Here is a 72,089-nt window from a genome sequence, read left to right on the forward strand (position 1 = left end):
CTGCATTAATGTAAGCATTTTTGATTTAAAAAGAAAAGCAACTCTAATTTTTTTAAATAAGGAATTTCATGGTGACGTTATTTTTAGAACATGTGTACGGGGCAACTCACTGGTCTCTGTGGGCAACCAGGCGCCCGCGGGCACCGTGTTGGTTAGCCCTGCTTTATATAGTCTCCATCTAGGCTGCTCGGCAATAACCCTCAGCTGAGCTCTACTTCAGGTGCAGCTGATCTACCTGATGAGCAGTGACCCGGTTTTTATTCAAAAAAAAATAACTTTTCATATCAACCCATAACAATATAACATATTTACTGTCTTGCAGAGAGAAGTTTGATCCCATTTTCACACGTGTCTGATATGTTGCTGCGTTCGTATCATGTGGGAGGTTTGTTTAATTGCCTTAAACTGGATCCTGGAGAAACACTCTCTCATCTGGCTTGCGATACAGTTCTATGCACAGCTAAATGACAGTAAAGCTTGATTTGATTTGATCTGATCTGATTTGATAAATTCCCATGTTTACGACTTTTATATCGTCAGATGAGTCACAGCCGGCTGCTGCTCCCAGTCACTCATTACTGGAGATTCCACTTTGTTTAATATAAACTCGCAAAACAAATTAGAAAGACAGATGCTTTAATATGCCAATGAAGCTCCATCTATTCAATTTTAATGTTTAATTAACTTTAATGATGGACTTTGGTTGATGTGAAGTCCATGATTGCTTACTTCTGAATGCACTTACGCACTTTATAGGGTGCAGCTGGATATAGCAGAGCTTTTGCCCACTTTCCCTGCTGTGTTTCTGTCCTGGATGTTAACATAGATGTGATGTGAACATGGCATGAAGCTGCAATGACTAGCTGGTTAGTACAGCCTGGAAATGGAAAGCCAACATAGACAGCACCTTTAGACCTCAATAATTAATTAGATTTAGTTTTTAATGCAGAATGAACAAATGAGATCTAATGTCTTGATAAACTTTGAAGCTTGAGGCTCTTGCAGGTGTGTTTTTTTGCTACATTTGGACAATTTCCAACCAAAATACTGAGCCAAGCTAAAGGGCTACTTGCTGTAGCTTCATATTTGCAGATATAAGAGAGCTAACAGTCATCCATCTGTCCATTTTCTTCCACTTGTCCAGAGTTTGGTCACGGTGACAGCAGGCTGAAGGTCCATTTATGCTTTCTGTATTCATGTCTGGAGGTCACAGCTATATTTAGGCTACAATAAGATGGTAACGGTGTATGCAAATGGTCGCATTGCCCCTCATGCCAAACACAGAAAAACACACATTTTTTATCACAAAAGGTCGTCCTGCTGAGAAACAATGACCTCTTTTTCAAGGGAAACCAAGACAGCAGCCTGAGAAACATTAAAACTACAACAATTAAAAACAGACAACACCAACTCACACAGCAAAATTAATAAAATGCATGTTAGATAAAAGCACAGCATGAAGAATTTACATTAAAACAACAAGTGTGATAAGTAGCTGCTGCAAGATCTTTGATACGGTTTTTAAAAGTTCTAGTGGTGATGAGTTCCTTTAGAGTTGATGTGTTCTGCAGCGAGTTCCAGGCAGACTGTGGTTGGACATTAGCACAGGATTTCTGGAGAATTTAGAACTTCCTGCTGTGTCTGGGTTCCATCAGCTCCAAAGTCCTGCAGACATCGATTGCAACTCAACAAAAAGAATCTCCTGGTACAGTCCCTCCTCACACCAAACACGTGTTTGTTTCTCAGCATGTTTATAGAGAAGACAGTCCACATGGTCATGGACCCTCGTAGATTTTGGTGCATGATGAAATTTACATCACACATATGAAAACATCTGCCCTTTTTGGGCATTTAAGTCGCCCCTCTTTCCAGTTACTTCTGACTGATCCCCAGAGGTTCCCGATCTAGATGAGGTATACGGTGGTGTTAAAAGGGTTTTGGACACTGAAAAATTTTACGCAATCTCCAATATGATCATGAAATATTAATTAATTAAATTGATTTGATGACTTCATTTTTTTCACCTTGAGTTCGATCGAGCAGTTTTGTTGCTGAGTGAATTCATTTCATAAAGCTATAATAAAAGCATAAAAAAAAATTGAATTGGACAAACTTAATTTTTTAGCAATTGTCAATTTAAAAACTTGTGTTCGCAACTATGATTATTAAGTTCATAATACTTAAAATTCCTTTTAAATATTGTAGAAAATGCACTTGCAACTGCTTAATTTTATAAGTAATCAGCGTAAAAACGTGTTTGTGCCACCATTTATTAAGCAGCTGATAATTGAAAATACCTTTTACAGTAGAGGAAAAGCTATTTCATCTAACTCATTATAAATTGTTGGTTGAACTCAATCTCATTAGAAGTTACCACAACTCAAAAAGATTGATGCAAACTGCCCAAACCACCTCAGCTGGAGCAGGATCTCGACTCTGAGCTCTAGTCTGAAATCTGAAATATTAATCTATCTGTTCTGATCTTCTTCTCTGCAACACAAAACCACATTTCCCAGAATGTCAAATCTTTACTTTTAGATATCAAGTAACTGGTAGCGGCAAGCTAGTTTGGCTCAGCATAAAGATGGGAAACAATCTGCCTGAAGCTCACCACATAACAAGTTTTTGCTTGTTTGTTTATTTGCCCTAAAACCAAACTGAATGAATAAATCATGGAGCAGAACCAGAATAGCATTGTCACTGTTTCTGATCTTTATCCAACTGTGTAATTTTGTATAAACTGCCTGAATGTAGGTTTCTTATTTAGTCTCCAGCTAAATTCTCATTATGCAGAAAAAGATTGTTGAACAGAAATACAGATGTAGTGTCTTTACGTTAAATTATGTAAATTAGAAATAATCAATTAATACAAATAAAACTACTTTTGGTTGAGTTAAACTACAACAATTCTAATGAGGGAGATGTATTTCATCCTCGTGTCGTCCTGTGGGTCAAATTGATCCGTTTTAAAATTGAAAATGTGGAAAAAAAAAATACATTTTCACAGTGAAAATTCCACATTTTCAACATTTTTGGGGGAATTTTTGAACATTTTGTGGTGGAAAAAAATATGTTAAAATATTTCTTTATAAACAATCACAAAAAATCAACCACAATCCATATTTTCTTAAAGATAATATCAAAAGTTTTACTGATATATGTAATCACTTTAGATATTTTTAGGATTTTTTTGGAACATTTTTACTCTTTTTTTTGGAAAATATTTACAAGAACTTTCTTGACACATTTGGAGAATTTTTTAAAATAAAACTTTCAAGGGAAACTTTTAAGGAATTATTGGAATTTTCTTCCTGAAGGTTTTGCAAATTTTCTGAAATCTGGGGATTTTTTTTGCTGAATTTTTGGTTTTTTTTTCAGACAAGGAAACAATATTTTTTGGTGCCTGTAAATGAGGACAACAGGAGGGTTAAGGATGTAGGGATACACTTTTAGTTATTTTTTCCCACAGTGTTCAGTCTTTACATCCCATAGGGCAGAAGTTTGCTGCAGTATCTCATCTCAGCCTCCAGCAGGATGAACTTTACACCTTCAGGGAGTAAAAGAAGTCAACAAGCTGCCTGTGTGCCCTCCTTGTTGGCATTTCTGAGTGCAGCACACACCCATCCTCGTCCGTCTGCTGGACGGCTGGCACCAGAGAGGGCGTAATCATCAGGCCTCGCTCTGCCCTCTCACTCACAGTTCAACTCTCTCTTTGAAACTGCACCCAGCTACCCTTTCAATGAATTTCCATGCTCAGTTTTTAAAAATTTTTCTTCCTCTCTGTCTTCACTGGTCTTGACTCTCACGCTCAGACGAGCCGCTGACTGCTCTAGTTGGCTCATTAATCACTCGTCTCCTCTTTCCCTCCGTTCTGAGAAACAGAGTTCCTAATTAATGGAAAGCACTTTATGACAGAACACGGGGGTTTCCTGGAAATTAACCATTAATCTGGACTTCCATTATATGTCTAATAGCATGAGGTGGGCGTGGACGGATGGTGGAAAAGAGGAACTAGAACAGAAGAGCTGCAGAAAAAGTGTGAGTTAACAATAAAATGCTAGTTTTAACTGAAAGATGCTGCCTCACCAGCAAGACTTTAACCCTCCTGCTGTCCTCATTTACAGGCACCAAAAAATAATGTTTCTTTGTCTGAAAAAAAATCAAAAAAGAAACATTCCAATGTGCTCAGTGACAATGTAAAAAATGCTCGTAAATTATATGGTTAAAAACTGTTAAACCATGACAATAAAAATCTGTAAACTCTAGAACAGTTTGACAGTTTATTTAACACTGAATTACCATAAAGAAGTTAATCAGGAGAAAACTTCTCTTGCAGTTATTTAATGGAAACGTGCCGTAATATGTATAACATCAAAACTGTAGCTTTTGCATTTATTTCTCAAAAACAACACCAGTTTTCACAGTTTGTACTGATAATGGCAACATGCTATAATATTTTTAACAAGTAACGGGGCAATTTTTGCATTTATTTCAAGTAAAAAATACAATTCTGACCTGTCAAATTGATGAACAGTCATATGGTTTAATATTTATGACAGCTATAACTGGAATGTTTGCTAAAAATACACATATTTAAAGTTTAATACACTAAAAAATGCTGTAATATTTATAGAAGGTCAGACAAACTTCATTTTAGATGGTGTTTTCATGTAAATTTTTATGTAAAACTATAATTTCTTTTAAGGTTAAAACTACACAGCAAAATACGGAACGAAGCCCATTTTTAAACTATAAAATCAACAGTATCAATACATTTCTTTACCATTAATGTAGAAAATGTTTTGCTGTGATTTTACAGTTCTGGTAACCACAGCTGCCGGAATTTTACTGTAAAAATGTATTTTTTAATATTTTTACAGTGTGATCTGATGATGACAGGTTGTGCTTTTTTTTGCACTAATGTAAACTCACACAACAACTGTTAGGCTATAATTTTGGCTTAACAAAACCGGAATGACAAGGAAAACACGGGCCCTTATCACCTGATCTCCTGCACATTATAATTACATGCAACGTGCCAGAGGCCGTTGGTGCAGATTGTTCAGCCAACATTCTCACTTAATGTGACGTCCTGTCACACTTAGGATGTTTCAATTGCGTCTTTATCGAGTGGTTTGATAGAAACACTGGAAAAGCACCGTTTTAGAATAGAATAGAATAGAATAGAATAGAATAGAATAGAATAGAATAGAATAGAATAGAATAGAATAGAATAGAATAGAATAGAATAGAATAGAATAGAACAGAATAGAATAGAATAGAATAGAATAGAATATGCTTTATTGTCATTACACAGTGTATAACGAAATTGGAACAGTGTATAATGGAATTTTGTCAGTAAATGTTTGTTATTTAAAAATATGTAATGAAAAAGTAAAAGCAGTTGATGCAGAAAAGCTTCACTGTGTCTGTTTTGCTATTATATGCATTATTATAATGCATATTTTGTATTTATTTTGACATCCATCCTGCAGTAGAGATGATGTGTGTTGGAATAAAAATACCTTTTCTCCTTCTTTTTCTCCTTTCTCCTACTTTTAACTGACAATTCAAAAGAAAATGACAAATTTTCAGCTGTTTTATGTGCAAATATCTTCATTTGTTGTAATAATAATAATAATAATAATAATAATAATAATAATAATAATAATAATAATAATAATAATAATAATAATAATAATAATAATAATAATAATAATAATAATACATTGTAAATAGATAAATACATATATACACAACTACATTTTTAATGTTTTAATAATTTAACACCTCAATAAACAGGCCAAAACTCTAAGTAGTAAAAGATCTATATGGTTACAAATAGTAATTTGTTCTTTTAGGTTTTATTGTAAAATTTGACTTTTTAAAAAAATTTAAAATTTTTTTTAACTTTATTTTAATCATAATACTATTTTATAGATATTGGTCATTATTTGAAAGAAAAATTACTATATATATGTATATATATACAAATATACAAACGTATACATACATATATATATATATATATATATATTTTTTTTTTTTAAATTTATTTATTTATTTATTTTCTGTATGTATGTATGTATGGTCTTGTAAAAATCTACTAAAATGACAAAAAAGAAAATATTGATTTACATGTTGACTGTCAAAAAGCAGGCCAAAATTGTATATAATGTTCCCTTAAAAATGTATATTGTTACAAATAGTAATAGTATTTATATATTTTTAGTTTGGCAAACAGGCAGAGAACCAACATGAACCTTCCAGTAAACTCACGCTGCATCTTTCAGGTCAAACACCAGAACCATGAGGCTAAACTTGGTGATCTTTGGTGAGGGCCGAGGTTTCAGGACATGATATTTGTGCGTTTGTTTACTTTCACAGCATTGTGGTTTGTTTAGACTTCCATCGGGGGGAACGGTATCTAAGAAAGCGTGGAAGGAAGCTGGGTGAAAACACAGGAAGAGGAAGGGAACCCAGTGTGATGGAGACTGTCCCTCACAGGTCCTGGTTGAGCCGGAGTCGAGGCGCCACGGTCACAGATGAAGCCACGGAGCAGCTTTAATTGATCTCTTTTTAATGGAAGCGCAAAGCAAGCGGACAAAGTCATGAATGGAGGGAGAATTGATGCGTTATCGCAGCTTAAAATCAGCCACTGATCCTCACTGGGGTCGAGTGTGTTGAAAAAGTGGTGAGAAACGACCAAACGTACGCTGTAAAAATACAAAATGAACACTTTTTTAAACAGTTTTTGAACAGTTTACTGGTATTTTACCGTATTTTTTCCACCCAGTTTTTTTTAAATGACATATAATAACTAGTAAAACCACAGAAAAAGATTTTAATTTATGTCGACTGTTAAAAAACAAACACAACAAAACACAACAAACAACAACGTGCTGAACAGTCAACATCATAAATCTGTATTTTTATGAATGGTAAATATTTTTTGTTACAGAATTTCTAAAATTGTCACTATTTTATTGTAAACTAGAAAAATATATCATTATTTTACAAATTACGTCTGTTAAAGCTTGAAAAATTTAACTGTTATTTCACAGACTTTTTCAATTTCAATTTCATTTTTTTTGAGAAATGATTTTAAATTTATAGTTTTACTAATTTACAATCTGCAGTTAATGTCTTCTCTGTAATTTTTACACTTTGAGGGCCGGATTGGACCCTCTGGAGGACCACTTTTGGCCCAGGGGCCGCATGTTTGACACCCCTGCTTTAAATCAAACGTGCTTTAGGATACATTTTATCTTTTTACTGACAACAGAGACACAAACAATGCTGTAAATTAAAGATGGAAAGTACAGAAATGTGCACTTTTTTGTGTGCATCACTCTCAGATTGCTTTCCACAGCAGCCGAACATCACATGTTTGATCCAGAATACACATTCGTGAAATATGTCGTGTTGGAGACAGTTTTCTCCTCGTGTGTGCAGTTATTGCACACTGTGAGTGTAAGAATGTAACATGTCTTTGACTGCACGGTGAATTATTTCTGATGGTTTCAGCTCCCAAGCAGAACATCCATCATGGACTCGACATCTCTGCCTCTCACCTGATCTGTTGGCTTTGTCCTCGGATCACCTCGGATACATGTAGCCGTAAATTAAGCACTTCATGGTGTTCCTGTTTCTGTCTGTCTGTTTCTGACAGTGGAGTGTTTCATCATGAGATGACAGCTTCAGCCAGAACATTTAAATGTACAAACTCCACTTTTATGCCTCCGAGTTCATGACCTCGGCAGGGAAGATTTGGAAAGCTGGAGAGAGTAACTTAATATAAACCAGCTAACAAGGCTGAACTAGGACTGATGGCCAAAATAAACTTGTGATTCTCTGGATGTTGTTCCTCGTTTAAACTATGAGGTTATCTGAAGCATTTTGTGTCTAACATGAGGTTTGCTAGCACTTTCTGGAGAAAACACTCGACTGGAAACATATATACATATATATACATATGTATATATATGTATATATATACATATTATATATATATGTATATATATACAAATATACAAATGTATACATACATATATATATATATATATATATATATATATATATATATTTTTTTTTTTTTTTTTTTTTTTTTTAAATTTATTTATTTATTTATTTTCTGTATGTATGTATGTATGGTCTTGTAAAAATCTACTAAAATGACAAAAAAGAAAATATTGATTTACATGTTGACTGTCAAAAAGCAGGCCAAAATTGTATATAATGTTCCCTTAAAAATGTATATTGTTACAAATAGTAATAGTATTTATATATTTTTAGTTTGGCAAACAGGCAGAGAACCAACATGAACCTTCCAGTAAACTCACGCTGCATCTTTCAGGTCAAACACCAGAACCATGAGGCTAAACTTGGTGATCTTTGGTGAGGGCCGAGGTTTCAGGACATGATATTTGTGCGTTTGTTTACTTTCACAGCATTGTGGTTTGTTTAGACTTCCATCGGGGGGAACGGTATCTAAGAAAGCGTGGAAGGAAGCTGGGTGAAAACACAGGAAGAGGAAGGGAACCCAGTGTGATGGAGACTGTCCCTCACAGGTCCTGGTTGAGCCGGAGTCGAGGCGCCACGGTCACAGATGAAGCCACGGAGCAGCTTTAATTGATCTCTTTTTAATGGAAGCGCAAAGCAAGCGGACAAAGTCATGAATGGAGGGAGAATTGATGCGTTATCGCAGCTTAAAATCAGCCACTGATCCTCACTGGGGTCGAGTGTGTTGAAAAAGTGGTGAGAAACGACCAAACGTACGCTGTAAAAATACAAAATGAACACTTTTTTAAACAGTTTTTGAACAGTTTACTGGTATTTTACCGTATTTTTTCCACCCAGTTTTTTTTAAATGACATATAATAACTAGTAAAACCACAGAAAAAGATTTTAATTTATGTCGACTGTTAAAAAACAAACACAACAAAACACAACAAACAACAACGTGCTGAACAGTCAACATCATAAATCTGTATTTTTATGAATGGTAAATATTTTTTGTTACAGAATTTCTAAAATTGTCACTATTTTATTGTAAACTAGAAAAATATATCATTATTTTACAAATTACGTCTGTTAAAGCTTGAAAAATTTAACTGTTATTTCACAGACTTTTTCAATTTCAATTTCATTTTTTTTGAGAAATGATTTTAAATTTATAGTTTTACTAATTTACAATCTGCAGTTAATGTCTTCTCTGTAATTTTTACACTTTGAGGGCCGGATTGGACCCTCTGGAGGACCACTTTTGGCCCAGGGGCCGCATGTTTGACACCCCTGCTTTAAATCAAACGTGCTTTAGGATACATTTTATCTTTTTACTGACAACAGAGACACAAACAATGCTGTAAATTAAAGATGGAAAGTACAGAAATGTGCACTTTTTTGTGTGCATCACTCTCAGATTGCTTTCCACAGCAGCCGAACATCACATGTTTGATCCAGAATACACATTCGTGAAATATGTCGTGTTGGAGACAGTTTTCTCCTCGTGTGTGCAGTTATTGCACACTGTGAGTGTAAGAATGTAACATGTCTTTGACTGCACGGTGAATTATTTCTGATGGTTTCAGCTCCCAAGCAGAACATCCATCATGGACTCGACATCTCTGCCTCTCACCTGATCTGTTGGCTTTGTCCTCGGATCACCTCGGATACATGTAGCCGTAAATTAAGCACTTCATGGTGTTCCTGTTTCTGTCTGTCTGTTTCTGACAGTGGAGTGTTTCATCATGAGATGACAGCTTCAGCCAGAACATTTAAATGTACAAACTCCACTTTTATGCCTCCGAGTTCATGACCTCGGCAGGGAAGATTTGGAAAGCTGGAGAGAGTAACTTAATATAAACCAGCTAACAAGGCTGAACTAGGACTGATGGCCAAAATAAACTTGTGATTCTCTGGATGTTGTTCCTCGTTTAAACTATGAGGTTATCTGAAGCATTTTGTGTCTAACATGAGGTTTGCTAGCACTTTCTGGAGAAAACACTCGACTGGAAACTATGTGCTTGTTGTTTCCATGATAGACTTTGTCATGTTAGCGGCTAACGTTGCCATTTTATTCTCTGATTTATTGATTTTGGGGGATCATATGTTGTATGTCTTAATCATTGGCCTCACTTTTCTCTCCTCTATGTCGCTGTGACCTCAGTGAATTTTATGAGTTTCCATTCATTCCTTTTGCTCTGGAAAGTATTTAGTGCATTTTTAAAAAAAATGTTATTTGAACACATTGTTGAGAATATAATCTAAAGTTAATTATTGTTATTAGAAAGGAGTATATTAAATTTCACTGTTTTAAAATGACTTCCAGGCTCAGTTTGTGGTGTTTAGAATTTTTTGACAAGAATCCCAATCAAACACAAACAATTCATTTATTACATTGAAAAGCTGTCAGAGGAGCAGCTGCCAGTTTATTTCATTCCCATCTCATTTATCTACTTTGTCAAAGCCTGGCACTGTAATAATAATAATAATAATAATAATAATAATAATAATAATAATAATAATAATAATAATAATAATAATAATAATAATAATAATTATTATTATTATTATTATTATTATTATTATTATTATTATTATTATTATTATTATTATTATTTTAATTAATTCTTTTATTCTTAGCTGATTTAAATAGCAAGGCAAAGGCACTTTTGTTTGTTTTGTTGTTTTTATCGTCAACATGTAAATTATTTATATACTTTTTTCTGTGATTGTTCTAGATATTATCTGTAATGTAACAAAATTGGAAAATCTAGTAAAATATAGCTAAAAATAGCTAAAACATTTTTTAAAAAGTTTCCCATTCTTAATACCCCCCCCCATACACACACACATTTTATGCAAATATTCACAAAATGATGTATTTGCTGATTTAAATGCAGTAAATATTGTGCAGTTCCACGGTGAGACTTTGAAAAAGGAGGAATTACCATTTGTAAAAGGATTTCTTTTAATGTTTATGTTACCTACAGTTTTTGCCTTTTTTTAACAGTTAACATATATTAATTAATATTTATTTTCTGTATTTTTAATAAATTCTGGCAACCACAGCTGCCAGTATTTCACTGTAAATTATACAGATTTTCTTTTTATTGTGATATTATTAACAAATATACGGCAGGACAGATTTTTTTTTACACATAATTCATCCTTAAATGTGTTGCAGCTCCTGATCCATAAAAACATGTTGTGACGTGATAAATGATCCTGCTTTATCCTCAGACGTTATATCATGCAGTTTTATGGACGTCGTTGTGTGCAGGTGCTGACAAACAGGAGCAGATGACGGCTGGCAGGAGACGCAGAGAGATGTCAGACAGAGGCGACAATCTCCGAGGAGGGTCGAGTTATTTCCCACCGAGTCTGAAGCTCATGACGCTTGCAGACACACACACACACACACACACACACACACACACACACACACACACACACACACACACACACACACACACACACACACACACACACACACACAGAGTCGTGTTTCCATCGCCTCAGAGGACTACATTAATCCTCTGGACGTCTATCCTAACCCCGATCACTACTTGTATAAACCTGACCTTAAACCAGGAGATCAACTTAACATTTTTTGTGTGTTTTGGGCCCTTAAAAAAGGCCCCAGTCAGACGCATGTCGCCACAACAGCAGCAACACAAGCACACACATTCACACTCGAGTCAAATGCAGCAGGAACTCTTGACGGCTTCCTTTTAAGGCCCTGCGGGGAGCTGTGAGCGCTGCCCGGCCGGTGTCGTCTTTAAGCTAAAAGACGAAGCTGGAAATAGTGATGCTTATCTGTTGTTAGAGAAAGAACCCACGCTGGAGAGTTTTGAGCTCCCAGCCCGAACCATGCTCAGTGTGTGGGTCAGTTTAGACAAAACAAGCTGGAAACGGAGCAGAGATGTAGAGGACTCCACCCACAGCTCTGCCAAACACACTCAGAAGAGCTCTGATTCTGCTGTCGGTCTGGTTGTGATCATCTTAACTGCTTTTGTGTTCATTTTGTATTATTTTGTAGTTATATTGTGTCTTTTTGTGGTTGCTTTGTCTGTCTTTGCACTCATTTTGTTTCTTATTCGCTCATTTTCAGGCTTTTTTGGGCATTTTAGGTCTTTTTGTGGTCATTTTGTGCATTTTTGTGCTCATGATATGTCTTTTTGTGGTTCTTTTGTGTGTCTTTGTGTTCATTTTGTTTCTTTTTTGGTCATTTTCAGACTTTTTTGTGTGTTTTAAATCAAATCAAATCAAACTTTATTTATAGAGCACTTTTCATACAGTTAAAAATGCAACGCAAAGTGCTTTACAACATTAAAAACATTAAAAACAAGAAAACATACATACATATATGCACACAACTGCAGAAGCACGCACGTGTACACATGTCCACACACACACACACACCCATGCATACACAGACACACACACACCCACAGACACACACTTCCACCACTGACAGTAGGGAGACATGGCATGGCACTGACGATTGTGGAAAACGCCTCCATTGGGGTCGTCCACACTGGGAGGAGTCGCAGGCCATGACCACTGGGGGCGCTGGCACCCAGACCCACAGACCCCCCGACCCCGACAGACAGGGGGACCCCCACACCGAGGTGGGGAGCCCCCCCCAACCAGCTGGGCTGAAGGGACCCATGGACAGCACCCCCAGCAGCAGACCAGATACAGCCCCCAGTGTAGAGGACACCCTGAGGAAACACTGGAGTTAAATAACTAGGTCTTTAGTGGTCATTTTGTGTCTTTTTTTGTCATTTTGTGCGTCTTTGTGGTCATGTGTCTTTTTGCGGTTGTTTTGTGTGTCCTTGTGCTCATTTTGTTTCTTTTTTTGGTCCTTTTCAAATGGCTTTTTGGGCATGTTGTGTCTTTTTGTGGTTATTTTGTGTGTCTCTGTGGTCATTTTGTATTTTTTGTAGTTATTTTGTGTGTCTCTCATCATTTTGTGTCTTTATATGATAATTATGTGTCTCATTGAGCCATTTTGTGTCTTTCTGTGGACATGCTGTGTCTTTTTGAGCCTTTTTTGATCATTTTGTGTTTCTTTGTCATTTTGTGTCATTTTTTGCCATTTTGTGCGTTTTAGTCAAAACAAGGTGAAAACAGAGTGAAGATGATGAAGCTGAAGAGGACTCCACCCACAGCTGTGCCAAACACACTCAGAAGAGCCCTGATTCTGTTTACACAGCGGAGGCCGAACATTCAAGGGAACACACACTGCATCGTGTATAATTACTTGTGATTCTCCGTGTGGACTTCAAAGTGCTGCAGTTCAGGGGTCAAAGGCTCCACTGCTGCCCAAATGCCCCCAAATTTCCTGTTTTGTCTGGCCGTGTGACTCTAAAATGTGTTCTCTTGGAGCCACAAAGTCAGATTTTTGCTAACATTTAAGCTCTATCACTGTAAAAAATGTTGGTAATTTCACGGTGAAAACCTGTCAAACCATGACGGTAAATATCTGTAAACTCTAAATCAGTTTAATGTAGTTTATATAACACCGAATCACCATAAAGAGGTTAATCAGGAAAAAAGTGTGTTTTTTAGATTTTTTTTCTCTTGATGAAATACATTTCCCAACTCAAATGTCGGCACTGAAAAGTGCCATAAAATGTTAAATATTATTTTCCATTTTTACTGAGATTTTTTTAAACTAGCATCAATCCTGATCATAACTGCACAAAAATAAATAAATAAAATTAATAAAAACAAATAAGTCAGGACCTTAAAGACACAAATTTCTGCACCAAAAACAGAAAAAATGACAGCAAAATATTAATATATACATTTTTCTTTCCATTTTAACTGACAATTTTTCTACCAACATCAGTCCTGATCATAGCTTCAAAAAACAAACCAAAAATCACATTCAGGACCTTAAAGACACAAATGTCTGAACCAAAAAAAGACGAAAAAATCCACAAAAACTTAACTGAGCATTTTTAAACCAACATCAGTCCTGATCATAATTGCACAAAAACAAAACAAATAAAAATCATATTCAGGACCTTGAAGACATAAATGTCAGCACTAAAAACAGAAAGAAATGCCACAAAAAAGCTAATACATTATTTTTTCCCTACTTTGTCTGAGAAATATTTAAACCAGTCCGGATCATAACTGCAAAAAGTAGCAAAATATTCATACTCAGGACCTTAAAGACAGAAATGTCTGCACCGCCATAAAAGGAAAAATGCCACAAAATGCTAAATATTCATATTATTTTCCACTTTGATTAAGATGTTTTTAAATCAACATCAGTCCTGAGCATAACTGCAACCCCTCCCCCCAAAAAAACCCAAAACGAAAACAGGCAAAAAACATACTCAGGACCTTAAAGACACAAATGTTTGGAAAAATGCATCAATATCTATAACAATACTGTAACTTTTGCATTTAATTCTCAAGAAGAATTCAGTTTTTCCCAGTTAAATGTACATATTGTTGCATTGGAAACATGCTGCAATATTTATTTAACTATAACATGGCAATTTCTGCATTTATTACATGTTAAAAAAATACAGTTACATTTGTGTTCATCACAGACATCTTATATTTATGACAGCTTTAACTGCAATTTTTGCAAAAAAACCCCACACATTTAATGTTAATTACATTAACTGTTGTGCTGAAAATGGAAAATGCTGTAATATTTTTAATAAATTACACAAATTTTATTTTATATGGCATTTTTATGTAAATTTTAAATTTTTTTACAGTAAAATATGGAATGAAGCACATTTTTGAACCCTAAAATCAACAATATAAATAAGTTTCTTTATTGTAAATGTGGAAAATGTTTTACTGTAATTTTGTCGCAGCATTCTGGCGACCACAAAACAACTTTTTTTACAGTGTATTTCTAATAATTAACATGGCAATTTCTGCATTTATTACATGTAAAAAATACAGTTTGTTACTTTTGTGTTAATAACGGACATATGCTTTAATATTTATGACAGCTTTAACCGCAAGTTTTGCTAAAAATACACATATTTAATGTTAAATAGACTAAATGTTGTGCTATTAATGGAAAAATGCTGTAATATTTATGTAAATTTTAAAATTTTTAAAGGTGAAAGCTGTTTTTTTTTTACAGTAAAATATGGAATGAAGCACATTTTTGAAGCCTAAAATCAACAACATCAATACATGTCTTTACCATAAATGTAGAAAATGTTTTACCTTAATTCTGCGGTAGAATTTTACTTTAAAAACAATTTTTTTTTTCAGTGCATGTGTTCAAACTGTTGTGTTTTTTTTTCGGTTAAAGCACACAAAGCCTGGAAAGTGGAATGCAGCTTCAGCTCCCTTATTTCATGTTGTCAGGATGAACCCTGTTTTACTGCCATGGTAAACAAGAACCTCACTCTTCTCTTTCTCCCTGCGTCTTAAATCAACAGGGATCCTCACATGCGCTGCAGTATTTTACTTTTCTACACATTATGCAGTAGAAATAACCGGTTCTTCCCATCTTCTGACACAACAGTAAGAAAACACAAAGTACATCTGTGAGTTGTTTTTTTTTTTTTGCACAGGGGATGTGGGATGACGTGCGAGTGAGTGGCCCCAGCTCTAAATTACACTGGTCCCTCTCAAAGCCCACATCTGGGATTGGCCCTGACAACTGGATGCTAATTTTGGCTACTTTGTTTATAACCCTATAATAGAGACAGTATAGGACCACAGGGCTGGGAGGAAGGAGGGCCGAGGAAAAGCAGTCATTTTCAACAAAGCTTCTGGGAATTCTGGTATAAAGTTATGTAAAAAGAAGTTGAATTCCTTTATGTAGTAAAGCAGGGGTGTCCAACATGTGGCCTGCGGACCAAAAGCGGCCCTCCAGAGGTTCTAATCCGGCCCTCACAGTGTAAAAATTACAGAGAAGACATTAACTGCAGATTGTAAATTAGTAAAACTATAAATTTAAAATCATTTCTAGACCATGACAAGTTCTTTTGATCATAAAGTAAAATACTAGATTGTTATGTTGTTTTGTGTCTCATTTTTGTAATATTTAGTTTTGTTTTTGTTGTTTTTTGTCTTTTTTTTGTCTGACTATTGTTGTTTTGCTTCTCATTTTTGTCGTTTTGTGTTTCCTTTTGTCTCGCTTGTGTTTTTTGTCTTATTTTTGTCATTTTGTGTTTTGCTTTATTCGTTGTTCTGTGCAGCATTTTTGTTGTTTTGTGTTTTTTGCCTCGCTTGTGTTATTTGTCTATTTTTTTGTTGTTTTGTTTCTCGCTTTTGCCATTTTTTGTCTTGTTTGTGTCAATATTTTTTCCCTTTGTAACTTTTTTGTCAAATTTTTGGTCTCTTTTTTGTTTTATTTCGTGTTGTCTCATTTCTGTCATTTTGTGTCTCATTTTTGTAATATTTTGTCGTTTGTCTTTTTTTGTCGTTTTGATCATAAAGTAAAATACTAGATTGTTCTTTGTTCTTTTGTGTCTCGGTTTTGTAACATTTTGTCTTGTTTTTGCTTTTTTTGTTTGACATTTGTTGTTTGTCTCATGTTTTTGTCATTTTGTTTCTAGTCGTTTTGTGTTTCCTTTTTGTCTCGCTTGTGCTTTTTGTCTTATTTTTCTCATTTTGTTTTGCTTTTTTCGTTGTTTGTGTGTCATTTTTGTCGTTTTGTGTTTTTTGTCTCACTCGTGTTGTTTGTCTATTTTTTTGTCATTTTGTTTCTCACTTTTTTCATTTTTTGTCTTGTCGGTGTCAATTTTTTGTTACTTTTTAACTTTTTTGTGCAATTTTTGTCTCTTTTTTGTTTTATTTCATGTTGTCTCATTTTGTGTCTCATTTTTGTAATATTTTGTCTTTTTGTTGGGGTTTTTTTGTCTCTTTTTGTCTGACTTTTGTCATTTTGAGCATAAAGTAAAATACCATATCAATCAGTTCCAGTTGCCTGTGACTCAATGTTGTGTTCCTTTGTAGACACTGTGATCTGAAAGTTGTAATGTGGCGTAATGTTGTTGAAATTGAATTTATTTTTCTTCAGATATTTCAGGTTGATCATGATGTTTTGCAAAAAGATAGTTCCTCAAATATGTTTGGGTTTTTTTTGCACTAAAACTGACAAAAAAAAATTTGGAGTTGTGGTTATTTATAGGTTATTATGCTATGATTTTACTGATCACTGGAGATCAAACTGGGCTGAATGCGGAACCTGAACTAAGATGAGTTTGACACTGACCCTGTTTGAGATTAAGGCAGACTTTGTTGACTGACACCATCACAGCGACCGAAGCGTTCAGGCTGCAGCTAAGCAAGGATCTAACAATAGTGACAAATGTGTAATTATACTGGGAGCAGATCAGCCCACTCACTCTCCTTAGAGCTCCACCGTAATCACTAAATTCACTTTGTCAACACTGGAGAGACGGCACACAGACACTTAGCAGACTTTGTAATAAACAACATCTTTCCCCTGAGGAGGAGGATCAGCTCACCGGATGGAAACGGACTCATGGATGCAGATGTTCACCCACTGCCTCCACATTTCTCACTGTCTGTGGATTAAGTTGTCATCTGTGTATTATCTGTCAGCTCTACATTGGGCATGAAATCTCAATAAATTGTTTAAAAATGCAATATTAGGTGTTGTTTTTTTCTTGTTTTTTTTTGCTTTAAGTCCTCCTCTGGCTTTTGATTAAACCTCATCTCTGTGTATCAAAGTTACATATTTAGAAGATTTTTCAGGAAAATAATCATTTCTGCCTAAAAATTGCTTTGATATAACTCTAGGTTGCTTTTTTTAGGTTTGTTGCGAGTAAAATCTCATAAGTCTGAATCTGTTTGTTGAGGCTCCACTGCAAATATAGAAAAAAAGGGCAATAAAATACAAATAGAATCAAATAAAACAACAGTTTCTTCAGAATCAGTCTCCAGTTACAGGATGCATGACTGAATTACTCCAATATTAGAACTCGCCATTAAGTAGTTTTTTAAAAAATTACACATATGTACATATAAAAGTACTTTTTCTGTAAAATATACATATAAATATACATAAAACAGATTATGTATAAAAAATGAACAAATAATAAATAATAATAATAAATTATATAAAGCATATAAATTATGCACACACACACACACACACACACACACACACATATATATATATATATATAAAATATAAAATTTTTACTTTCTGGATTTACATATATATTTGACTGCTTTTTTCACTCATATCTCCTCTAGCATTTAAAAAGCAACACAACCATGAGCCTGTTGACAGAGCAAAAAAAACTTGATTTTCATTGGAGGAAGCTAAAATCCATTCGGTCACTTTTTACTCTCAGATACATTAAACCAGGGGTGTCAAACATACGGTCCAATGACTTTGCAAATTGTAAAAACTAGCGACAACAATAACTGCAATTTTAAATTTCTCCACTGTGCTATCACAACCTTTATGTATTTTCATGTATAAATTTAATACATTTACATATCAGGACAACTTAACCTGCTTCCTTAATAATTCCCACTTTAGTTTGTTTTGAGTCAGTTCAGGATCACTACAGAGTTGTGGAAATTAATGTAAATTTAAAATAATTTCTAGATCTTGACAAGTTGTTTTCATCAAAAATTTACAGCACATTACAACTTCCAGAACACTCTGTGATCTGGAAGTTGTAATGTGTAAATGATAAACTCAGGCATACTGTTGTTGAAATTGCACTTATTTTTCTCAGGAAATTTCAGTTTGTTCTCATGTCTGGAGTAATTTATGCTGTGATTTTACTGGTCCGGAACACTTGAGATCAAACTGGGCTGAATGTGGCGCCTGATCTAAGATGAACATTAAACTGAAGCAACAAAAATCAAAATGAAAAACTTCCTGAAAAACAAAACATGTCATGATAAACTCCAAACACTGAAGTTGGATTTTTATTGCAAAATTGTTTCCATTTTTATAATAAAACTTCATTTATATGCAGTTGATTTAATAAGACATAACAGCTGACAAACAACATTCTCTGTAGAGAACAGCTACTGAAGAACGATTTTGAAAAATAAAACTAAAGACGCTGACAGAACGGATGGATGTCTGGCTAAGTATGTAAATGTAAATCTGGAGGGGGCAATGTGACGACGTGCAACAAACTCTTAAATCTCTGCATGGAGACAAGTGATGCTCGGACCGTGACATTATCTAAAAAAGAACATGTCATTTTATAATGTGGGGAGAAAACTGGACTACAGGAGAAAGCAGAAAGAAAACAAACATGGAAAACAAGATTCCACAGTATAAGATTTGAATTGAATTGAATTTAATAACAAAATTTCTTCCTGAATAACTTAGGAGCTCCTCGCTGTCTGTATATTAGATTCTGGGTATAAAAATACTGCTCAGTCTGCTCTGCAGCATCAGAATCTCTTCATCTGTCTGCGCTCCTGTCTCCTCTGCTTCTTCTCGTTCACCTCCTCCGGTGCCGACGGACTTTCTGCCATAAACCAGGGACCCAGGAAGTTCACCCACAGCAGGTGCAGAGCTCGGGCCGGGGCCTGAAGAGGAGACCAAATTATGACACATAAAGGAGGCAAAACTGGAAAAATGACGCAGAAAATAACATCTAGTCGGAGTCACATCCCGACCTTGGCCTGGGATCTTTCTGCATGCAGTTTCCATGTTCTCTCTGTGCATGAGTGGGTTTTCTCCAGGTTCTGCAGCTTCCTCCCACAGTCCAGAAACATGCTGAGGTTAATAACTGGTGATTCTAAATTGTCTGTAGGTGTGAGTGTGTGTGTGATTGTTTGTCTCTATATGTAGTCCTGTGACAGACTGTTACCTGTCCAGGTGAACCCTGCCTTCACCCTCAGTCATCTAACCCTAATGGGGATGAAGCAGTGTATAGATGATGGATGATAGTAGGATTTCTCAGAGGGATGTACTATTAGGCAGGTACGACTAAGCCCGGCTTTCTTTGTGTTAGCTGGCTCAACAAAACCTAAAACCTCAGAGATGATGCGTAGTTGATGGGTCAATCAGTCAATCCAGTGCCATGCCATTCAGTAGGTGATCATTTCTCTCCATCTAATCCAATCTTTTTCTCTCTGAATTGTGACCGTTGATGGTTCCATGTGTAGCCATGATGTCAGTCCATCTATCATTTCATTCTCTGTCTGCCTCGTCTTCTCTTCCCATTCATTCTTCCAGTTGTGTCGATATCTTCCAGGGTCTCTTTCCTTATCATGTGTCCACAAAATGTTGCGTGCCGTTTCCTAATTTTGTTCAGCAGCGTATAATTTGGGGAATTTTTTTGCTGCATTTTTTTCAGACAAAGAAACGATATTTTTTGGTGCCCATAAATGAGGACAACAGGAGGGTTAAAGGAGAGCCTCTTTCACGACCTTTAAAAATTCTGAGTTTAGGCTCAACATGCCTCTCCAGTTCATCCATCTCACTTCACAGCTACACCGTTCTACAATGAGCTCTTACCAGCAGCCAAAGATACCAGAAGTATGAGGAGACTGTGCTGAGAACTTGTACTATGGCTGTGAGCAGGATGACATCCTTCAGGTGCCTGAAACCACAAGACAGACAATAAGTGATCACTCAAACAGTAAATGTTGCTGTAAACACACAAGAACGAGGCAAGAATGTAGGTTTAGTTTCAGAAGTTGTGCTGAGAGCTTAGAGCTGAGACCAAATGGGATAAAAACATCAATATCAGCACAGATCCAGTCTGACTTCCAGTCGGCTGGACTTTCGCTGCCTCCCATTCCCTGGTTGTCTCTTAACCCTCGTGGCGTCCTGCAGATCAAACTTGATCCGTTTTAAAGTTTGAAAATGTGGAAAAAATAAAAATTTTCACAGTGAAACGTCTGATGTCCACATTTTCAACATTTTTGGGACATCTTTGAAAATTTTTTGGTGGAAAAAAGAAATGTTAAAAATGTTTCTTAAGAACATTCACATAAAAATCAACCAAAATCCAGCGAATTTCCCTGGATTTTGGTTAATTTTTATGTGAATGTTCTTAAAGAAAATATTAGAAGTTTTACTGATATACATGGAATCACTTTAGATATTTTTAGGATTTTTTTTTTGGAAGATTTTTATTAATTTTTTGAAAATATTTACAAGAATTTTCTTGCCAAATTTGGGGGATTTTTTTAAAAAATAAAACTTATAAGGAATTATTGGAATTTTCTTCCTGAAGGTTTTGCAAATTTTCAGAAATTTGGGGAATTTTTTGCTGAATTTTTTGATTTTTTCAGACAAGGAAACAATATTTTTTGGTGTCCGTAAATGAAGACAACAGGAGGGTTAAGATGCAACAGTGTCGACTCTAACACATGAAAAAGAAATTCACAAACCGTACTGAAAAATTTAATTAATCACAATTAGTTTCTCAAATAAAGAAATGAGACAAAGCTGTCCTGTCCTGCATCGATCTACTGGTATCTCAAACCACAAACAGAAAAACTACAGAAAAATTGTTTCATACAGAAACTATTTAATTTAAAATTAGACGAACTGTTTTTAACAAGAACATAAATTCAATCATTTAGGCAGTACAGGAAGATGAGTTTTGCAGAGTTTCCTGTCCATCAGTCAGAGCTTAGAATCGAATCGATTGAATAAAACCTGTTAGGTGAAACCCTGAGCTAACAAGTTCCCTGTGCACCTTCAGCTATTCACAAAGAATATCAGTAATGTTTGAAAGCAACTTTAAGAACACATTTACTGTAAGGAAACTAAACTCCATTTCACACTCTGTTAGTTTAAGCTGCCTGAATATAAAACCAGCTTCAATAGAGTATTTCCAACTTATGTCACTCTGTATGTTGCTTTCATAGCAGCTTGAAGACAAATTTTTTCTTCAAAAGACGCCTGATTTCACTTGGGTCAATCTAAAATTGAAGGACTTCTGAAGTCCGTGGGATATATCTTGCATGCATTTTTATTAAAAGAAAAAAACACTATTTTTTTTTATGTTCATTACGATTATGTTTTTTCAAATTCCATAATTATTTATTATGGAAACAATCACTTCTTAATAAAAAATGACTGAATATCACTAAAACATCAACTAAATAACTGTCCCAATTTAATACCAACCACCTTCTAATGAGCTAAACAATAATAAAATGAGCTGATTCAGAAATAGTTTGGATTGTGTTCTTTTTATTAAGTTGAGATAATCATGACACATATTATTTTTTGACCATATATCAAATTTTATGTGGAAAATAACAAATGGTATATGTGTCCGATAAATCCCTTTCCACTAAGTTCCTCATTACAAAAACACCTCTGAAGGAAGTGTGTTAATTCCAGATCACATGACCTGCTCATTTTGTTGCTTTTCTGGTCATTTTCAGTCCATTTTGTGGGCATTTTAGGTCTTTTTGTGGTCATTTTGTGCATTTTTGTGGCTGTTTTCAGCCTGTTTGTGGTAATTTTAGGTGCTTTTGTGGTCATTTTGCAACTTTTTGTGGTTATTTTGTGTGTCCCTCGTCATTTTGTGTCTTTATAGGATAATTATCTGTCTCACTGAGTCATTTTGTGTTTTTCTATGGTCATTTTGTGTAATTTTTTTGCCATTTTGTGCGTTTTTGTGGCTATGTTGTGCTTTTTGTGGTTGTTTTGTGTGTCTTTGTGCTCATTTTGTTCCTTTTTTGGCCATTCTCAAACTGTGTTGTGGACATTTTAGGTATTTTTGTGGTCATTTTGTAAATTTTTTGGTCATTTTGTGCCCCTTCATAGCCATTTTCAGTCTGTTTGTGGTAATTTTAGGTGTTTTGTGGCCATTTTGTGTGTCTCTGTGGTCATTTTGCAAAAAGTCCCACTATTATATATTGACCCACTCTGTGTAGTGAAGATCACTCACTCTGCCATGCCCTGCTCCATGTTTAAGTCTATCCCTCCGTCCAGCAGACTTCCATCCTCAGCGAACACCGGTTTGGCCATGGCCGACATGGAGCGGTAACTCCCCACGTACACCGCTAGAGCGAACACCAGCAGCAGCTGCAGGAGAGACACAACGGGTTTAAAGGCAGAAACTGAGGAGAATTACATGAACTTAAATTAGATTTGTGGACATTTTAAATAATCTAAATCAGATACACTCACCCACGTCCAAAATGTAGACGAACTGTAGAAAACCAGGAAATTTATGGCTGCATATATCGCCTGCAGAAGGAGAGGATTTGAAATGATGACTGGCATGATATTTTAACAGAGCAGCAGAGACTTTCTTTGGCTGAAACAACAGAAAAACTACTGAGGTTCTCACATTAGCTCCGAGGATGACTCTGGTGTAGAACTTCAGAGTCGCCTCGTTCTCCTCGTAGATCTGCTTCTTTCCTTTGGTGCCAACTTTACCTTTGGGCTGAGACAGAAGTGTCATGAGTATCACCGAACATATCGATGATTCAATGCACTGAGAGTAAACATGGAGGTAAAACAGGCAGAGCTTTTCAGACGTTCCTTTGTTACGGTGCCTGGACAGACATCCTGCTTTCTAAAGGTAGTAAATGTCCCTCACATCTTACAATTTCTTCTCAGAAACAACAACTAAGACCTCATTTAACGTGGAAACCTGAAGAGCTGCAAAATGTATGTGACTTCATGAAACACTGTAAATCGAAAAATGATCACCATGGGGAAAATTTCACATTGCAAGACTGACTCCTTTCTGCTAGCAAGAAAATATCACGAGAAAACAACCAAGTGGTCTCTTAAATACGCCATAAATACTGCAAAACTAAACCACTTCTTCTTAAAAGTTCTTAAAGTGTACTGAGGCCAGCTGTCCTTTTTGTAAATCCAACTCTGCACCTGATATTCTGCTACAGTCTGTCATGTCCGGTGTTCTTTTTTATGCTGTGGTTTGTTGGGGAGAGAGCATTAAAAAGAGGGATGCTGCACGACTGGACAGACTGGTGAGGAGAGCTGGCTCAGTGGTGGGACAGAGCTGGACTCTCTGGTCTCAGCAGCAGAGAGAAGGACCCTGGAGAAGATCCTCTCCATCCTGTACAACAGTCAGTGGATGAGTTAGTGGGTAGTAAACAGTCAGTGGATGAGTTAGTGGGTAGTAAACAGTCAGTGGGTGTCTCAGTGGGTAGTAAACAGTCAGTGGATGTCTCAGTGGGTAGTAAACAGTCAGTGGATGTCTCAGTGGGTAGTAAACAGTCAGTGGATGTCTCTCTTCGTGGACCTTCGTGGATGAGTCTCTCTTGTCTGTTTTTTCGTGTCTGCTGATTCTCTCACCGCCATTCGCTCTCTGAACCGCTGCTGCTGGTCTCCTTTGACATCGACGTCTGGTCCACCTCCGTCTTCTTCTGTCACTGCATCAAAAACCACCAAACTGTGGACTCTGACTGCGTGGGATTTCTAGAAACACATCAGCATTCGGGGCTGGTGGCCGGAGCTACATTTCCGGCGCACAAATACGACGTCATCAAGCCGTCGCCTCATCCGCCCTCGTGTGGAAATAAATCAGCTGTTAAACCCACGGACACATATCTATGGTTAAACCTGACTGCAGCCTGACATCTGCTGGTCATTTATTTAAAATAAAACTATCAAACAGATTGATTAGACTTTGACTTTATTAATCCCCAGAGGGAAATTCTGTTGTTAGAGCTGCTTCAACACAGGATATTAGGGCCAGGTATAAAATGAAGGTAACATAAAATAAGATTTTAAAAAAAAAAAGGAAAATATAGTATAGAAAGAAAAAAATTAATAGAATAAAATAGAATATCTTTACTGTCATCATACATAGGGGCATGAAGAAAATATAAATAGCTTCCGCTGGACGGTGCATTGATAACAAGCAATAAGAAATAAAATATCAACAATAAATAATAAAATCAAATGTACATATAAAACAAGACAATATTTAAAATGACAACATATGCAAAGGAGACCAGATATATATAATATAGGAGGTAATGTACAAAATGGGAGGTAGCGAAATATACAAGAATATAGAAGAGTGATACAGAAATATGCAAATGACATAAATAGGTGCTGATGAGTTTAAATAAAATTACTAAACAAAACCTTAAAACTCTTACACCCTCACAACAATAAACAATCCAATATGGTGTAGTCGTCGCAAAAAGATTTTATCCCTCTGGGAAAATGAAGATGTCCCCTCATTTAAGACTTGTTTATTGGTTAAGTTTATCGGTGTTAAGTATGGAAAAGATCAGATACACTGGAGTTCTAAAGTCAGCAGTCATTGATATAATGTGGCAACCCTTTTTTTGTCTGATTTATCTAAAACCATCTGATTGTTGTGGTACAATTCTGTGTGTGTGTGTGTGTGTGTGTGTGTGTGTGTGCGTGTGTGCGTGCGTGCGTGCGTGTGTGTGTATGCATCTGTGTGTTTGTGTACACATATATACATATATGCTTTGCACTTTTAAACTTTAAACTTTATTTTTATTTTTTCTGTTAAGCCACTTTATCCTCATCGCTCACCCTTGTATATACTGTAAATATTATTACTATTGTTCTATTATTATTTTATTCTTATCACTCCGTCCACTGTTACATAAGCTGCTGTAACAATGTAAATTTCCCCTGGAGTGGGGAGAAATAAAGAACTTTATCTTTATCTTATCTTATCTTTTTAATTTAATTATTGATTTTATTTTTATTTTATTTTATTATTCTTTTGGGCTGGGTGGAGGGATGGGTGTATGTGTTCACTGTTACCTGTTTGTTTTCCCTTGATTACTTTCTTTGTAGCCAGAAAATTCATAAATAAAATATGGAAAAGTAAAAGTTTCAATAAAATTGTGAAAGACCAAACCTGATAATTGCACAAGTTATATCTGAGTAAACTTAAATGGGTAAATAATAATAATAATAATAATAATAATAATAATAATAATAATAATAATAATAATAATAATAATTATTATTATTATTATTATTATTATTATTATTATTATTATTATTATTATTATTATTATTATTATTATTATTATTATTACTACTACTACTACTACTACTACTAATAATAATAATCTCATTATTATTGTTGTTATTAGTATCACTACTACTACTACTACTACTAATGATAATAATAATAATAATCTCATTATTATTATTGTTATTCGTATTATTATTACTATTACTAGTAGTACTAGACAGCTTTATTTTTATAGCACATTTCATACACGAGGGCAACTCAATGTGTTTTACATTAAAAATTGAAAGCATTGGAAACATTCAGACAAGCATAAAAGAGCACAATAAAAGCGAAAAATACAATAAAACATAGAAAAGAAAAGAAAAATTAGAAATATATTTTTAAAAAATACAATTTTTATTTAAAATAGTTAAAATAAGCTATAATAGGAAAGCACTACTACTACTACTACTACTACTACTACTACTACTACTAATAATAATAATAATAATGATATTAATTATAACAATAATCTCATTATTGTTAGTGATAGTAGCACTAGTAGTGTATGTACAAATACTACTGTAGAAATGCGGTATAATACTGCAAAACAAATGGAAAAATTTTAGTGTAAAGGTACATTTTGTAATTAGAGAGGTTCTAATTCGCTTTTTGGACAAACCAGTTTTGACTCCTCCCGGCCACCGTAGCCGCTCTCCAAACAACAACATCCCTGCTGCTGTTTGTCTCAAGTCAAACTCTTATCGCTGTCGGAGGATCAGCGGGTTTCGTTATGCTCCACAGCTGAGCTCATGTCGGGGCCGTTAGGAAGCGAAAGTCGCCGTTAAACCGACATTTTCCTCTCCAGGATGGAATATCTGCTCCAGGTGAAAGTAGGCGCTCTGATCGGGCTGCTGCTCCTCACTCTTCTGTTCGGATTCATCCCTGCTCGAGTCAAATGGTTCCGAGACACAGACGGGACAGGTAGGTGATAAAACAACATCAAACTAACACCAGCAGCTGTTAAAGTCAGAATCTGTATTCATCGCGATGATCTGATTGACTGTTTAGAGGAAAAAGAAGCGACATCAAAGTCTAATCGCAGCTAAACAATGTGGAACAAATTCAACATTTTCTACAGATTCGATTAATTGTCGTTTTATTACTTCAATGCCCAATTAAAGATCAAAAGTCACTGATTAATTTGCAGCTTTCTGATGTTTTCTCAGGACGTGCTACCGTTCGCATACGAAGAGTTCAACCTTAAATTGACAGAATTTTAAATGGAGTCTGGTGTATCGCCCGTGATTAGGGTGAATTTAGGGTCTTAGATAGTCCATTAATCACGTTTCAGCTACAGATAGTGTTCTGAAGGCAATGAATGAACTGCTGCTGATCTTATCAACTGTGACTTAGAAGTAATTAACAGTGTGATATCCTGCTGAGATTATAGAGGATAGTTAATCAGAGTGGGATTAAAGCATTCATCACAATAATACAATGAACAAGATTCCAGATGGAACTGTTTAATCTTTGTATAACTTGTGATGCTCTTAGTGTTGTTTATGTTAAGGGGTACTATGTGAGCCCTGACTGCAGTCACCTGATAGGGATTAAGCCTGAAGCCTCCTCGTGGTCACATTTCATTTCATCTGTAGCACACAGAACACGGCTGTTAGGATGGTGAACTTTGGCTTTCTTCTGTGGAAGTGAAAGCAGCATTTCTTTCCATATCATCTGGCACACCCCAACGAGTCAGTTTGACTCTGTGTGTCTTGATATTTAAGATCTGTCACATGATGTTCCAACGGTTGTTGTAACTTTGGAAGGAATGAAAGTGATTTCATTTGGAACTCCATGTATGAGATGTATCTTTAGTCCTCCAGGTTTGGGTTAATAAAGTATTAATGCTTTGTAATCACCTGATAATAAGAAAGCAAGTTTAAAATGTCTCATTAAATCATAATTCAGGAACAATACAGGAGAAATGGATAATATAATAACAATAATAATAACTTTATTTGTATAGCACTTTTAAGAAGAACATTCACAAAGTGCTTTGACAGGTAGAACAAAGACAAAATATACAGAATGGATATCTGATTAAATGCTGGTTAAATGGACGACATCACATAAGGAGGTTAAAGAGAAGCTGAAGAGAAAAAAGATATAGATTAAGATCAGGAGGTTAGAGGGACTACAAGCAGTGAACATTTTAAAAAGGATAAAAAGGCAGAGAGTGATAAAAGAGAAATAAAAGAGAACTTTACTTGAAGGCGAGTCTATAAAAGTGGGTTTTTAGAAGTGATTTAAAAGAAGTTAGTGATTCGGTGAGTCTTATTTCCTCAGGCAGGTCGTTCCAAAGCCGAGGTCCTGACAGAGAAGGTTCAGTCCCCCTTAGATTTAAGCCTCGACTTCAGAACGATCAGGAGGGAACAGTCTGAGGATCTAAGGCTCCTGTAGGGACGTACAGGGTTAACATGTCTAAAATATAGCTGGAGAGCTTTAAAAGAGTTCAGTAAAATCTTAAAATCAATTCTAAAACGGACAGGGAGCCATGAAGAGAAAACAGAATAGAAGTGATGTGATGTGATGTGATGTGATGTCGTCTGTTACAACCAGTAAGATGAAGTCAGCAACACAAAACTAAACCAAAACATGGAAATGATGTTTTGTTTACTTTAATCCGCCATGATTTCACCACTATGGTTAATGTTTTATTTCTCCCTCTCAAGACACTCACCGCACAGTTCTGAGTCTGATCAGCTGTTTCGCCGGTGGAGTTTTCCTGGCAGCGTGTTTGCTCGACATCATTCCAGATTATCTGTCCGACATCAACACGGAGCTGGATGCTCGGAAAGTGGAGGTACATCAAGAAAAAATCCTTACAGATATTATCAAAAAATGAATTCAAGTGTATTTTGTTTCTGTTAATATATTCTGTGACGTCTTCAAATTACTCGCTTTGTCCAACCAGCAGTTCAAATTCAAAAATACTGATGTAAAAAGAGCTAATCCTCACATTTGAGAAGCTGGAATCAGATAAATTGGATGTATTTACTTGAGAATTTACTTACTAATAAGGATTTATCAAAATGTTTGGGGTTAATTGGTTAATTAAATAAATTCTAGACACATTTGTCCACATATGTCGTAACTACTATAGTCTGTCTAGGTGTACTGAAAGTATTTATACTGAATGATATTTGCCATTATGTCTTCTTAAAGACTTGCTGAGAAAATAAAAAAAACATATAAATAAAAAACGGAAGCACATGTGATCAACAGCGTCAACACGTTCAACTTGTGCATGAGGAATATTTTGTACATTTAAAACCTTTTTTTAAAACATATATTATCAGTATTTTTCTACTTCCAAAAGACTTTTGCAGTATTTATAAAATGAGTGTTTCTTCTATCAGTATTTCTACTCATCTAAACATCTGGGCTCTACTACTGATTTGCACAATCTGATTATTTTCCACATCCAGGGGATTTTTTTTCTGTGTAATATCTGAATATCCACACATGGAAGAGTATATTTTTGGTTTATTTTTCTTGTCTACTGATGTTCCCTACGTTTGTTGGACTAATAAAGGTTTATCTTATTTTATATTGGGGGCAGAACTTTACAGTCAGGTCCATAAATACTTGGACATTGACACAATTTTCAGAAGTGCAGAACAGGTGGAGGGCACATCTGAAATGTGTTGTGATTCCTCCACCGTTCACCTGATTTGGATGTAAATACCCTCAGATTAAAGCTGAAAGTCTGCACTTAAAGCACATCTGGATAGTTTCATTTCAGTCCATTGTGGTGGTGTATGTTAGCCAAATTACTGAAAGTTGTGTCGGTGTCAAAATACGTACCCAGACCTGGAAAAACTTGTCCATACACTCGTCTTCACCTGTCTTTATTCCTGTAAAGCTCCTCTGTCGCCTCCAACTTGTCCAGCAGCTCGGCTTCTTACCGGTTTTAACAGATGGCATCACATCATTCCTATCCTGGCTTCCCTCCTCTGGCTCCCTGTTGGTTTTAGAATTGATTTTAAGATTTTACTGATCACTTTTAAAGCTCCTTTTTGCTACATTTGTGATCTGTTGACCCTGTATGATCCGGCTGGCAGCTTTAGATCCTCAGGTGGATCCTTCTGGTCGTTCCAAAGTCGAGGCTTAAATCTAAAGGTGACCGAGCGTGTCTCCATCAGGACCTCCACCTTGGAACGACCTGCCTGAGGAGATTTAGCTCATTATTCATTTGATTTGTTATCATCTGCTCTGACTTGTCTCCTACATCTTGTTTGATTGTCTGTGTCGCATGTTTTAACTGTCAAAGCACTTTGTGAACGCTGTTCTTAAGGATGTTATAGAAAAAAGTGACTGACTGTATAATAACTCATATATTGGATGGCTAAAAGGTTTTGCTGTTGTCTGTTTAAAATCCTAATACACTACTTCTTGACTTTACCAGAGTGAACCTGCAACTTGTTAAATCTCTATTTTGGTCTTCAACAGACCAGCTTTCCCCTTCCAGAGTTCATCATAGCAGCTGGCTTCTTCACTGTCCTCATATTGGAGAGGATTGTCCTGAACTGCCGAGAGCTGAGAGGGTCTCATGCAGAGAGAGCTCCTCTGATACCAGACAACAGAAACAGCCACGGCGTGACCACAAGTCCCGATCTAGAGAGCAGCGGCCACCACGTCCACGTCGACTTCCAGGCTCACTCCCCTTTCCGTTCCTTCATGCTTTTCCTCTCTCTGTCGCTGCATTCGGTCTTTGAGGGCCTCGCTATCGGCCTGCAGAGCACAGACTCAAAGGTAAGGAGAGGAAAAGCGCTTCAGCTCTTATTAAATTGCTGCTTTTATATTTTAACCCTCCTGTTGTCTTCATTTACAGGCACCAAAAAATATTGTTTCCTTGTCTGAAAAAATACAAAAATTCAGCAAAAAAAATTCTTAAAATTTCTGAAAATTTGCAAAAACTTTAGAAAACTCCAAAAATTCCTTAAAAGTTTCCCTTAAAAGTTTTTTTTTTTTTTTTTTTTTAAATCCCCCAAATTTGGCAAGAAAATTCTTGTAAATATTTTCAAAAAAGTGAGAAAGATCTTCCAAAAGAAAATTCTAAAAATAGCTAGGGATTCCATATCTATCAATAAAACTTCTTATGTTTTCTTTAAGAACATGCACAAAAAAATCAACCAAGATCCAGCGAATTTCGTTGGATTTTGGTTGATTTTTTTGTGCATGTTCTTAAAGAAACATTTTTTTTTTAAACATTTTTTTTCCACCAAAAAATGCTAAAAAAAAATCCCCAAAATGTTGAAAATGTGGACATCAGAAGTTTCACTGTGAAAATCAATTTTTTTCCACATTTTCAAACTTTAAAACGGGTCGATTTGACCCGCAGGACGACACGAGGGTTAAAGAAGCCCCTCAGCGTCTCTGTACGTTATTGTCATGTTGTAGTCATGCAGTTTGTAAACAGTTGTTTAAAGAAAGTTGGAATTCTCTTCACAGCTCGGTCATTTGTGCATGAGAAAGTTTCAGTTCGTAGCTTCACAAAGCTTTGACAGGAACAGAATCAGAGCGTCACGAGCGTCAGATCTGTTTGTTCTGATCACAAGACAGTCTAAGAATATGTCAGTATGACCTCAGGGCTTTTGCTCTTCATGTGCTTGTGACTTTTGTGTGGCAGTTTACTATCTAGTCAAATATGCTTTTAACAGTTGAGTAATAGATTGATAATTAAATAATACATAGATTTATACTGTATTTAATTAAGGAAGAAGTACATCAAGTTGTTACTGCATGATTGAAAATGATAATACAATATGATGTCACATGTAAGACCAAAGAAAACTAGTCTGACTTGAACATAGAGTAAAAAAACAGATTTCACTAAATAACTGATCAACTCGCAACTTCAAACAAAGCAATTTGTAAATATAAAGGCTGCAGTTTAGGATCTGTGTTCTGCAGCTTGTCTGACGCTGGGTTCAAACTGTCTCGTCAGTGGTTTTATAAATTCATACCATCCTCTTTAGTCCTGCTTTTGATGCTATCTCATGTTGCTCCACCAGGCAGGCAGGCAGGCAGGCAGGCAGGCAGATAGACAGAGAGATAGAAATCAATCAGTCTTGCATCTTTAATCTGTTACACAGCCAACACTGACTTTAAAAGAATTATACAGTAAATCAAATTGCATTGTCTGCCAGAAAAATCACAATTAGAATCATTCATCCCTGATCAAATGCGGAACAAACCGTTGCTGTGACTCTGCTTTATGAAAGGAGAATCAGCTTGTAATTTAAATCTAGCTGAACATCTAGTTCTGCTGACCTGCAGCGGGTCAATTTCTTTCTACAGTGATGTAGAACAGAAGTGTGTTTAGGATGTGGTTGGTTCACATCACTACTGAAACTGGTTACAGGTGCAAAAGAGCCGCCTGCAGACTGAAAGTGAAACAAACCTGGAGCTTCTGACCACAACAGATCAGCAAAACACTGACTCTCAGTTTGGTGTTCATGAAAGTAGCATCATCGGCCAACATCTGCCAGAACTGATGAACTGAAATATGAGCTTTAATAAGTGATTGTTTCCATAATAAATAATTAATGGAATTTGTAAAGACATGGTCATAATGAACATAAAAAACATTAGTTTTTTTTTTACTTTTAATAAAAATGTATACCAGATATATCCCATGGAATTCAAAAGTCCCCCAATCATATATTGACCCTATTGTTTGTATCTCTGTTGACCATTTAGTAGAAGCTGCTATAAGTAGAAATAACCCTTTATGTCTTCATGTCTTCCAGGTGTTGGAGATCTGCATCGCCATTCTTGTCCACAAGAGCATCATCGTGTTCAGCCTGTCGGTGAAGCTGGTCCAGAGCGCCGTTCGTCCGCTGTGGGTCGCCGCCTACATCGGAGTGTTCGCCGTGATGTCACCTTTAGGCATCGCCATCGGCATCAGCGTGATGGAGGCTGAGCTGGCAGCTGGAGCTCTGATCCAGGCCGTCCTGGAGGGGCTCGCCGCCGGGACGTTTGTTTACATCACCTTCCTGGAGATCCTCCCACACGAGCTCAACTCTCCCGGCAGGCAGCTGCTGAAGGCGCTCTTCATCCTGCTGGGCTTCAGCATCATGGCGGCGTTGACATTTCTGGGCTGAGACTCAGATCCATGGCTGTGATGTGGCTACTACTGTCGGTTTCTGGGTCACGTTCTAAGGAGAAGGTTCACTGAGTTTTCATTGTCATAGGGAGCATGACAACAGGTTTTATTGCTTTCAAGGTACTTTTAGAACTTTTGTAATTTTATGATGAAGGTGTCCAGACAGTTTATGTATATATCATTTCTTATTAAGGTGATTTTATGTAAAGAGGAACCACTGACTACCAAGTTGAACGACTGAGAGGAAAACAGGAGTAAATCCTTTTATTTATCACTGACCTTATTTTGAAAGATGCAAACCAAACCAACGTTCACACCGTTAACTGCTGGAAACAAACGGCAGTGGTGTAAATGTTGTAATCATTTCTATCACGGACTGCATATCTGTACCTCCAGATCTTTAATGTTTACATATTATTTGTTACCAAGTCAAAGGGGAAGTGTGACAGCTTCTGTTTTCCAAAAAGCACTGACTGTGCCTTCTTTTTCTTTTTTATTTCGCATTGTTTTATCTTCACCATGGGCTGTATCTGTAAAGGGTTATTAATGGTGCGTCCATTGGCACATTTGATAAATACTGATTTTAGTGAGCTTTGAGATAAAGTTCCTGATGCCAGGCTGCTTTTACTGCTCAGCATGAATTGGATAATGCACCATTTCTTACATTTGTCTAGTAAACAAGTAAATGATGCCCTGTTTTGATCGTGGACCAATGTGTAAGTACAATATAAATATATAATTCTTCATATATCCTAATAACATTTTACTGGACACAAGACAGCAAATCAGCTTTCCATCAGTTCTTTAGGAAAACAACACATTTTCATAAGTATAGTCTGTTGTATTCCACTGAGTCGATGTCTACATCCATAGCAGTAAATTGGTACAATTCCTGTTTTAGTCTGTCATGTGATGGTCAGATCCTTCCCTTATTGTTGGCAAACAGGAAGTAGGAATGTGTGGTTTGCTAAAAGAGAAACAGTCAGCAAATAAGTTGTTCGTGTACGCTCACATGTGGCACATTTCCATGTTTTCGTCAGCTGCTTTTCATTGAAGATCATCTTTGGTTTCCTTCAACAAATATAGGCCACGTCTGTCACTACAGTGTAAATATTCCGAGCAGCGACCTGCTGTTTAAACATCGGCTGGCTGTTTGAACTGCATGTGTGACATTGTGCCTTATGGTGATTTCATGACAGAGGTGACTGTATGTTGTATAAACTGAATCAGAGTAAATATATTAAAACACTAAAACTAAGTGCAGTGTGCTTGTTATTTCTGAGAGCTGTGTGTAATCACTGGGGATAAAATCCTAAATTGAACTGCAGTATTTGCTCATACTGAGTGTTTTCTGAGGTGAATGTGGGTTTGATGCCACTTGTTAATCTGGCAGCAGATCACTGGAGCCACTAGATGGGACTGTTGATCCCCGACTCGCAGCGGCCCCGGATTGGAAGACTGGAATACAGTCATGAAGAAATCCACTTGTCAAGGCCATGTACATCAGGGCAGTCTTAAGTTACCCATGATTCCTACAACTTTTAATTTTCTACGATTTAGGTGATAAATGAAGTTGTCTTAACCCTCCTGTCGTCCTTGACCCATTTTAAAGTTTGAAAATGTGGGAAAAAAAGTATTTTCACAGTGAAACTTCTGATGTCCACATTTTCAACATTTTTGGGAAATTTTTTAACATTTTTGGTGCAAAAAAAAAAATGCTAAAAAAAATTTTTTTTCTTTAAGAACATTCGGGAAAAAAACAAAATCCAGCGAATTTCGCAGGATTTTAGTTGATTTTTTTCTGAATGTTCTCAAAGAAAATATTAGAACTTTTACTGATATATATGGAATCCATTTAGACATTTTTAGGATTTTTTTGGAAGATTTTTTTTTCATTCACATTAAAAAAAAAAAAATTATTTCTTACCAAAATTGGGGATTTTTTATTTATTTATTTTTTTTTTTAAATAAAACTTTTAAGGGAAACTTTTAAGGAATTTTTGGCATTTTCTTCCTGAAGATTTTGCAAATTTTTATAAATTTGGGGAATTTTTGGCTGAGTTTTTGGATTTTTTTCAGACAAGGGAACAACTTTTTTGGTGCCTGTAAATGAAGACAACAGGAGGGTTAATCAAATGTTCTTAGTGGAATGACCACTTAACTTCTTGTGCATGATGATGATTGACTTCAGCTGCTGATTTCTCTGAGCCAGTTTGATACAATCACTAGACTCAACACTAAACAAACACTAAAGATGACTAAGAAATAGTTGAATCAGGCCACAATTAAGATTTTAGACCAGCCTTCCCAAAGTCACATCAAGAAGATGAAGATGAAGAAACAAGTCTGTGTCAGAAAGTCTACAAATTTAGCAGTCAAACATACAACCACAAGCTTTTAGACAGCTACCAAAAGCACCTAACTGAGATAAAAATGGCCAAAGTGCATTTAACCAAGCATTAACATTACTGTATGTATATTTTTGACCCATCAAATTTTGTCATGTTTCCAGAAGACCCATAATAAATCTATGAAACATTCAAAACACATGATCGTGTTTTTTTTCTGACAAAGATGCAGGTGTTTCAGTGATTCGATCATAGAAATTTTAGAGTTCTAGGAGTCTTCGGTAACTTAAGACTGTCTTTTTATACATGGTCTTAACACGTGGATGTAAACTTTTGTTCCCAGCTGTAAGCTTTAGGAATAAAGCCTAAATGATGCATGCTTATCAGTAGGGCCAATTTCAGAAGTTGGTGCAACTTTTAAAAGAACCGACACATTTAACTCGAAAAATCCTATTAAACATCCAGCACCTTTAATATTGGTTTTAATATGATATTGACACATATTTTTCTATTCTTCTTATTTGTCCGTTACTTCAGACAAACAGAAAACAACGCTTGTCCCTCATTGTGTTCTCAAAGTTTCTAAATTTCAAAAATTGTGTGGATGAGAATGAAATAAAGTTAAACAGCAGCAGAAAGAAGGATGACATGTTTCAGGTGTGAGCCTTAAATACTGAACCAGTGATTAACACCAGCTGAAACACGTCATCCAATCAGAAACCAAACGCTAGTGGAGAAGTCTGAGTAAGAAAATATGCATCATCATCGCCATCAGCATCAAAAATAAGCAGCTCAATAGTTTACCCAGAAACATGTTCTTTGTTTTAAAGTCTTCATTAATGCCAGCACTGATGGCTTCTTTGCAGCTTTTGGAACATCCTCTGGTCCTTTCACTAAATTCATCTTTTTAACAAAAGGTGTCCAACATTCACAGTGGAAAAATCACAGGTGTAAATAACAAAAATAACCAATGCTGGCTCCCTGTCATACACAGCGCCTTTGTTCATTCTCCCCGACATACTATAAGTCAAAGTATCCATTATGATCAAATACTGTCCTTGATTGGTGACTGAAAACTCAAAACTATCATTATATTCCCTTTAAGTGCTTCGGATTTGTTCATCTTTTTCATTTCCAGCCTCTAACCTCTTAAACTACAGTAATAAAAACCTCTTTTCCTTTTGGAGAACATTCAAATCACAGGTTATATATTAACCCTCCTGTTGTCCTCATTTACGGGCACCAAAGAATATTGTTTCCTTGTCTGAAAAAAATCCAAAAATTCTGCAAAAAAAATCCCAAATTTTCTGAAAATTTGCAAAACCTTCAGGAAGAAAATTCCAATAATTCCTTAAATGCTTCCCTTAAAAGTTTCATTTAAAAAGAAAAAAAAATTAAAAAATTTGGCAAGAAAATTCTTGTAAATATTTTCAAAAAATGAGTAAAACTCTTCCAAAAAAAAAAAATCCTAAAAATATCTAAAGTGATTCCACATATATCAGTAAAACTTCTAATATTTTCTTGAAGAACATTCACAAAAAAATCAACCAAAATCCAGTGAAATTTGCTGGATTCAGGTTGATTTTTTTTGTGAATGTTCTTAAGAAACATTTTTAACATTTTTTCTCCATCAAAAAATCTTCAAAGATTTCCCAAAAATATTGAAAATGTAGACATCAGAAGTTTCACAGTGAAAATAAATATATTTTTTTCCACATTTTCAAACTTCAAAACGGGTCAATTTTGCCCCGCAGGACGACACGAGGGTTAAAAAAAAACGCATACATTCAAGCAGCAGAACCGTCTAATTCATGCTTTGGGGTTCATTCAGGCCTGTTTGTTGGCTTCCAGGGCGACATAACCAGCAGGAATTTCCTCACATCAAGGAACTTAACTGTGTTCCCGAGACAAAACCACACGGAGGCCCAGTTAACCCGTTTGTCTGGGTGAGGTTATTCACAAACATGCACTAATGAGAGGTGCACATAGAGGAACAATAGTACATTAGGTCTGCCAGCTCTGGATGACAGAGGCCTCAGTGTTGGAGGAGGGAGAGCCAGCAGAGCATCAGCTTTAGTGCAGGATGGACGCGTCCTCTGTTTACTCAGTGCTCATTAATCTCTTCTCAGCGCTTATTCTCCCGCTTCACTCTCAGACATGATGCAAATTAATGTCCTCAGTGGAAATAAATCTGCTTTTTCCTGCCACAATGACATTTTTTACTCTTTAGATGAACAAGTCCATTGTTTAAAATGCTTTAGTTACATAGAAAACTTATTTGACTGATGCACAGTCCTATTCAGTTATTTTTTGCATTTTGTGGAAATCCAAGCATCAGATGAAGATAGATCCACATGAAAGTAGATAAATCTGTTTCCAGCTTTAAGATGGTGATAAACTGAACATTTGTGACTCTGTTCATCCTTGGACAGGACCAAGCAAGCTGGTTCCCTGTTTTCTAGTCTTTATCTCGAGTTAAATCAACTGTCTCTTGGCTTCACTAAGAGATCCTCATTAATTTCTCAGCAAAATAGTGAATATTTCTACTTCACAAAGCGTCAAACTATTCTTTTGAAATGCTGTTATTCATCCGTTCCCTGACAGATTATAAAAGGAACAACATATCCTGTTGTCTGACTCAATGTTTTTAAAAAAACAGATGATTGTAAATATTCATAAGAATGTTGACGCTAAAAAAATATTTTACAATACAGACAAGATTATGAAATGTGCAAATTTAACCCTCAGATGTCCTTAAAGCCAAAAATGCAGTCAAAAAAAACTACCCAAACAATATTACTTGTTAATATTATTTTCTACTTTCACTGTTTAACCATCAGTCGTGATCGTAACTATCAAATATTCATTAACCTTCAGGGTTTAAACCCTTTAAAATGCCAATTTATACATAATCTCACTTTTTCATGAGAAAAACTAAAAGGATTTATTTTCCATACAATCAGTGCTGAGTGGAAAACTTGTGCATGAGGGTTAAAATAAAAAAAACTTCAAAAGTACAAACCTAACAGTTTTAGAAAGAAAAAGCCAAAGTTAAATTGTCACGACTTGTTTGGGGTCAAATGAAGGACGATGTGCAGATACCTGGCAAGTCTGGGAAAGTTCAGTAGTTTAAGTTTGAGGTTTTTTTTTTGTTGTTGTTTTTTTAAGAAAGTGATACTCAGGATGACACTGACAAAAAACTACAACACAGGACATGACAGTCTAGAAGAGCTGAAATACTTACTGTTTGCTGATTAGTAAGTAGAAAACCGGTGAGTGTCAGAGTCGGACTCATGATTGAGGAATGAGAAGCAGGTGAGCGGATGAAGGTGGAGAGACACATGACCGTAACATTAAAAAAAGTCTGAGGACATCTAGTGGGCAGAAGGAGAAACATGAACAAGTCTAAGACAAGAAACTGAACGTAAAAAAAGGAAACAGCACAATACAGATGGCTTTAAATATGAACATTTTTAGCCACAAAGACAACTGTTTAGATGGGAAATGTTGGTTGATCTGATCAAACATCTAATCAGCTCATGGATCAGCAACAATTTAGTACAGCCATGATCCCCAGAGGATGAACCCTGATGACTTCGATGACTTTAGTACCACCTAAGGACTGATACTTGTGTTTTACAGCCACTCAAGCATCTCCATGACACACACATACACTAGCAGTCAAAAGTTTGGACTCACCTTCTCATTTAATGGTTTTTCTTTGTTTTTATGACTATTTACGTTGTAGATTTTTGTAATTTGATGCCTTTTGGAGATTTTTCCATCTTTCCTTGGCTTCTTTATGCACATTAACACAAATTTTTACCTGGGGTGCCCAAACTTTCGATCCCCACTGCATGTTGTCTTTTACAGTTCTAATTAAGGTTAATTAAGCTCCATTAGATCTGTTAACTATGGTAATATCCTTTCCATTTCTAGGATTAAATTTTAATGAACTTGAATGACCTTTATTTTATATGATACTGGTACATGGAAGAAATGACTCTTTCCTGTATTTTATGTTTTTGTCTCATTATGACCATGTACTGTTCTCGGAAAATTACGGGACAGAATTGATTATAAATGTAATTAGAATTAAAACTGCAAAAGCATTTGAAAATTCATCTTAAGAATGGAAATAGTCTTTGCAACAGTGTTTTTGGCATATGATCAGTTCTGGTAGCACTCTGTTATAATTGGGTTAAATTTTGAACTCTTCAACACAATTTTGGCTGATTTGACTCTATTTAAAATGTTATTTTGAATGTTTAACTGGAAGTTATCGTCTGCTGTATCACACTGACCAAAAATCACAAGATATGGTTAGTCTTGGTTTTTAACTTCAATAGAATTTAACTTTGAATCTGTTTGTCAAATTTTTGCTACTCTATTGTTCCGTCCTGCTTACAGTGAATCTTGTTACCATAGCAACAAAATCTTTCTCAGTCTCAAGTTTGTTATAATATTGTTCTGTGCTGTAAAGTGATTATAAAGATGATGATGTGTAGCATGTGGCGTTTATTTTTTCATAATGAGGAAAAATCCTATCAAATTCCGTCCTGTTATGTTGTTAGGACTTTTGGCTCAGATCCATGACCTTTCATTGTGGGGCATGTCCATTAAACCAGTGATAACATATATTAAGCTGTGAGTCTGCAAGGGCTACCAAATCAAAATGCAAACGAGAGACATATAGCTAGTAAAAAATACCAAAAAGAATTGGTCACCTCGGGTGGTACCGATATCTGAAATTTTGGGTACTGGCCCAAGGACTACAGGACCCTCAGCTTCATCTTCAACTGAACACCAGGACCCTCGTCTTCATCTTCAACTGAACACCAAGACCCTCTTCATCTGAGTACCAGGACCTTCGTCTTCATCTGGAAACTACGACCCACGTCTTCATCATCACCTGAACACCAGGACCGTCGTCTTCATCTTTATTTGAAAACCAAGGCCCTCGTCTTCATCTCCATCTTCATCTGAACACCAGGGCCGTTGTCTTCATCTTCAACTTCATCTGAACACCACGACCCTCGTCTTCATCTTGAACCGAATATCGGGACCATCATCTTCACCTTCATCTGAACACCGGGACCGTCCTCTTCATCTTCATCTGAACACCAGGACTCTCGTCTTCATCTTGATCTGAACACCAGGACCCTCGGCTTCATCTTCATCTTAACACCAGGACCCTCGTCTTCATCTTCATCGTCTGAACACCAGGACCCTCGTCTTCATCTTCATCTGAACACCAGGACCGTCCTCTTCATCTTCATCTTAACACCAGGACCCTCATCTTGATCTGAACACCAGGACCCTCTTCTTCATCTTAACACCAGGACCCTCATCATCATCTTCATCTGAAAACCAGGAACTTCATCTTCATCTGAAAACCAGGACCCTCGTCTTCATCTTCACCTTACCACCAGGACCCTCGTCTTCATCTTCTTCGTCTGAACACCAGGACCCTCGTCTTCATCTTCATCTGAACACCAGGACCGTCCTCTTCATCTTCATCTGAGCACCAGTACTCACGTCTTCATCTGAACACCAGAAACCTCGTCTTCATCTTCGTCTTCATCTGAATACGAGCAACTTCATTTTCATCTGAACACCAGGACCCTCGTCTTCATCTTCATCTTAACACCAGGACCCTTGTCTTCATCTTAATCATCTGAACACCAGGACCTTGGTCTTCATCTTCAACTGAACACCAAGAACTTCATCTACATCTTCATCTGAACTTCAGGACACTCGTCTTCATCTTCATCTGAACACCAGGACCCTCGTCTTCATCTGAACACCAGGACCCCCGTCTTCATCTTCATCTTAACACCAGGACCCTCGTCTTCATCTTCATCTTCATCTGAACACCAGGAACTTCATCTACATCTTCATCTGAACTCCAGGACACTCGTCTTCATCTTCATCTGAACACCAGGAACCTCGTCTTCATCTTCGTCTTCATCTGAATACGAGCAACTTCATCTTCATCTTAATACCAGGACCGTCGTCTTCATCTTCATCCTCATCTGAATACCAGGACTCACGTCTTCATCTTCATCTGAACACCAGGAACCTCGTCTTCATCTTCGTCTTCATCTGAATAAGAGCAACTTCATCTTCATCTTAATACCAGGACCGTCGTCTTCATCTTCATCCTCATCTGAATACCAGGAACCTCGTCTTCATCTTCATCTCAACACCAGGACCCTCGTCTTCATCTTCATCTGAACACCAGGAACTTCATCTTCATCTGAATACCAGGACCCTCATCTTCATCTTTATCTGAATACCAGGACCGTCTTCTTCATCTTCATCTGAACACCAGGACTCTCGTCTTCATCTTCATCTGAACACCAGGACTCACGTCTTCATCTTCATCTGAAAACCAGGAACTTCGTCTTCATCTTCATCTGAATGTGAGCAACTTCATTTTCATCTCAACACCAGGACCCTCGTCTTCATCTTCATCTGAACACCACGAACTTCATCTTCATCTGAACACCAGGACCCTCATCTTCATCTTTATCCTCATCTGAATACCAGGAACCTTGTCTTCATCTTCATCTCAATACCAGGACCCTCGTCTTCATCTTCATCTGAACACCAGGAGCTTCATCTTCATCTGAACACCAGGACCCTCATCTTCATCTTTATCTGAATACCAGGACCGTCCTCTTCATTTTCATCTGGACACCAGGACTCTCGTCTTCATCTTCATCTGAACACCAGGAACCTCGTATTCATCTTCGTCTTCATCTGAATACGAGCAACTTCATCTTCATCTTCATACCAGGATCCTCGTCTTCATCTGAACTCCAGGACCATCGTCTTCATCTTCATCTGAACAGGAGGACCCTCGTCTTCATCTTCACACCAGGACCCTTGTCTTCATCTTAATCATCTGAACACCAGGACCTTGGTCTTCATCGTCATCTGAACACCAAGAACTTCATCTACATCTTCATCTGAACTCCAGGACACTCGTCTTCATCTTCATGAACACCAGGACCCTCGTCTTCATCTTCATCTGAACACCAGGACCCCCGTCTTCATCTTCATCTTAACACCAGGACCCTCGTCTTCATCTTCGTCTTCATCTGAACACCAGGAACTTCATCTACATCTTCATCTGAACTCCAGGACACTCGTCTTCATCTGAACACCAGGACCCTCCTCTTCATCTTCATCTTAACACCAGGACCCTCGTCTTCATCTTCGTCTTCATCTGAACACCGGGAACTTCATCTACATCTTCATCTGAACTCCAGGACACTCGTCTTCATCTGAACACCAGGACCCTCCTCTTCATCTTCATCTTAACACCAGGACCCTCATCATCATCTTCATCTGAAAACCAGGAACTTCATCTTCATCTGAAAACCAGGACCCTCATCTTCATCTTAACACCAGGACCCTCGTCTTCATCTTAATCGTCTGAACACCAGGACCCTCGTCTTCATCTTCATCTGAACACCAGGACCGTCCTCTTCATCTGAACACCAGGACTCACGTCTTCATCTGAACACTAGGAACCTCGTCTTCATCTTCGTCTTCATCTGAATACAAGCAACTTCATCTTCATCTGAATACCAGGAACCTCGTCTTCATCTGAACACCAGGACCCTCATCTTCATCTTGATCTGAAAACCAGGACCCTCGTCTTCATCTTCATCTGAACTCCAGGACCATCGTCTTCATCTTGATCTGAACACCAAGACCCTCGTCTTCATCTTCATCTTAACACCAGGACCCTTGTCTTCATCTTCATCATCTGAACACCAGGACCTTGGTCTTCATCTTCATCTGAACACCAGGAACTTAATCTACATCTTCATCTGAACTCCAGGAAACTCGTCTTCATCTTCATCTGAACACCAGGACCTTCGTCTTCATCTTCATCTTCATCTGAACACCAAGACCCTCGTCTTCATCTTCATCTTAACACCAGGACCCTCGTCTTAATCTTCGTCTTCATCTAAACACCAGGAACTTCATCTTCATCTGAACACCAGGACCCTCATCTTCATCTTTATCTGAATACCAGGACCGTCCTCTTCATCTGAACACCAGGACTCTCGTCTTCATCTTCATCTGAACATCAGGAACCTCGTCTTCATCTTCGTCTTCATCTGAATGCGAGCAACTTCATCTTCATCTGAATACCAGGACCGTCGTCTTCATCTTCATCCTCATCCGAATACCAGGAACCTCGTCTTCATCTTCATCTGAACACAAGGACCCTCGTCTTCATCTTCATCTGAAAACCAGGACCCTCGTCTTCATCTGAACTCAAGGACCATCGTCTTCATGTTCGTCTTCATCTTCATCTGAACACCAGGACCCGCGTCTTCATCTTCATCTTAACACCAGGACCCTCATCATCATCTTCATCTGAAAACCAGGAACTTCATCTTCATCTGAAAACCAGGACCCTCGTCTTCATCTTCATCGTCTGAACACCAGGACCCTCGTCTTCATCTGAACACCAGGACCCTTCTCTTCATTTTCATCATCTGAACACCAGAACCCTCGTCTTCATCTTCATCTTAACACCAGGACCCTCATCATCATCTTCATCTGAAAACCAGGAACTTCATCTTCATCTGAAAACCAGGACCCTCGTCTTCATCTTCATCGTCTGAACACCAGGACCCTCATCTTCATCTGAACACCAGGACCGTCCTCTTCATCTTCATCTGAACACCAGGACTCACATCTTCATCTTCATCTGAACACCAGGAACCTCGTCTTCATCTTCGTCTTCATCTGAATACGAGCAACTTCATCTTCATCTGAATACCAGGAACCTCGTCTTCATCTTCATCTGAACACCAGGACCCTCGTCTTCATCTTCATCTGAACTCCAGGATAATCGTCTTCCTCTTCATCTTCATCTGAAAACCAGGACCCTCCTCTTCATCTTCACCTTAACACCAGGACTCTCATCATCATCTTCATCTGAACACCAGGAACCTCGTCTTCATCTGAATGCGAGCAACTTCATCTTCATCTTCATCTGAATACCAGGACCGTCGTCTTCATCTTCATCCTCATCTGAATACCAGGAACCTCGTCTTCATCTTCATCTGAACACAAGGACCCTCGTCTTCATCTTCATCTGAAAACCAGGACCCTCGTCTTCATCTGAACTCCAGGACGATCGTCTTCATCTTCTTCTTCATCTTCATCTTAACACCAGGACGCGCGTCTTCATCTTCATCTTAACACCAGGACCCTCATCATCATCTTCATCTGAAAACCAGGAACTTCATCTTCATCTGAAAACCAGGACCCTCGTCTTCATCTTCATCGTCTGAACACCAGGACCCTCGTCTTCATTTTCATCTGAACACCAGGACCCTTCTCTTCATCTTCATCATCTGAACACCAGGACCCTCATCATCATCTTCATCTGAAAACCAGGAACTTCATCTTCATCTGAAAACCAGGACCCTCGTCTTCATCTTCATCGTCTGAACACCAGGACCCTCATCTTCATCTGAACACCAGGACCGTCCTCTTCATCTTCATCTGAACACCAGGACTCACGTCTTCATCTTCATCTGAACACCAGGACCCCTGTCTTCATCTTGATCTGAAAACCAGGACCCTCGTCTTCATCTTCATCTGAAGTCCAGGACCATCGTCTTCATCTTCATCTTCATCTGAACACCAGGACCCTCGTCTTCATCTTCATCTTAACACCAGGACCCTTGTCTTCATCTTCATCATCTGAACACCAGGACCTTGGTCTTCATCTTCATCTGAACATCAGAAACTTCATCTACATCTTCATCTGAAATCCAGGACACTCGTCTTCATCTTCATCTGAACACCAGGACCCTCGTCTTCATCTTCGTCTTCATCTGAACACCAGGAACTTCATCTACATCTTCATCTGAACTCCAGGACACTCGTCTTCATCTTCATCTGAACACCAGGACCCTCCTCTTCATCTTCATCTTAACACCAGGAACTTCATCTTCATCTGAACACCAGGACCCTCATCTTCATCTTTATCTGAATACCAGGATCGTCCTCTTCATCTTCATCTGAACACCAGGACTCTCGTCTTCATCTTCATCTGAACACCAGGAACCTCGTCTTCATCTTCGTCTTCATCTGAATACGAGCAACTTCATCTTCATCTTCATCTGAATACCAGGACCGTCCTCTTCATCTTCATCTGAACACCAGGACCCTCGTCTTCATCTTGATCTGAAAACCAGGACCCTCGTCTTCATCTTCATCTGAACTCCAGGACCATCGTCTTCATCTTCATCTGAACAGCAGGACCCTCGTCTTCATCTGAACACCAGGACCTTGGTCTTCATCTTCATCTGAACACCAGGAACTTCATCTACATCTTCATCTGAACTCCAGGACACTCGTCTTCATCTTCATCTGAACACCAGGACCCTCGTCTTCATCTTCATCTGAACACCAGGACCCTCGTCTTCATCTGAACACCAGGACCCTCGTCTTCACCTTCGTCTTCATCTGAACACCAGGAACTTCATCTACATCTTCATCTGAACTCCATGACACTCGTCTTCATCTTCATCTGAAAACCAGGACCCTCATCATCATCTTCATCTTCATCTGAACACCAGGACCCTCATCATCATCTTCATCTGAACACCAGGAACTTCATCTTCATCTGAAAACCAGGACCCTCGTCTTCATCTTCATCTGAACACCAGGATCCTCGTCTTCATCTTCATCTTAACACCAGGACCCTTGTCTTCATCTTCATCATCTGAACACCAGGACCTTGGTCTTCATCTTCATCTGAACACCAGGAACTTCATCTACATCTTCATCTGAACTCCAGGACACTCGTCTTCATCTTCATCTGAACACCAGCACCCTCGTCTTCATCTTCATCTGAACACCAGGACACTCGTCTTCATCTTAACACCAGGACCATCGTCTTCATCTTCGTCTTCATCTGAACACCAGAAACTTCATCTACATTTTCATCTGAACTCCAGGACACTCGTCTTCATCTTCATCTGAACACCAGGACCCTCCTCTTCATCTTCATCTTAACACCAGGACCCTCATCATCATCTTCATCTGAACACCAGGAACTTCATCTTCATCTGAACACCAGGACCCTCGTCTTCATCTTCATTTGAATACCAGGGCTGTCGTCTTCATCTTCATCTGAACACCAGGACCCTCGTCTTCATCTTCATCTGAACACCAGGAACTTCATCTTCATCTTCATCTGAACATCAGGACCCTCATCTTCATCTTTATCTGAATACCAGGACCGTCCTCTTCATCTGAACACCAGGACTCTCGTCTTCACCTTCATCTGAACACCAGGAACCTCGTCTTCATCTTCGTCTTCATCTGAATACGAGCAACTTCATCTTCATCTGAATACCAGGACCGTCGTCTTCATCTTCATCCTCATCTGAACACAAGGACCCTCGTCTTCATCTTCATCTGAAAACCAGGACCCTCGTCTTCATCTTCATCTGAACTCCAGGACCATCGTCTTCATCTTCATCTTCATCTGAACACCAGGACCCTCGTCTTCATCTTAACACCAGGACCCTTGTCTTCATCTTCATCATCTGAACACCAGGACCTTGGTCTTCATCTTCATCTGAACACCAGGAACTTCATCTACATCTTCATCTGAACTCCAGGACACTCGTCTTCATCGTCATCTGAACACCAGGACCCTTGTCTTCATCTTCATCTGAACACCAGGACCCTCGTCTTCATCTTCATCTTTCTACGCCCCTTTGGTAGCGTCGGCTATTTTCTATGCAGTGGTCTGCTGGGGAGCAGGGAGCACTGAAAGGGACAGAAAGAGACTAAACAGAAGGTCAGGAGGAGGTTCTGTCCTGGACTGTTCCCTGGACTCCACAGAGGAGGTGGGTGAGAGGAGGATGTTGGCAAAGCTCACATCCATCATGGACAATCCCTCTCACCCACTGCATGACACTGTGGGGTCTTTAAGCAGCTCCTTCAGCAGCAGACTGAGACATCCACCCTGCAAGAAAGAGCGCTATCGCAGGTCCTTCATTCCATCTGCTATAAGACTTTACAACATCAGCATCACTGGCTGATTTTAACATAAACTGGACTATATCATGACCACCCCAAACCATAAAATTTGCACAGACATTCTTGCACTGCACATCTTTGCACTTTTAAACTTTATTTTTTCTGTTAAGCCACTTTATCCTCATCTCTCACCCTTGTATATATTGTAAATATTATTACTATTGTTCTATTATTATTTTATTCTTATCACTATGTCTACTGTTACATAAGCTGCTGTAACAATGTAAATTTCCCCTAGCGTGGGGAGAAATAAAGAACTTTATCTTATCTTATCGTCTTCATCTTCATCTGAACACAGGATCCTCGTCTTCATCTTCATCTGAACACCAGGACCCTCATCTTCATCTGAACACCAGGACCCTCGTCTTCATCTTCATTCTCTGAACACCAGGACCCTCTTCTTCATCTTTATCTTAACACCAGGACCGTCATCTTCATCTGAACACCAGGACTCACGTCTTCATCTTCATCTGAACACCAGGAACCTCGTCTTCATCTGAATACGAGCAACTTCATCTTCATCTTCATCTGAATACCAGGACCGTCGTCTTCATCTTCATCTGAACACCAGGATCCTCGTCTTCATCTGAACACCAGGAACTTCATCTTCATCTGAACACCAGGACCCTCATCTTCATCTTTATGTGAATACCAGGACCGTCCTCTTCATCTTCATCTGAACACCAGGACCGTCGTCTTCATCTTCATCCTCATCTGAATACCAGGAACCTCGTCTTCATCTTCATCTTCATCTGAACACCAGGACCCTCATCTTCATCTTTATCTGAATACCAGGACCGTCCTCTTCATCTTCATCTGAACACCAGGACTCTCGTCTTCATCTTCATCTGAACACCAGGAACTTTGTCTTCATCTTCGTCTTCATCTGAATACGAGCAACTTCATCTTCATCTGAATACCAGGAACCTCGTTTTCATCTTCATCTTAACACCAGGACCCTCGTCTTCATCTTCATCTGAAAACCAGGACCCTCGTCTTCATCTTCATCTGAACTCCAGGACCATCGTCTTCATCTTCATCTGAACACCAGGACCCTCGTCTTCATCTTCATCTTAACACCAGGACCCGTGTCTTCATCTTCATCATCTGAACACCAGGACCTTGGTCTTCATCTTCATCTGAACACCAGGACCCTCGTCTTCATCTTCATCTGAACACCAGGAACTTCATCTTCATCTTCATCTGAACTCCAGGACACTCGTCTTCATCTTCATCTGAACACCAGGACCCTCTTCTTCATCTTCATCTTAACACCAGGACCCTCATCATCATCTTCATCTGAAAACCAGGAACTTCATCTTCATCTTCATCTGAAAACCAGGACCCTCGTCTTCATCTTCATCTGAAAACCAGGACCCTCGTCTTCATCTTCATCTGAACTCCAGGACCATCGTCTTCACCTTCATCCGAACACCAGGACCCTCGTCTTCATCTTAACACCAGGACCCTTGTCTTCATCTTCATCATCTGAACACCAGGACCCTCGTCTTCATCTTCGTCTTCATCTGAACACCAGGAACTTCATCTACATCTTCATCTGAACTCCAGGACACTCGTTTTCATCTTCATCTGAACACCAGGACCCTCATCATCATCTTCATCTTCATCTGAACACCAGGACCCTCATCATCATCTTCATCTGAACACCAGGAACTTCATCTTCATCTGAAAACCAGGACCCTGGTCTTCATCTTCATCTGAACACCAGGATCCTCGTCTTCATCTTGATCTGAACACCAGGACCCTCGTCTTCATCTTCATCTTAACACCAGGACCCTCGTCTTCATCTTCATCGTCTGAACACCAGGACCCTCGTCTTCATCTGAACACCAGGACCGTCCTCTTCATCTTCATCTGAACACCAGGACTCACGTCTTCATCTTCATCTGAACACCAGGAACCTCGTCTTCATCTTCGTCTTCATCTGAATATGAGAAACTTCATCTTCATCTGAATACCAGGACCGTCGTCTTCATCTTCATCCTCATCCTCATCTGAATACCAGGAACCTCGTCTTCATCTTCATCTGAATATCAGGACCCTCGTCTTCATCTTCATCTGAACAACAGGAACTTCATCTTCATCTGAACACCAGGACCCTCATCTTCATCTGAATACCAGGACCGTCCTCTTCATCTTCATCTGAATATCAGGACCCTCGTCTTCATCTTCATCTGAATACCAGGGCCGTCGTCTTCATCTTCATCTGAACACCAGGACCCTTGTCTTCATCTTGGTCTTCATATTCATCTGAATACCACCAACTTCGTCTTCATCTTCATCTGAATACCAGGACCATCGTCTTCATCTTCATCTGAACACCAGGACCCTCGTCTTCATCTTCATCTGAACACCAGGAACTTCATCTGCATCTTGATCTGAACACCAGGACCCTCGTCTTCATCTTCATCTGAACACCAGGAACTTCATCTTCATCATCTGAACACCAGGACCCTCGTCTTCATCTTCATCTGAATATGATGAAGATGAATGTTCAAATACATAATGTAGGCCATCAAATTCAAATACCTAATCGAACTGTTCAAAATCTTCCAAATATTCAGCCATCACTTCAGAAACAAATTACAAGTTTCTGTGTCTGTCGCTCCACACACTCCCCTGCTTCAAATGACAGACTACATAACAGGATGTAAACAAGGGAAGAAGCGACATCAGGTAAATAAAAAAGTAGAATTTGTGTCCATAATGTTGTCAGGTACTTATTATAGCAATCTGAGCTCGTTAGTAACAAAATAAATGCTTTTATTGACATACTTTTGATGCAAAAAAAGATCCCCACACAACCCCATTCAAACTTAGTTTTACTTCCTACCATTGAGTTGCAGCGCTGGACTACCTACCTTAACCCTCTGGGCTCTATGCTGGCCATTTGTGTCCACTTCGCTTTCTTTTTTTTTGACCATTTTAGCTGTGTTAATGCTGATGGAATGAAATTTTCCTAGGGTCTAGATTCTCTTCAGATCTTTTAATTTTCAACTTCATTTCTTTAAATATGTCATAAATATACTGTATACTAACAATAGTACCTCTTGGCTCTATCGTGGCCACTTTTGGCCAATTGAAACAAATGTAAACTACATTTTTTCATTCCTTGTTATCCACAGTAGAGACACTGAGACACTGCCCACGATGAGGACATATCCTATCCTGAAGATGAGGACACATCCTCTCCTGAAGGTGAGGACACATCCTCTCCTGTGTGTGTGAATGAGCAGCTTGTTGCATTCAAAGGTCATTGTGGATTTCACCAATATATGCCCAACAAGCGTTGGGAGATCACTTACAAGAACAGTGTTAAAATATGGATCACCTGTGATGTGGCAACCTCATATGCCTGGAGGATGCAGATTTACAAGGGAAAACCCCACAGCAGTTCCCAGGAAGTTAACCGGGGAATGAAGGTCATGTTCCAACTGACACAGGGGCTCCAAGGACACACTGTCACTTCTTACAACTTTTCCACTTCCTTTGCCTTGGCAGAGGAACTCCTCTGAAGAAAACTGGCTCTGATTGGCACAATCAGGAGAAACAAATCAGAGCTACCTCCCCAGCTCCTCCAGCTGTGGCAGAGTTAGATTCTGTCGTCTATCTTCGCTTCACCAAAACTACCACGGTGGTGTTCTAAATGCCCAAACAAGGGAAGAATGTGCTTCTTTTCAGCACAAAGCACAGGGAACCATCAGTCAGCACCGGGGAAAAGAGGAAGCATGCAGCAATCCTGGACTACAGTAGGTGCAAAGGTGGTGTGGATAAACTAGACAAGGTTTTTAGAACCTACAGTTGTCGGAAAGGAAAACCAGCCACTGGCCACTGGCTCTCTTCTAAAAACTCCTGGACATCTCGGTATACAATGCCTTTGTCCTGTGGAAATCAGTCCATCCTGAGTAGTTGCCTAAAACCTACCAAAGGAGAGTGTTCCTGGAAGAGCTGGGGCACACGCTGGTGACCCAAAAAACTGTAAGAAGGCCTTGTCCCCCATGCTCAAAAGCCACTGCTACAACTGTTGCTGGGATAGAGCAGTCTGAATCAGAGTGTGACCCACAGACCATCAACAATGAGGAGAAGGTGTGAACTGTGCACCTTCAGGAGAAGAGCAGCATCCACTCGATCTAGCTGTGGAAAGTGTGTCTGCAAAGATCACTCTACAGTGGTTTGCACATCCTGCTGCCCTTCAGCATACACACACACACACACACACACACACACACACACACACACACACACACACACACACACACACACACACACACACACACACACACACACACACACTCTCATTGAAACACACTATTTCACGTTCACACACGCGCACACGCACACACACACACACACACACGCCCTGCTTTTGTTCTCTTGTTCGCTATCAAAATACATGTTGTTCAAAGTAAACAACTGCTGCTTTGTTTCTCAAATCAATTTTAAAAGGATAAAAGTTTTGAAGCTTAATGAAATTTTGGATTTCACGGTCAGGACTGATTCGAATTTTAAAAACTTAACTGTTGAAAGTAGAAAATAATAATATGTGGTATTTTTTTTACAGCATTTTGTAAAAACATGGTGGCCATTTTTGGCCATGAACACGCTGACTGGGAGTTTTTCTTCTTTTTTGTGTCACTCCACAAAAAAATTAATGACGCATAAAAATCATTGATACTGCTAATTATTGACAAACATTTAGCTTCAATTATGATTAGAAAATTAATCAGCCAGCATGTATTATTTTTATTAAAAAAGTGATTTTGTGCTTTTCTCCCTTTATAAATCATTAGCATTATGTTATCTAACAGGCATTTAAAGGGTTAAAATTCTGAATTTGAATGAAATTTTGGTTTTCATGGACAGAACTGATTCTAATTTTAAAAACTTAACTGTTGAAAGTAGAAAATAATTTTAATATGTGTGTTTTTTTTTTTTTACAGCATTTTGTAAAAACAGCAGGTGGCCATTTTTGGCCACGAACATGGTGAGTGGGAGTTTTTCTTTTTTTGTCACTTGACAAAAAATTAATGATGCATAAAAATCATTGATACGGCTAATTATTGACAAACATTTGGCTTCAATTATGATTAGAAAATTAATCAGGCAGCATGTATTATTTTTATTAAAAAAGTGATTTTGTGCTTTTCTCCCTTTATAAATCATGAGCATTATGTGATTGAACAGGCATTTAAAGGGTTAAAATTCTGAATTTGAATGAAATTTTGTTTTTCATGGACAGAACTTATGCAAATTTAAAAAATCAAGTTGGTGAAAGTGGAAAAATATTTTAATATATATTACAGGCATGGCAACAGCAAATTTTGATTTCAGCTGAAAATGTTCGGTATACAATCTCTAGGGGGGGTTCAGGGGGGCACAGCCCCCCTGAAGCCGAGAGGTTTTCAGTAAAATAGAGGTGATTTAGAATGAAAAACATGCATAGAATTACAGAAGACTAGATTGTAATGAATAAGTTAATTTAATGAAAAGTTAACTTACTTTTTCTTCGATGTTGTCTCACTGCATTTAGTCCTACAATTTTTACAGTTCTATAGGTCTTTTAACACTATTTACACTGGAGTTCTACACTGGTCACAAAGTCACTTCTAATGTCACAGTTTCCTCTATGGAGTCAGCTGTGTCAGTTTTTTTTACATTTCCAAAACACTCTTTAAACACCATCAGGGATTCATTTTGCCCTGAGTCATGAGTCAAACACCCAATGTTTTGTTAAATGACTCAAATATTTTACTTATAGTGAGTACTTCTGACTCATGGCTTGAGAAATCAAAATGGTTATTTTAAAGCAAACTGACCCACTCTGATAATATTTGACTCCATAGTTAATCCATAGTCAATCAAGTCTTTGCATTATGCACAAAAAGCTTTGCCGGCCACGTCTGGCTTCTTCAGAAATTGTCCGAGTGTTTCTGTCACCTCGTCATACTTTGAACCATTTTTCACCTTTACCATCACTTTTCTCTCAAGCCAATTCCATCGGAACTTGTTTTTGACACTTTTATCTATTTCTAGCACCGATGACTCTTGATCTTTCGATAAAAACCTCATGATTCCACCGAAAACGATCCCAATAGCTCAAAATTCCAACACGAACATGCCACCATGAATTGTAACAAAAGAATGCATCGAGCAATTTGATTGGTCCAATCGTTGGCAGCTAACCAATTTCGACCAATCACAAGGCCTTTTACAATGCAGCAGGAGCTAGACTGGTTCTCTTTGTCTGTCACGCTGCGGGAGAAACGCCGAGCGCGTCTCAAAAACCGGGAGCAAGAGTAACAAAAACATACCTCACCCCCCCTAAAATTTTCTCAACGGATTTGGACGATTCACAGAAATGATCAATTTGAAAATTAAAACGGCGGATTTCCACGGAACGGCGGAAAATTGCCATGCCTGATATTAATTTTAAAGCATTTTGAGAATGCAAACGGGGTGGCCATTTTTGGCCACGAGCACGCTAAGAGGGAGTTTTATCTAATTTGCTCTCGCTGCTCAAAAATAATAATGCATCATAAACAGTGTTGCTGTTAATCAGTTACATATCTCAGACTGTGCTATTAATTAAACAAGAAAAATAAGTAGCACTGGGAATATAGATAACGGTCACTTTTGAGGTTGTTTTTCAACAAGCGCATTGTACAAACAAACTGGCATTTGAAGGGTTTAAAAATTTAAAAGGAATGAATATTTTATATGTATGATACGAACTGATGTTAGTTAAAAACTTTATGCAGTAAAAGTAGCAAAAAACATAAAAAATCTAAAAAAATTACAGACTTGATGTTGTTTTTGAACAAAGCCAGAGGGTTAAAGGTACTGAGGAGCCGGCTACAAGCATGGATAGCAAAGCTTAAACAAAAAAAAACAAAAAAAAAACAAGAGGCCCATGGGCCTTGATGGTCACCTGAATTTTTGATGTAGTCAGTTTTGCTGTTTATGAAAAAAAATATGAATCCTCGTTTTGAATGGTATACCACGTAACTAAATCAATTTAGATTCAACAAAGTTTGTGACTTTAGGATTTATCATCTTATGATACATTGCATGAGTGAGTAAGAGATATTTTGGGTCCTTCTACATGAAACTGCATTTACGTTATTAAGTATTTCTACAAAGAACCAAAAAATCTCGTACAACATTAAAAAGAGACACAGGGATTGGATCTAACAAATACTTGATATTATTAGATAAGTTGTATAGAAAATAAATTCCAGTATTTCAATCAATAAAAATAAACAAAATTAATTTTCCCAAATTTCCATTTTACAAGCTTCCAAATTTTAAAAAAATAAATGCTCCATTGTTTTGTTTAATGTGACAGTGAAAATAATCTATTTGGGACAAATCTGAGGGGCGCTTAATGAAGCTGTGATTAAGAATTTTATCAATATCATTTTCTGACCTTTTATGGAATAATCAATTTAATAGCCACCGGATTAAATGAAAAATAAAATTAACTGTAGATGGTAGGGTCATTAGCAAAAGTAGAAAACGATAAACTCGACAAGTCATACAGAATTCAGACAGTGCTGCAGCCTGGCAGGGATCTTCATCCACACGGCAGTTGCGGGAGAGGAGCTCGGTTGTGATAGAGCGAGCAAGAGGACGAACAGAGAGAGCGCGCGCGGCGGTAGATAAAAAGCGGCGCGTGAATGCAATAAATTCACGGTATTTCAGCTCGTTTCATGACGATACGCCGTAAAACACAAATGTCTCCCCTCAAACACTCGGACCATCGACAAATACGTTGACTATATGCTGTAATTATAAGCGTCCAAGTCTTTTAGACTTCATTAACGTGTTATTTCATAAGCTAAATCTCACAGTGCCAACGGCCAAGAAGCGAACCCTGACGGGGGGGGGGGGCATTTTCTCGGCGTACCAGAACACATCCGCCATTACTTTGACTTGACTGTGTCGCAAAATAGCTAGTTAACAAATGGATAACATTTGCCCAGCAGTTGCTTGCAGGCAAATGTTGAGTTCAAAAGTTTTTTTTTATTGCTCCTGTCACGTCGGAAGCATTTGTAACCTAAATGAACGCCCGTCGACCAAAATGTCCGCCATGTATAACAGTGGTGTAATTTACTAATGCGCCATTTCAAACTATGATTAACGCCATGGATTAGCATAGAGAAAAACACGGAAATGTAGTCATATTCACAAAGCTCTGTCAATGTGCTGATTTTATTCCATTTTATCACAGAAGAAACTGACATTGTTATTAAATTTTATCGACAAAAACTCAAACGCACCTTTCAGAACATAACTTACCTCCTCGCCGTGTCTCTTCTCCCAGCAGAATGACGTATCCCTCCGCCCTGGTCAGTTGCACTCTGCTGCGTCACTGCGTCAGATTGCAGCTAGCTGGAAAAAGGTGTCCCTCCGCAGCTGGAAGTAGTCCACTGCTGTTTTCTATATTGTTTCGTCAATAATTACGTTGTGGTTGAAATACTATGGTTTGTTCAATTTAGAGAACTGGTGAGGTCGATAGTTCTCAGATATCATAGCTTTACAGTTTTATTTTTGACTAATCCAAAAATTGTGGTATTTCTTCAGCAGGACCCTCCTCCCTCTCCCCCAGCACCATTTCTTTTTTCAAGGTATAACTTACAGAAATAAGTTAAATCAGCACTGAAGGTCCTGAGAAAACTTACAGTCAAGACAATTAATTACTTTAAGTTTAATTTTCTAAAACTTATAAACTTGAGTTCAATATTCAAAACTTACCATGACAATTTCAGTTAAAGAAAACAAACAAGTTCACATAACTTAATGGAGCTCTCATGTTTTACAGTGTGAGGAACATGACTGTACTAAATGACAGTCTAACCATCAGCTGATGAGATATATCTGAACATTCCCATCCAAAGAGACATCTTGGAGGCTTAAAATTTACATTTCAGGGGCAAAAATGACACCACAGTGATTAACAATTGAAAGCAGTTACATGACAAACTCCCCACTCTCCAAATAATTAAAGCAAACAACTCATTCTCAATCACTTCAATGAACAACTGGCACTAAGAGAGAGGGAAGTCTGAGTGATGTCGTGCAATCATGGATAAGTAATCTATACTCTGGGACCCAAAACAAGTGTTCTCCTCTGGGGAGGATTTCAAAGAATGTGCAGGAAGGAATGTTGAAAGTGAAGCAGAAGGAGTCGGAGCTGTTTCAGAGGTGGTTGATCGCTCATATGACATTTCCACAGGAGAACCGAGCCTTTCATGCCACGTGCCGGGTTAACATCCAGACCTACGCTGGGCCGTGAGAGAAAATATCACAAAAATTCTCCAGTTTCGTTTGAGAAGTAATACATGAAGACCTTAAAACGAGTTAAGGATGTGTGAGGTGGACGGTTCAGTAAGAATATGCATTTAGTGGCCAGAATATGGTGGCCTGGAGGGACAAAACAAGACAAAACAAGACAGAACACAGCAGTTTGTTTAGTTCATGTGTTACCTCAATAATAACCACCTCACTTCTGTGCGATATTCAACTACCACTCATAATATATTTTTTACTGCTGCTACTACAGTTGTGTTTTAGTAGTGTTTTATAGAGTTTTGCAGAGTTTTAGAATGTTTTATTGTGTATATTTATTGTGTATATTGTTGGTGCACTTAGGGAGCATCTCTTTCAGTTTCATTGTACTTTGTGTAATGGCAGTAAAGGCTTTCTATTTCTATTTCTGTTGCTAAATGTTTGAATGTCTGGGTTATTACTCCGCCAAAGAATGTGGCGGAGTTATGTGACGATTGGTGAATGTTTGTCCTTCTGTTTGTTAATCTGTCTGTCTGTTAGCAACATTATTCAAAAACCGGATAATGGATTTGGATGAAATTTTCAGGGAAGGTCAGAAATGACACACGGACCAAGTGATTTGATTTTGGCAGTGATGCGGCTTATAGTCTGGATCCACGAATTTATTAAAGATTTCTGTATCATCGCTAGATAGCTGCATGGCATCACTGTAACCATGACAACAAGTGAACATTGCGTCAGCAGCCTGCTGACGATCACATGATTGTGATTCTACTACAAATCCACCACTGAGGAATTATCAGGACTTAATCATACGACTGAGCAACCTTGAGTACTGCGCTCTCTGAGTGCTTTTCTTGTTCCATCTGAAATCATCACATTTTTAAATCCTCAGAGGTGGATTTGTAGTAGGATCGCAATCATGTGATCATCAGCAGGCAGTTGACGTAGTATTCACTTGTAGTCATGGTTACAGTGACGCCGTGACGCGTTCCTTGGCAGAATAACAACTTCTGCTTTCATAATTTCATAATAAAATATGACTATTTGTAGAGATATTTGTGAAATTTTAGCTTGATATATAAAACACTTTCTGAAATGTTTATTTTTTCATTGCACGTTGACCCATTTTTAACAGGGTTTTTCTTTGCACATTGAAATTTGAAGCTATGTTTGAATGACAGTATCTTGGATGCTATACAAGATAAAACCCTGAAATTTTCACTGTTCTTTGTTATCATAACGTTGATTCAGAATCTGCAATATTGGACAAGTAGATCAAATAGTCTCTGATTATGGGTGAGTTGAAATCCATCATCTACACACCGCTTAACCCTCATTAGGGTCATGGGTGGCTGGAGTCTATCCCAGCTGACTTAGGATGAAGGTAAGGGACACCTGGACAGGTAACAGTCTATCACAGGGCTACACATAGAGACAAATAATCACACTCACATTCACACCTATGGGCAATTTAGAATCACCAGTTAACCTCAGCATGTTTTTGGACAGTGGGAGGAAGCTGGAGAACCTGGAGAAAACCCACACATGTACAGGGAGAACATGCAAACTCCATGCAGAAAGATATCAGGAAGTCCGGGACACGAACCAGGGATCTGCTAGCTGCAAGGCGATAGTGCTAACCACCAAGCCGCTGTGCAGCCCTTGAGTTGAAATATGTATATAAAAAAAGAAAAGTTGAAAAGTCCCATCTTTGAGCTGACATTAACATAAAAACTGATAATGCAGAAGTCAGCTAGTGATATTTTCTGAACTGTATATAGTTGCATGACACAATAATATAAAACAAAACATACAGAATGCTTTTTAAAAAAGTGATTTTTGTTGAACATTGATTACTGATTGAGCATGTATGACAACCTGTATCAGAAAATCTACAACTAAGCAACTAAACTAGTAAAATAATTTAAGATTACAGGCATATCGGGTCATTTTTGGTCACTTTGGGTTTCACATATTCAGCTCAGGGCATTGATCTACTAATTACCTGAAGAGATGCTTGAAGGTAAGCTCTTAAGAGGTTACTACAAATATAAATGTGTTCATGCGTTTTCTGTAATTTTGTTGTGTAAGACAATTTGTTTTGGTAATTTGTTGCTGATTTGTAACATTGTCTGATGCTAAAAGACCCGAAACATCTGATGAGGTGCATTAAGATGAAAGTGTTTCATGAAACGTTACATTTTCCTTATTGTCATTGTGATTTCTAACATTGTGTACATTTGTTGTTGTGTTTTGTCCCTATAGAGCCTCCACAGAATGACAGTCATTCATCTGTCCTGCTCTCTAAAGCTCCGCCTCCCTTCACAGTTTGCAGTATGTAGATTAGCCTCTGGTCGTAATCCACTGGCTCATTTTAATCCCACTCTGAGTGATGGTTTGTGGAGCTCCTCCCCTCCTGGTCGTCTCTGCCCCTGTAGCTTCGTCTGCCTCTTTCTGCAGCTCTCTCTCATCCTGTCTGCTGAAGGTAAGGCTGCTCAGCTTTTAATGAAACAAACCAGGCATACATCAGGGTGTAAAGGTGGCTAATATGTAAACAGGATCAGTATAATAGAGTTAGTTAGTGTGGTGATTAGAGGCCACTGATGAAGTAAACAACACCTTTAGACTGGCTGTTAAATGACAGAGAATCAGTATTTACATAAAGTCTATATTCAGTGTTTTTCATTTGTATCTTTAGCTCAATCTAATGTTTAACATTCTGTATTTGAGCTCACAATTTATGCTCACATTTCACCTGGCGAGAAGCTGGAGAGAATCTGTGTCACGATTCCTGGTTCACTGACTTTTAAGCACCTGTGTTTGACTTTATATGATATTCAATTAACATTGTGTGGGCAAATATGTGCAGTAAATTCTTTTAAAATAATTTACATGAGATTGTAATCCAGTGTAATATTCTCAAAAAGGTAATGATCCAGTTTGAGGTTCTTCCAGGGTTTCTTCATAACACCTGGATGTCAAAATATTCATCTTCTTCACAATAAAACGTAACCTAAATTAAACATCTGTCACCTAATCCAAGCAGATGGTAGCTGGAAGTGACATAAACCTTCTATTGCATAAGAAATAACTCAATATTTTATGGTTTTATGCCATTTCTCACTATTTTGATTTGGAGTTGCAGCTTGAAAAATATGTTTAAATGGCTGTTTTCTGTGCAGCAGGTGCTCAGAGATCACTGAATATTTATTTAGCGGAAAAACTGGATGCTAAGCTTTGCAATTATGTAAGAGGATGTGTGCTTCACTAACAGGGAAAGAAACCAACATTCGGACTTCACTGAACCAAAAGAGTACAGAGATTACATAACGTATAGAGAACTGGACTGATTCTTGATCTTTTCTTTAACAAACTGACTCGAACAAGGTCTCAGAAAGGCTGCGGACACTTTACAGTTTGATGTGTTCATGTTGTTTGTGCCACCTCTTCTGTCTTCACAGTGGTGGCTGCTGTGAGACGCTGCAACCATGGCTGCTGTAAGTCCAATAATGCTCACAGAAAACACTCCAGTGTCACTTTGTCTCGGTATCTGGCTCCAGCTCATTGTTCAGTTAACCTTCGTGTCGTCCTGCAGGTCAAATTGACCTGTTTTAAAGTTTGACAATGTGGGGGGAAAGGTTTTGCAAATTTTCAGAAATTTAGAGAATTCTTTGGCTGAATTTTGCCAAATGCGAATTTCGCTGGATTTTGGTTGAGTTTTTCTTCCAAATGTTCTTAAAGAAAATATTTGAACTTTTACTGATATATCTGTAATCACTTTAGATATTTTTAGGATTTTTTTGGAAGATTTTTATTGATTTTTTGAAAATATTTACAATTTTTTAAAATTCAGTTTTAAATTTTTATTTTTGCCAAATTTGGGGATTTTTTTAAAAAAATAACATTTTTAAGGGAAACTATTAAGGAATTATTGGAATTTTATTCCTGAAGATTTTGCACATTTTTATAAATTTAGGGATTTTTTTTTGCTGAACATTTGGATTTTTTTCAGACAAGGGAACGATATTTTTTAGTGCCCGTAAATGTGGACAACAGGAGGGTTAAACATGTTGGGTGAAAAGCTGCTGGAGGTCTGACCGTCAGCGCATGATGCCTCTTAGAGCTGTTGTTGTGCCAGTAGATGCTGGCACTGGGATGGACCCTTAAGCTGTTTTTAAGAAGTGGCTTTAGAAGTCCTTTTACCTAATCATGTGAAGCAGATTAGCTGGATGCTCGCCGGTGTGCATCGTTTTGGTTCTGCTCCGGCTCACATGTGTTGCAGCTGAAGCGTGTACAGGAGAGGAGAATTCAAGCACACTGCAAAACACTCAAAATCTTTCCAAGTCTATTTGTCTTGTTAGTCAAAACATCTCATCCCACTAGATTTAAGATAAATTCACTTAACAAGTGACATTTCAACAGATGGAGGGACTTGTTTTAAGGCAATGCTTCATAAATATTGTGTTAAGTCAAACAATCTTGAAATTATCTTGTTTTGAGTTGTATTTTAGAAGAAACAAGGTTCATTTTACTTTTCATACATTTTTCAAGCTGAAGTGTTATTTGTAGAAGCTACACAATCTTGATTTAAGAAATAAACTTGTTTACATGGTGTAGAGTTATTTATAAATGAGGGAGGAAGAACCATGGTCATTTTTACAACTAATGTATTTTCAACCAACTGTATGCAGACGGATATCTTAAAATGCTTAAATCACACTTTTTCATCGTTTCAAGGACAAGTTGGTCTTAAATCTACAGTCATGTCACTGTTATACAACCTAAAATAAGTAAAATACATCTTAAATTTTGTACTCAGCGTGAATATTTAAAAAGCAAATGTCTACTTTTCAGTTAAAAACACCTGCTTGGCTTCCCCTAAAACACAACACCTCCAAATGCTGTTAAATCACGAGTAAATGTTTAGGATTTCTAGCAAACTATGAGAAGACACATCTCAAAATGCTTCAATTAATCCCTGTAATCTTATTTCAAGTGCAAGATGGTCTTAAATCTAGAGAGGTGCCGCTATAATACAACTCAAAATAAGTTTAATACATTTCAGATTAGGAGGTTACATGAAAGCAAAAATCTATTTTTGAGTGAAAAGCTGCTATTTTTTTGAGCATATCTGGCTTATTTTAAGACACCTAAGCTTGACAATCCTGGTAAAATAGAGGTTACAATAAGTTTTTGCAGCTAATTTTAAGATCTCAAGATTCTAAATATCACATCTTTTTTCAAGAAATCTTACCAAGCCATTTTTCACTTGTTCTATTGGCAGATTTTTTCACTTATTTCAAGGTAAAAGTTCCTTGAAATAAGTTCTTTTTTCTTGTTTTGAGAGGGGCATTTTTTTCAGTGCAGGATTTCAATTCACACAAGAAACAAGGAAAATCTAGTTGATAATTTGCATTCATGGCTGTGCAGACTGGAACTTTTCGCATGGTGTCAGAGGAGGAACAGGCCATGAGGGCGAAGCTGGAGCATCTGACGGTGAAGGACCACGGGCCGGTGTTTGGACCGTGCCACAAACTGCCTGGACACACCGTGCAGAAGGTGAAATAACAACGTCTCTGGTGCAGATCATCATCAATACTCATTTTGTCACTGTGCAGGAGATGATGCAGTTTGATAAAGCGTGTGTTTTGTGTGTTTTTCTGCAGGCGAAGGATGAGCTGAATGAGACGGATGAGAGACGGGCGTCGTCGCTGAAGGACCTGAGGACCACGATGAAGGACAGAGCAGCCGAGGGCGACGATCTGGCCAAACTGGTGCTGGAGCGTTTCGGGGAAACGCCGGACTCTCTGCTGCTGCGCTTCCTCAGAGCCCGGAAGTTTGACGTCATCAGAGCCCACGAGCTCATGAAAGGTTCCACCTGTTAATCCACACAGTTTCATAGTTAACCCTCCTGTTGTCTTCATTCACGGGCACCAAAAAATATTGTTTCCTTGTCTGAAAAAAAATCCAAAAATTCAGTGAAAAAATTCCCTAAATTTCAGAAAATTTGCAAAACCTTTGGAAAGAAAATTCCTATAATTCCTTAAAAGTTTGCCTTAAAAGTTTTATTTTAAAAAATCTCCCAAATTTGGCAAGAAAAATCTTATAAATATTTTCAAAAACTTTGTAAAAATCTTCCAAAAAAATTGATTGAAAAAAATCAACCAAAATCCAGTGAATTTCGCTGAATTTTGATTGATGTTTATGTGAATGTTCTTAAAGAAAATCTTAGAAGTTTTACTGATATATATGTAATCACTTTTGATATTTTTAGGATTTTTTTGAAGATTTTTGCTCATTTTTTGAAAATAATTACTAGAATTTTCTTGCCAAATTGGGGGATTTTTTTTAAAAAAATAAAACTTTTAAGGGAAAATTTTAAGGAATTATTGTAATTTTCTTCCTGAACGTTTTGCAAATTTTCAGAAATTTGGGGACTTTTTTTGCTGATTTTTTGGGGGTTTTTTTTTCAGACAAGGAAACAATATTTTTTGGTGCCTGTAAAAGAAAACAACAGCAGAGTTAAAGAAACATTTTTTAAACATTTTTTTTCCACCCAAAAGTGTTCAAAAATTTCCCAAAAATGTTGATAATGTGGACATCAGAAATTTCACTGTGAACATATTTTTTTTCCCACATTTTTAAACTTTAAAACGGGTCGATTTGACCCGCAGGACGACACGAGGGTTAAAAGACAAACAGTACTGCACCAAGTAGTAGAACATCCACATGCTTTGATTCAGCTTCTGCAGATATTTTCATGTAGCTGCAATAATTGAGGGTGAGACTTCTTTTGTGCTCCATGTTTGCATGAACCCGTCCCTGAGACAGAGAGCCATGTGTTCATTAATTGGGAGCTTTGAGATGCCTCAGTTTTGCCCTGACAAAGCTCTCCTTTGTGTCCAAATGGGACAGCAGGTTTGCTTTACTGGTGAGCCCACAGTGTTCTGATGGGAACTGTGCTCACTGTGCTGGTCTGGGAGAGGAAATTGATGTAGTTATTGTTGTATTTTTCAGTATTTTTTGATTTTCTAGTCTTCTTTTTGACAGAAATGTAGAGTAAAATGCTGTTTCCCAACCACAACTGTGCAAATTAAGCCCATCTATAACCAACAGTTCCCCAAATAAACCCTGATCTGACCTTTAACCTTAAATCTGACGTATTCTCATGCAATTCCAGCAAACTTTAGCTCCATAAATACTATCTACATTTCACAATATTTCTATTTTCCCCACCTTTTGCTGTTGGTGTTTGACTGTTTGGGCCTCACAAAAGCAGAAGACATAAGAACACACTCATGAATACAGGAGAAAGGGGCATATGAACTTGTTCAGGAGGGTTAATTGCTGAATAAATGCACATACACAAATGCAGACAGACTCACACACTTACTGTGGGTTAATTGGTGCCTCGGTATGAAGAGGCTGCACTGTAACAGTAGAGTCATTGTGTTTGACCTGCAGGGAGTATAATCTGCACATGCGAGATTTGTGAAATATTCTTGCACTTTTAGAGGACTTAGTGGATGTTTTAGGGTTAAAGTGTGTGTTTTCCTGTAGGTTATGTGCGCTTCAGGAAGGAGTATCCGGAGCTGTTTGAGAATCTGACCCCCGAGGCGGTCCGTAGCACCATCGAGGCCGGTTACCCCGTAGTTCTGCCCAGCAGGGACCGGTTCGGCCGCGTGGTTCTGCTCTTCAACATCGACACCTGGGACCTGGAGGAGATCACCTTCGATGAGGTAGATGGACCCCAGCCTGAAATCTGTAACCCTTGTGTTGTCTTAGGGTCAAAAATGACCTGGTCACTGTTTAACCCTCCTGTTGTCCTCATTTACACACACCAAAAAATATTGTTTCCTTGTCTGAAAAAAATCCAAAAATTCAGTAAAAAAATTCCCTAAATTTCTGAATATTTGCAAAATCTTCGGAGAGAAAATTCCTTTAATTCCTTAAAAGTTTCCCTTAAAAGTTTTATTTTAAAAAATCCCCCAAATTTGGCAAGAAAATTCTTGTAAATATTTTCCAAAAATTTGTAAAAATCTTCCCAAAAAAATGATTGAAAAAAATCAACCAAAATCCAGCAAATTTCGCTGAATTTTGGTTGATTTTTTTCTGAATGTTCTTAAAGAAAATATTGGAAGTTTTACTGATATATATGTGTGTGTGTGTGTGTGTGTGTGTGTGTGTGTGTGTGTGTGTGTGTGTGTGTGTGTGTGTGTGTGTGTGTGTGTGTGTGTGTGTGTGTGTGTGTGTGTAATCATTTTCGATTGTTTTGGAAGATTTTTTAGTCATTTTTTGAAAATATTTACAAGAATTTTCTTGCCAAATTTGGGGATTTTTTTTCAATAAAATTTTGAAGGGAAATTTTTTAAAGATTTATTGGAATTTTCTTCCTGAAGGTTTTGCAAATTTTCAGAAATTTAGGGAATTTTTTTGCAGAATTTTTGGATTTTTTTCAGACAAGGGAACAATATTTTTGGTGCCCATAAATGAGGACAACAGGAGGGTTAAGAAGTCACTTTGTGTTTGTGTAACAGATCTTGAGAGCGTACTGTGTGATCCTGGAGAAGCTGCTTGAGAATGAAGAAACCCAGATTAATGGCTTCGTCCTGATTGAGAATTTCCGCGGCTTCACCGTGCAGCACGCCTCGGGGATTAAACCGGCTGAGCTCAAGAAGATGGTGGACATGCTGCAGGTCAGGAGCTGAGAATTCTTCATGTGGAGCCTCAGAGCTGGGTTTCTTTTTTGTCTCTTTAAATCTGTGTGTTGTCCTGCAGGATTCTTTCCCGGCCCGTTTCAAAGCGGTCCACGTCACCCACCAGCCCTGGTACTTCACCACCACATACAATGTGGTGAAACCCTTCATGAAGAGTAAATTGCTGGAGAGGGTACGAACAGAAACACAACACCAGCTCTGACCGCAATCTGACACCCGGCTTCTTATTCATCTGAGTCAATATATAACTGAGGGAATTTTGAAGTCCATGGGATATATCTTGCATACATTTTTATTAAAATTAATGTTTTTATGTTTATTATGACCATGTCTTTATAAATTCCATCATTATTTATTATGGAAACAATCACTTATTAATAAAAAATGACTGGATATCACTAAAATGTCGACTAAATAACCATCCCAATTTAATACCAACCACCTTCTAATGAGCTAAACAATAATAAAATGAGCTCATTTAGTAATAGTTTTGATTGTGTTCTTTTATTAAGTTGAGATAATCATGACAGATATTTCTTTTTTGGCAATATATCAAATTTTATATGGAAAATAACAAATTGTATCTGTGTCTGAGAAATCACTTTCCACTAAATTCCCCATTACAAAAACATCTCTCCAGGAAGTGTGTTAATTCCAGATCACATGACCTGCTCAGTTTGTTGCTTTTTTGGTCAATTTCAATCCGTCTTGTGGTCATTTTAGGTCCTATTGTGATCATTTTGTGCCTTTATGTGGCCGTTTTCAGTCTGCTTGTGGTGATTTTAGATGTTTTTGTGGTCATTTTACAATTTTTTGTAAGTATTTTGTGTGTCTTGTCATTTTGTGTCTTTATACGATAATTATCTGTCTCACTGAGTCATTTTGTGTTTTTCTGTGGTCATCTTGTGTCATTTTTTGTCATTTTGTGGGTTTTTGTGTTCATGTTGTGTCTTTTTGTGGTTGTTTTGTGCATCTTTGTGTCCATTTTGTTTCTTTTTTGGTCATTTTCAGACTGTTTTGTGGGCAATTTAGGTCTTTTTGTGGTCATTTTGTGCCTTTTTGTGGCTGTTTTCAGTCTGTTTGTGTTAATTTTAGGTGTTTTGTGGTCACTTTGCAACTTTTTGTAGTTATTTTGTGTGTTTCTCATCATTTTTTTATCTTTATATGATAATTTTTTGTCTCACTGAGTCATTTTGTGTCTTTTAGAGCCTTTTTTGGTCATTTTGTGTTTCTTTGTCAGTTTGCGTCTCTGTGGTCATTTTTGTTCATTATCAGTCTGTTTGTGGTCAATTTGTCTCTTTTTATGACAATTTTGTGTCTCATTGAGTCATTTTTTTATTTTATAACACAAAATAATAAATTGTATCTGTGTCCCAGAAATCACTTTCAACTAAGTTCCCCATTACAAAAACACCTCTCCAGGAAGTGTGTTAATTCCAGATCACATGACCTGCTCCACATGATGTCATTTCCTCCTGAAGAAAAGACTGGCCAGACTCCAAGGCTTTCTGACTTATTTAATATAAAGTAGTTAACAGGTTTGCTACAATATCTTTAGAAATAACTTTACATTTCAATTTTACTCAATTGTATATATAATATTTAGAAGAGTCTTTCTCTAAAATGCCATGTGGTGTTTGGTTATAGGTTGATTTAGGCCTGAAAACAGCAAAAATGTCAACTATGATACAAGAAGTCCTGTAATTATACATTAACTCCTGTCTCCTGTGTTCTTAACTCTCCCCAGGTCTTCGTTCACGGCGACGAGCTCAACAACTACCTCAAAGAATTCGAGGCGGATCTCCTGCCTGCGGATTTCGATGGAAAAGGCCCCGTGTCCGACTACCAAGCCATTGCCAACAAGATTTTTGGCTCCGAAGACACTGCTCTCTGAAAGAACAATTCCAGCCCGAGCACGGAGTCCTTCTGGTGTGTTCAGATCAGATATGTGGTCTATTCTGTAGCTAGGTTGTTTTCTATTGCTATTATTCAAGCAGTTTCTGTGAGCGAAAAGAAGTATATAGAGTTAGGAGCAGGGGATGGTTTGCAAATGAGAAATGGGATATAAATGGAACAGAAAAAGGATGTTTAGATGTCACAGAGAGAATAACTGATAGTTAACACTGCAGGAATGACGGTGATGTGACGACGTAGATCACAACAACTTTGGTTTCTTTGCCCCAGAAATCACAAGAAGAGGCCTAAGACCCTGTCAGACGAATGAAGGGGCAGATTCTGATTTACAGCATTGAGGTTGGGTTTTTATTTAGAGAGGAAACTGATGAGGGATAAGCCTGCATTAGAGTATTGATTAAGGAGCGATGTCCTCCTGATGCAGTGCCTTAAACCGGCCCCCGTCGACAGCCTTCTTTACAGGAGTATCATGAGAGCTGTGATACTCAGTAACATAAACGTATATTCTGAAATTTACAGGAAATGTGTAATAAAATAGATGTTTTTGTGTGTCTGTGTGTCTGGGGTTTTTCTATGAATCGCCATTTTCATCATTTGCCCACCTGTTCTTCCATTTACCTGAGAGCGGGATTATCAGATAAACTGGGCTTACTTCATGAGCGTTTGCAGTTAATTCTGCTTCGGAAAGGAGGAGTCTCACTGAAGGTTACCATGGAGACCGATCCCCGTCTTCTTCGAGGTAGTTTTCAGGCTTAGTAGCGATTGTGATTGGTTTGTTGTTGAAGCTGAAATGAGCTGAAGTTAACATCCGAGCTCATATCTTTTTCTTTTTCTCCAGTATTTTAATGTGCTGCATTTAAAATGAAACTAAGACACACGTTACAATTTCCACTTTGTCTTCTCTTTAAACGACAAAAATGAGAGACAAAATGACAAAAATGAGACACAAACTGACAAAAATGAGAGAAAAAATTACAAGACACAAAACGACAAAAATGAGACACAAAAACAAGACAGAAAATGGCAAAAATGAGACAAAAAATGACAAAAATGAGACAAAATGGCAAAAACGAGACACAAAATGACAAAAATGAGACACAAACTGACAAAAACGAGACACAAACTGACAATGAGACAAAAAATGACAAGACAAAATGACAAAAACGAGACACAAAATGACAAAACTGAGACACAAAATGACAAAACAAGACACAAACTGACAAAAACAAGCACGAAAAGAAAGTACAGACAAACAAGAAATGCCTTCATTTGGGTCTGATGTTTAAATATTAGAATATATTAGCCTTTTCTCAAACAGTTTTATTTGATTATTGACTCATATTAGATGTGATCTTTGCAGACAGTGAGGTTTAAATGAATTGTACCATACAGCGGTTATGGTGAATGTGATTATTGACTCATATTAGATGTGATCTTTGCAGACAGTGAGGTTTAAATGAATTGTACCATACAGCAGTTATGGTGAATGTGATTATTGACTCATATTAGATGTGATCTTTGCAGACAGTGAGGTTTAAATGAATTGTACCATACAGCAGTTATGGTGAATGTGATTATTGACTCATATTAGATGTGATCTTTGCAGACAGTGAGGTTTAAATGAATTGTACCATACAGCAGTTATGGTGAATGTGATTATTGACTCATATTAGATGTGATCTTTGCAGACAGTGAGGTTTAAATGAATTGTACCATACAGCAGTTATGGTGAATGTGATTATTGACTCATATTAGATGTGATCTTTGCAGACAGTGAGGTTTAAATGAATTGTACCATACAGCGGTTATGGTAAATGTGACCGTTTCACTAATCAGTGATAAAGCTGCCAGTGTGGAAAGACTCACATCTTAATGTCCTTATATTAAACCATTTTAAATTATGAAATACATTTTAGTACCACATAGGTTTGGTCACCTGAGATGGTTCCAGTATCTGGTCTGGCCCATGGACTAAAAGGACTTCAATGTAGTCACCACTAGGGGGCGTAACTGTCCACATAATGCCAGGCCCACTGCTGCGTCTTTCAGACATAAACTTGACATTAACCAGCTTCTTCTACAACATTAGTGCTCAGTCTAACCGTCATAGTAAAGTGAACAGGAAACATCTTTTCTTTTTCTTTTGAGAAAATAATTTATTTCGGAACACAATAACCATGTTTCCTCACAATTAGATCACAGACACCACTGGTTTTCTTCAACAAAAACACCCAGCGTTTGGTATCCGAGTACATCACGTTTTCTAGTCGCCACCACACCCCTGAACCGTCCTTCTGCAAGCTCGTAAACACTAAATTAAAGCCGTGTGATGAGAACACACCGTGGGCTCCCGTCCACCTGCTTGGCTGTTCGGACAGGTGACGGTTTTAGAAGAGAAATCTTCATCCCCAGGTGTGTGTAAAGTTAACAGAAGTGTTTGAGTTCTTCAGTTTCCGAGCAATTAAACAGGAACCCACGACCTGGATGACTAAAAGACTGGGGTCAGGATAAATACACAGGAGCACATTCTCATATCAATACAGGAAAACAACATTTCAGACCAGAGGAAATCATCCTAACCCTCCTGTTGTCTTGCAGGTCAAATTTTAAAGCTTGAAAATGTGGGGAAAAAATATATTTTCACAGTGAAACTTCTGATGTCCACATTTTTAACATTTTTGGGAAATTTTTGAAAATTTTTTGGTACAAAAAAGAAATGTTACAAAAATGTTTCTTAAAGAACATTCACACAAAAAAATCAGCCAAAATCCAGCGAATTTCGCTGGATTTTGGCTGATTTTTTTGTGTGAATGTTCTTTAAGAAAATACGAGAAGTTTTACTAATAAATATGTAATCACTTTAAATATTTCTAGATTTTTTTTTGGAATTTTTTGACTCATTTTTGGAAAACATTTACAAAAAAATTCTTGCCAAATTTGGGTGATTTAAAAAAAAATACAACTTTTAAGGGAAACATTTGAGGAATTTTCTTCTTGAAGGTTTTGCAAATTTTTTTGCTGAATTTTTGGATTTTTTCTGACAAGGAAACAATCTTTGTTGGTGCCCGTAAATGAAGACAACAGGAGGGTTGTGTATAAAGTGTTTTGGTCTAACATACTTTGACACTATTTCCAGTCACATTAGTGTTGAAATAATCAAAGAATCCCTCCTGGTTGGTTTATTGCCTTTATTTTTTTCACCCCTGGTCCCTCTAATATTTTAATATACACGATCTTTATATATCCGTTTTGCTTTTTCATTGCTAAAGTGAACAAGTTTTGTTTTTTTGTCGATCAGAGGTGGTGATATGACAGTATGCACCTACTACGCGTTTACTCATCACGCTCTGCTGCATTTGCACAAGCAAACAACACAAGAAAGTCATAACGACGATACAAAATACAAAAAGAATAATACCCAAAAATAATTCAACTAGAAAATAATACATCTAAATAATACATCCAAATCTGCATTTTTTGTGCAAAGTTGGGGAGAGGCAAAAAAAATGTTAAAAACAACACTAATGGCTGCAGAAACTGGGTTTGTGCTGGTGTCACTGGTGCCAGAATGAGCCCAAACCACACCTGATTCTTTTTAAAAAACGAGAACTGTGGACAGGGTGAGCCGTATAATCTGACTGCGGGTGGATGAAAAGACGTTTGACTGGCAGCTGGAGTTCGGAAACGGTGATTTGTGGTTTGAACGATGCTGGATGATGGCAGAGAAAGAGGGCCGAACACGTTATTAAGCGGGTCGGATCTCTGTCGGGACGCCGCCAAGCCACTTTAAGTACAGCTTCATCGTCAGCGCTGTAGTAAAACGTCGCGTTTCGGTCACGGCAGGCTGATTCCACGGCAGGTCTTCGCTTCGTTTTCCCGTACAGTACGTAAAAATGATTCTAATGAGCTCCACGTGGTGAAGCAGGCAGATTTCAGAGGAGGTGAAAAGAAGGCGCTGATATCAAACTGGTGCTTGGTGTTGGCCCTGAGTTGAAGGAAGATAACGGTGGATCTCTTTTTCTGAATCAGCCAAACAAGCATTGAGGAGATTAATACCTGGATTTCATAGTATATGTCAAATTTAAGCCAATTACACCTGAAAAAAAAAAACAACTGATCTCCCTAAACTGTGCTCGTGAAATTATCCTTGAGCTAAAGAATGACTCAGAATTACTATTACAGTACTCTTATTTTAACCTGAGCTCCTAGTTCTAAGATGAAAAATGAACTTTAATGCTCAGGATTTTTATTCTTAAGGCAGAATGTTGCAAAGAACGCATGCAAAGACGTTATTTAGGTTCTTCAAGAAGTATGTTTGAATCTAATGCCAATTGATTTGTACATTCTGCATATCTCTATAGATTTAAAGTGTGCACCATTATATATAAATCAGGGGTGTCCAACATGCGGCCCGTGGGCCAAAAGCGGTCCTCCAGACGGTCCAATCCAGCCCTCAAAGTGTAAAAATAACACAGAAGACATTAACTGCAATTTGTAAATTAGTAAAACTATAAATTCTAAACAATTTCCAGACCATGACAAGTTGTTTGGATCATAAGTACTACATTGTTCATTGTTCTTTTGACATTTGGCATCTCTTTTGTAATATTTTCTTGTTTTT

General features: G+C 37.7%; 4 protein-coding genes across 5 annotated transcripts in view; 2 read left to right on the top strand and 2 right to left on the bottom strand.

The window, feature by feature from the left end:
* Window positions 1-18,885: 18,885 nt before the first annotated feature.
* On the bottom strand, window positions 18,886-24,432 carry tmem208 (transmembrane protein 208). Its single transcript, XM_023265325.3, has 6 exons — window positions 24,251-24,432; window positions 23,274-23,369; window positions 23,111-23,170; window positions 22,869-23,005; window positions 20,471-20,555; window positions 18,886-19,536 (listed from the first exon to the last, which is right to left on the bottom strand). Exons 1-6 carry the CDS (start codon window positions 24,254-24,256, stop codon window positions 19,399-19,401), a joined length of 522 nt encoding a protein of 173 aa, XP_023121093.1. The 5' UTR covers window positions 24,257-24,432; the 3' UTR covers window positions 18,886-19,398.
* Window positions 24,433-26,614: 2,182 nt separating this feature from the next.
* slc39a1 (solute carrier family 39 member 1) lies at window positions 26,615-34,339 on the top strand. The gene is made up of 4 exons (XM_023265287.3): window positions 26,615-26,891; window positions 28,643-28,773; window positions 30,423-30,725; window positions 32,726-34,339. The coding sequence occupies exons 1-4, from the start codon at window positions 26,777-26,779 to the stop codon at window positions 33,077-33,079; spliced, it is 903 nt and encodes a 300-aa protein (XP_023121055.1). The 5' UTR covers window positions 26,615-26,776; the 3' UTR covers window positions 33,080-34,339.
* A 24,869-nt stretch (window positions 34,340-59,208) lies between these two features.
* rlbp1a (retinaldehyde binding protein 1a) lies at window positions 59,209-68,019 on the top strand. Of its 2 annotated transcripts, XM_035946284.2 has the most exons (8): window positions 59,209-59,322; window positions 60,299-60,334; window positions 62,268-62,396; window positions 62,504-62,708; window positions 64,398-64,576; window positions 65,375-65,533; window positions 65,616-65,726; window positions 67,302-68,019. In XM_035946284.2, exons 2-8 carry the CDS (start codon window positions 60,326-60,328, stop codon window positions 67,446-67,448), a joined length of 939 nt encoding a protein of 312 aa, XP_035802177.1. In that variant the 5' UTR covers window positions 59,209-59,322; window positions 60,299-60,325; the 3' UTR covers window positions 67,449-68,019. The 2 variants fall into 2 exon arrangements, with proteins under 2 accessions (XP_035802177.1, XP_023121723.1); XM_023265955.3 differs by lacking the exons at window positions 59,209-59,322; window positions 60,299-60,334 and having other exon boundaries at window positions 62,256-62,396.
* A 2,622-nt stretch (window positions 68,020-70,641) lies between these two features.
* The window catches only part of LOC111565738 (monoacylglycerol lipase ABHD2), a 28,364-nt gene continuing 26,916 nt past the window's right edge, over window positions 70,642-72,089 (bottom strand). The window contains exon 12 of the mRNA XM_023265953.3: window positions 70,642-72,089. This exon is cut by the window's right edge and continues 2,576 nt beyond it. The gene's annotated coding sequence lies outside the window, so the exon portion shown is untranslated.

Source organism: Amphiprion ocellaris, chromosome 1 (genome assembly GCF_022539595.1).
Source record: "Amphiprion ocellaris isolate individual 3 ecotype Okinawa chromosome 1, ASM2253959v1, whole genome shotgun sequence".
NCBI lineage: Eukaryota > Metazoa > Chordata > Actinopteri > Pomacentridae > Amphiprion > Amphiprion ocellaris.

Coding starts and splice junctions, on each gene's coding strand:
- tmem208 (XM_023265325.3), bottom strand. Junction 23,006..23,110: donor CGTCTACATTTTGGACGTGG/GTGAGTGTATCT, acceptor TCTCTCCTGCAG/CTGCTGCTGGTGTTCGCTCT. Junction 20,556..22,868: donor ATGGAGCAGGGCATGGCAGA/GTGAGTGATCTT, acceptor TTGTGGTTTCAG/GCACCTGAAGGATGTCATCC.
- slc39a1 (XM_023265287.3), top strand. CDS start 26,777: ATGGAATATCTGCTCCAGGTGAAAGTAGGCGCTCTGATCGGGCTGCTG. Junction 26,892..28,642: donor CCGAGACACAGACGGGACAG/GTAGGTGATAAA, acceptor CTCCCTCTCAAG/ACACTCACCGCACAGTTCTG. Junction 30,726..32,725: donor TGCAGAGCACAGACTCAAAG/GTAAGGAGAGGA, acceptor CATGTCTTCCAG/GTGTTGGAGATCTGCATCGC.
- rlbp1a (XM_023265955.3), top strand. CDS start 62,256: ATGGCTGTGCAGACTGGAACTTTTCGCATGGTGTCAGAGGAGGAACAG. Junction 62,709..64,397: donor AGCCCACGAGCTCATGAAAG/GTTCCACCTGTT, acceptor GTTTTCCTGTAG/GTTATGTGCGCTTCAGGAAG. Junction 65,727..67,301: donor AGAGTAAATTGCTGGAGAGG/GTACGAACAGAA, acceptor AACTCTCCCCAG/GTCTTCGTTCACGGCGACGA.